The sequence below is a fragment of the Symsagittifera roscoffensis genome, chromosome 1, assembly GCF_963678635.1.
Source record: "Symsagittifera roscoffensis chromosome 1, txSymRosc1.1, whole genome shotgun sequence".
Classification (NCBI taxonomy): Eukaryota; Metazoa; Xenacoelomorpha; order Acoela; family Convolutidae; genus Symsagittifera; species Symsagittifera roscoffensis.
The window spans coordinates 33,078,657-33,150,745 of NC_087062.1; the positions used below are offsets into that span (position 1 = coordinate 33,078,657).

The following is a 72,089-nucleotide window of genomic DNA, read 5'->3' on the forward strand; positions in this document are numbered from 1 at the left end:
AGGAGTTTTTGATGTTTATACTTTATGCATTTCAAAAGCCGGGTGATGTTATTAACGGATGCCAATCCCGAGTGGTGCATTGTCATGAATAACGCATTTGATGGACTAAACTTGCCTAAATGTTTAAAAAGCAACGTTTTACAGATTAAAAAACTAGTATTTTGAGGTGCTTAGAAAGTTCAAGTTTCGGCATGAAGTCCCTTCGGCTTGAAGTCCTGTCGGCCTGTTGTTTTAGACCCAACCTAATATGCAAAATATGCAACCACAATTGTGGTGCTCGAAGACTACGTTACGTCACTTAAACTTTGGAAATAGGCTTTTCAGATACATGGGTAGGTCATTTAACTCAGATTTCAAATTCAAGTTCTTAAAGTAATGAAAAAATGCTCGGTTTTGTTTGTTCATAAAAAAAACGATAATTGTGCATTCTTTATACTTAGCCGAAAACAATACAAAGAAAAAAAAATAAGAAACTATGTTGGATAAAAGCCAAAAAACAATCGTATGACATGAAAAAGTTTTTTCCCGCAGAGTTGTTTTTCACAAAAAGTATCATGCACATTGACTGATTATCTTTTAAAGACCAGAAGATGACTAACAAAAATCATTTATTTAACTGATTGAAGCTTTGACAAAAGATTTGAAAGCAAGACTTACGCCTACAATTGAAAAGACTAGTTCGACCTGAATGAAATTTTGTTCTCAGAAGGAAATTAGTGAACGTTTTTCTGTTTCAAACTTTTATAGAATGAAAATTCAAATTATTTTTTGATTGCTCATTTCCGCACAAAGAAAAAATCTGAAATTTGAAATTTGAATTATTTTACCAGCTACATATACAACGCCAAAAGCAAAATAATATGCTTGGAGGGAGATCCTAAAGAACAGTACTGCTAATCGAGTAGGATATCCTGGAGAGTAAAGAGAAGACAGCCAGCACCAACTCAACAAACAAACTAAATTAAGGGCTGAAATTAAAAAACAGTTTGTAGAGGTCCTGATTGTCTTTTAGGTAAGTTTGAAAAAACTGTTTCTAGAGTCTCAAACAACCAACTTCAGACATTTCGTGTATATTAACAGGTATCAAGTCATCTTGTTGTAAATAGTTAAAAGCCTGCACAATTCTAACTGTAAGCGATCTCTGTTTAGCAGTAGAAAATGTTGCAACTTTAATTACGCCTTTCGCTTTGCTCCTGGTACATGGTCCATTTTTTGGGAGTAAACCGGAGACAGAAAACCATTTTTTTGTCCGATCGCAATTCCATAAATAAGTACTTAAACATCTCAAAAAGTATAAATCAAAAACAGTAAGCAATTTGTTTTCGTCCTTAATTTCCTCAATTGATTCATATCTACTTTTGAAAAAAATTGCTCTCAAGATTCTTTTTTTGTTTTTCATTATCTCGCTAAGGTGAGATTGGGATGGTTTGCCATATATTAAAATTCTATAAGTGATTGTAGGATTTACATATGCTTTGTAGAAGCGAAGCAACTCCTGTTTAGAAAACAACATACCTAGCTTTCCAGACAATGCCACAAAATGTAGCTAAGCTTTTGCACACATCTTCAAGTTAAAAATTGAAAGTAAGTTTCTTATCAACAAAAATACCTAAATTTGTACACACATTTGTAATTTGAACTGTAGTACCAAAAACAAAGTAATCTTTTAAAAAGTTTTTACCAAAATTAATTATTTGAGTTTTACCAGGGTTGACGCAAAGTCCATTCATTTTGAACCATCTATCCACTTGATTTAACGAACTATCAAAGCTAATGAACGTTTTTTTTCAAGATATATATGGCATTTTCAACTTCCTTGTGCGTAATTTCGTAAAAAAAACATTGTTTTTTTTTGATGCGATCTACATAACCCAACGCTTGTTTGTAATCAAATTCAGGATTTCTCAGTTTCTCGCCAATTGAGGCACAATATTCATTAAAAAACTCAGCTGCCAAAAAACTCCTGTTTTTGGAGTTTCTTTTGCAAAACCCATTAAAGGCCTGGAACAGCGTTTTCAAGTTTCTACTATTTCCAACTTTTTTGTCTTAATAAACTCTTTTTTCATTTATTATTACCTTGGTTGCTAAATTTCTAGCTTGAGAATATTTCATTTTATTCAATTCAGTAGGATTTTATAGCCACTTACTGAAAAGCCGATCGCGGTTTTTGAGGATCTTTTTGGTTGAATTGGTAACCCATGACTGTTTTTGGGATTTCGATTTTTCTAAGGGAGCAAAACGATAATTGATGAAACTATGGATTCAACTAATAGACATAATTTCTCATTGGGATCACTAAGCTTATAAAATTTCGACAATTTGTTTTCTAAGAGGAATAAATATTTACAAATATTATCGTCACGGTAAAGATTTTTAAGACTTCTATAGCAGTAATCTTTATTTTCTTGTGGATCAACCTTCCCGTAACCAGATATAATTACGGGAGAATGATCAGAAATAGTCGAAACGAGTGTTTTAACGTTGGCGTCAAACTTAGCAATTAAATGATCAATACCTTTACTCGATGTTGGAATAATGCGAGTTGGATCTCTATTCAAAATATGCGCACCACAGCTTTTAATTAGATTAATATAAGATTTGGAAATTGGCTTGCAATCTAGAGTGTCGATATTAAAATCTCCACAAACAAGAAAATTAGTTTTCAAAGCATTTAAGTACAGAAAGTAATTCTCAAAGTGATTCAAAAAAACCTAATTTTTGCTCTGTGGGGGTTTATAGACAACGGAAATATTAGTCTTGACTGATTTATACACGATAGATATGTTGATGCATTCGAAATTAACCTCTACATTGTTTAACTGAAAATTCACATCATCGCGCACATAAAACGCACATCCCCCACCTCGTTGATAACTCCGGTGTTTAGAAATTAAGGGATGGTAGCGATTGTAGATGATAGAGATTCAGATAATCATTATCACACAGCCAGGTTTCGCATAACGCAATAATCAAAAGTTTTTGTTCTAACTGATTAATATCTATAACGAGTTGGTCATGATAGCATCTGAGGGACCTTATATTTGAAAAATACAAAAAACTGACTTTTAAGTCGCCCATATGACGTTCTTCTACATTTCTCTCATTTTAAAAAAAAAACAAGACTTCAGTCAAGTTGATTGAATTTATTTGTTAGCGTCTTCTGTTACCCTTTTTTCTATAATGAGCGCTTCTGATTCATTTTCAATATTTAATTTCTTCGAGACCTGATTATCAAGATTCAATATTTTCGGCAAAAAATTCCTCTCTGACCATCTCCTCGAAGTACCAGTAGTTGAATTGGTATTTAGTTGAGCACCAGTATGGCGCCCAGTAATGAAGGTTTTATGAACTGCTTGAGGATAGCTGTGAGGTCTTGGCAGGTTTTGACTGATCTGTTTTTTGGCTGCAATTTTAGCTAGTTGTTCCACTCCAGCAAGACTATTTACATTTTGGGAATAAAATGAGCCATTTGGTCGTTGGCAAAAAACTTTCACTCGGCAGTTATGAGTCGTTGTAATAAGATTCATGTTATCGCATTTCCTTTTAATTTCCATATCTGATTTCAGCAAACAAACATTTATGAATAAACTTTTCCCCTTTACGCCTTTATGCCCAGATAACATACGCCTCCTTCAGAAAATCTCATCTTTGTCCAGAAAATAGACAAATTTCAAAACGATTGGAACATTCTTACCTGAATCCTTGCGCGTCTGAAGAGGATGACATGCCTTGATAGCTCCCGGTGATAGCACATAGCCACCAAAGTAATGGTAAACTGGTTGCGCATGTCGGAAATCAGGTTGGGGGAGCATGGGTTGATATCAAAATTCGAAAAAAAATAAGCAATCTTAATAAGCTCGAATATCTTTCCTGAAAATTTACTCGCTATTCGAGATCAAAAACATTGTTTCTTAAGTCAATTATTTCCTGGGTTCTTTCATTTTAAACAATTTCAAGAGAATCAACTCTTGCCAAAAGGCTAGTGATAATAAGAATCATTAATTTAGGGTCAATATTGGAATCTGGGGTGAGATTTTTCAATGAATCAACGTCACTTTTTGGAATATTTTCGGCCATTTTGATGGTGAAAGTCAAATATTTCAAGCAATAAATCCGAATCAAAAAGCGCAACAATAAGAGCAACTAATCTCTAGCATTCATTTCTCGTGTCTGGCACTCACTTCTCATTCACTTAAAGTTTTAATCATTATTTTTAATTTTATTGATTTGTTTTTTTTGTCTTAGTTACCTCAACTTGCATGGTTGCGTATTCTGTACCATTTATTGTAAACAGTGATAAAATTTTTGAGCTTGTTTTTCACTTAAATTTTGACTTAATGCCTTGAGCCCAATTTTAAAATAATGTTGTACCTGCTATCAAGTCTCATAAAGCTCTGGAGGTTTTAAAATTTGCAATTTGGCCATATGAGGATGGGCAATGAGCGATTTACACTATAGCAGAGCAAAAGCTCACGCGCATGTCATGTTTTCACATTCCTCCGTGAAATCTTCGTTTTAAAACCGCGTTTTCTCCAATCGGCTCGTGCGTTGCTTCGTGAATTTTTCAAGATGGTGAGTGAAAACGACTGAAGAACAGCGAAGTCAAAAAACAGTTTGCCCAGAGATGGGACTTACCTGGAGGAAAATTAAAGTAAGAGTTGGACTGACCAGTGAACCGACAGCAAGGACAATTAATACAAATGGAGGGGGGACGGGAGATGCCAAACGATCAGGCAGGCCTACGAAACTAGATCATCGCAACCAAAGACAGTTGAAGAGAATGGTGGCTGTGGTACTGCGGAGCCTGTAACCTTGAGTGACAACACAGTTATTACTGCAGATGCAATAAACGTATTTACTGATGTTATGTAATTATGCTTTTGATTTTATTATGCATGTGTGGTCAAGGCCAAAGGTGGTGTTTAGAAGTTTATTTGTTATAAATTCAGTGCGCCATACGCATGTATGGAATTAAGCCAGCTAAACTGAGCTACGACCAAAAACGAGAAAAGAACTTGAATTCAGCTCTTAGAATATCTGTGTTTTATCTATAACAAAACCAACTGAATTTCGGGTTTATCACATGGCGCAGCCAGCAGGATTCCTATCGCAAGACAGCAGGACTGACACGGGGATCCGGGTATTCTGGACCAGAGCATTTTCAGACCTCCATGGAATTTTCAAAGTGTGATTTGATCAGTTCTTAATGGCCGTAACAGAGAAAGAAAACGTAAATCCGGAGATAATTTTGGAAGACACAAAACCTGTAGTAGATGAACCAGAACCGAGACCGGAAACACCTCGTACACCTGATGATGCGAACGATGTAGCAGCTCGTGAGACACGGGATAGATTGATGAGAGATCGTGTGACAGCACAGAACGAAGAAAAAAGAGAGAGGGGTCAGAAAGTAGGTCATAACATCTGTTATAACCAAATGCAAAAACCTTTTGTGTCGAGGTCATTCCTTGCTTTGGGGACTGAGGGAAAAAACGATTTGTACAGAAAAATACTCACGAAGAGTTTTTGAAGCTGGATTTTGAAGAATTGGTTAGATTGGCTAAAGCTAAATTCAAAAACTCTCAGAGCATTACTTACGAACGATACAAATTATTCAATAGATCACAGGAAACGGGTGAATCTTTAGAGGCGTTCCAAGCGGCGTTAACTGCGCAGGCAGCGAAGTCCGCGCTGGACATTTCAGAAGATGAATTAGTAAGAGACTTGTTTATTTTCAAAATGAGAAGTCCTGCTTCACAAGACACCTTCATGTTTGAAACATTACCTCCAGACGAAGTACTGAAACGAGCGTTGAAGTTTGAGAAGAGTAAGCAAAGAAATCGAATATGACTACTGCATCAACAATATCCCAAACATGTTCACAAATCAAAATTAAACAAGAACCAATATTGGCTGTGGGCAGTGGGAAGCAGAAGCCAAGCGAATAAACGATACAATCGAGACAAGTTCAAAAGAAAACACTTAGAAGGGAGAACAACTTCAAAATATAACAACGACACGGAAAAAAAATCATGCAGTCTATGTGGAAAACCGTTTACAGAAGGATTTCTTAAAAATTGTCCAGCAATGGAAAAACAATGCAAAAACTGCAATAAACCCAAACATTTTGCATGTGTGTGCAGATCGCAGCAAGTGAACGAGATCACAGAAACGACAGAGAGCTCGGAAGAAGACTGTAATTTGATACAGACATTCAACTCTTGTGACAAATTCGAAGTTATGTCAATCGAGACAATTATTAATCGGATGAATAGTATCAACCTCTATATGCAAAGAAGATAAGAAAACAAACGAAACTGTGAACAACGATCCATCGAAGAATCAGAAATTTAAATAATTGACATACGTAGGGATCCAAAATCGGAGCATATGAAGTCCCTAAAAAATTGGATAGAATTGATCATCAGATTATCAACATGACTGTGGATACCGGAAGCCCAATTTCTTTCTGAAACTGGCCAACAGCAAAACAAATTCTTGAATCAACGGACAAAACAAAGCAAAATTTACACTAGTAGAAAGTCTCAACTTGCCGGCGCAATTCGTAGATTATAAAAAACACTCTATTGTAATACTTGGTGCTCTTAAGGCAAAAATACGTTCTGAAAAATACAGAATTATTGAAGCCAAATTTCTGTTTACTTAACAATGCACAAGGTAAGTCCTGTGGCTCTATCTGCAGAAAAAAGTGGATATTAGCACTAATCAAAAGCGGGCTCCGAAGGAAAGAACTCGATTCGACGTGCTACTGTGCGAGCAGTTGGATATTTGGAAAAACACATTTTATTTAAAATGCCAAGATCTTTTTGAGCATCAAGGACGATCGGTACACCACGTGGTTAACACAAAATTCAAGTATTCTCTTTGTCCCATTCAAGAGAAAGGTAGACGAATTTCAATACATGTGCAAGAAAAAGTTGAAAAAGAGAATAATAAATTGCTGTTGGAAGGTCACATTCAAAGATTAGACAAACGCACAAGTGACTGTTTCATAGCTCTCCTTATCTTTCCGGTAAAAACAAAACGATTCCATTAAGTTGAATTTGGAGGCGAAACCAATAAACGGGCAATTATTCAAAAACAAGTACCAAATGGCGAATGTAGAGGAATTGCTCGATGGAGTAAGCCAAATTGTGACTGCAAAAGCGGTATGTACGTTAAATTTCACAGTTCTTGATTTAAAACATGCATACAGTCAACTGAAACTAACAGCGGGAACTGCAAATCAATGCAATTTTAGCATAGTGGGGTCAGGCGACTGGTATGTATCGTTTTCTTAACGGATTCTATGGTTTGGCTGATATGCCAGCCCAATTCCAAAAAGTAATGAATCGCACCCTGAACAATTCAAAGAACACGTTTTGTTTCTTAGATGACATATTGATAGTTTCGAAGGGATCAGAGACTGAACACGAAAAATTTATCAAGGACGTATTGGTGAAATTAGACAAAGAGAACCTATCTCTTAAATCGTCCAAAGGCGAGTTTTTTTAAATCTGAATTCAATCGGCTGGGACACAAGTTATCCGAAAGCAGAGTTACTCCCAAAGTTACAAAAACGGAAGCCATAATGAAATTAGAACATCCGAAATCACTAAAACAGCTTAGGTCTTCTCTAGGGAGTATAAACCATCTTTCGAAGTTTATAGCAAACGCCGCTACTCTTACCAATAAACTACGACTGTTGTTACGAGAGGAAAATGAGAAGAAAAAATTGAAAAATATAAAACTACCACTAAAGAAATTTGAATGGGGGGGAATCATACAGAAGCTTTTGAGGAAATTAAAAAAGCAGGAGCCAACATCGCAAAGTTAAGCTATTATGACCCCTAGAATTACGGGTGAAATGTTACGCAAGTCACAGTGGATTGGGGGCATCGGCATCGCTAGAGCAACAAACGGAGGAGGGGGATTGGATTCCAATCTTGTTCGCTTCACGATATTTGAATAGTCAAAAAAATATATTCCACGAATGAACTGGAACTGTAGGCAGTTGTTAGGTCAGTTGATCGTTTTAAACATTACTCACTATGGAAGGAAATTTTGATATTAACTGATCACAAAGCATTAATATCTGCCTTAGAAGAAAATTGTTCAAAGAAACATATCAATCGAGACTAACACATTGGGTAGATAGGTTTTTACCATACTAAGTTAAAATGCTACATATTCCTGGAAATTTTATGGGTTTTGTTGATCATCAATCGAAAGAACCCATCAGCGAGCCATGGCCGGAATCAGTGTAGGATGAGAAAATTGTGGTTAACTTCAATTGTGGTTACTTCAATTGAATGTTTCCATAAAACACTCGACTGTTTAGACAGTAGACTCAACGATACAGTTTTGCTCAACCGGAAGAAAAAAAAAATTCTAGAAAATTCTCAGCAGCATCAAAACGAAAAAGAAAAAATAAAGTCCAGGCACGGTTGCTATAGCAACGTTAACGGTCAAAAACGAGCAGAGCTCGACCGGAACGAGAACGGGTCCGATTCACGATCTTCAAATGTTCATAACACGTCAGCCCAAAACACTTTTGTCTATGAAAATCGAAGAAGAAATCAGTCCAAATAGATGATAGTAGGACACAGGACGATCACGAAAAGATAACAGAGGAGGAAGTAATCGAAAGAACATTCCACAGGACGCGCCGAAAAAGAAGGAGAAGGTTGGATATATCGGGATCGGACAGTCTTGACGATGACACCACGATTGATAAAGCATTTGCAGTCACTATGGGATCTTGTGAGCGAGGATAGAGAACATACAGGGCATATTCGGGAACTAGAGGTGGCGACCCAAGTGTTTAGCAGCAGCCCTAAAACCAGTAGCAATCGATCGGAGTCACCAGCGAAAACATGAATTGAGTCGGACTTAACGGCAGACGACAAGATGGTAGCCCAGAAGTGAGTGTCGTGCAACAGGCAACAAGAATTAAACGAAATCCTGGAAAAGAGGAGGAATCAGAACTCGGGGAAACGTGGGAATGTTCAGCTTGTCAAAACTATTCGACAAAACGCTGCTGTCGGAGCTCATATCCGAAGATGTATTGATGGATCGCCTAAGAAGGGTCATTGAGAGAAACGATCGGGCAGGAACCAACTGTCCGTCGTCGACTACTGCAATTCGGTGGACAATCGCCTGGCAGTGCCAGGGCAATTTCGACCGGTTATGAAGAGAATCCACCGGGGTTATCCGGGACAAGAGGCCATGCCACGTATCCAACAATTGTGGTGACCTCATATGCATAAGGATATTATCAATCTGACGGAAGAATGCAGGGAGTGTACAAGATACGGTAAGAACGCAAAATTTATAATCCCGAAAAATCCTCGAAACCTCTTCCAAGGTCATCGCAGCTAGAGGACAAGAAGTCGAGTTAGATTATGCGGGTCCCTATCAAAGGAAAAAATCTATCTGCCGGTAGCAATTGACGGATACTCTAAATTTCCTTCCGTCAAGATTACGAAATCGACGGGAAGTAAACCTTCAATAAAATTTTGTGCTCGTACATCGACACTCATGGAACACCTGAATCCAGATCAATCTTCTGGATTCAAGGGGTAGGCGATGAAAAACTTCTGCCTTGAGAATCATATTGAACAATTTTTTTGTCTGATGGGTGACCACCGAGGGTGTGGTTTGGTCGAACAAACAATTCCATCAATGAAACGAAGATTAGGCGCCATGCAGCTCAAAGAAAATGCCAATCGGTCAAACTCTGTCTTAAGACAATAATTCGGGATAAGCGTTGGACTAAGCAAAAAACAATTCAGCAGTCGCCATTTGAGGCACATTTCAGCAGGCTACCAGAAACTGAATTTAAGATTATACGCGATAAATTCTTAGGGAATTCTGATTGTTTACATAAGCAGCATCTGGAGAGGTGAGCGCTTACCGCGAACCACCTCAAGAAATGGATAGACCAATTCCGGGACTCGTTAAAGATTGTGAGAAAAGGGCAGAGAAGCCGAGAAGTTTGTCTTGAGGCGTCACTTGAGGCGAACGCAAAGTGGAATGCCGAAGATCGTCGTCTGGCAGGGTATGACCTGCAGCAGCTAGTAGATGATACGAGCACAATTGACCCGGAACTCAGGAAACAGCTGCTGTATTTCTGCGAACGCGGGTTTGTCGAGGATAAACCCACGGGGTCATTGAGGAATCAACACATTCTACTACGACGGTACGAGGACCCCAGAAGTGGGGCGGCGTTGAAAGATCCTCTAGAAGGTGTTGTGACAGCGGAGACACCAACAACTGTAACGACAGCTTCGGGCTCGTTATTTGGAAGAGCGACATAGCGAAAGCGGCAATTCGACTTAAAAGTCTACCCAAATTGGAAGGAAAAGAGAGTCAAAGGGTCACATCGAAGGAGACCCCTATAGGAGGCGGATTCAATTTAGCAGTTAGGAGAGTGAAACCTAATCAAAGAGATCCAACGTCGGTGGGACCGAAATCGCAGGAGCAGGTCGCGCTGAAGCTCAAGGGCAAGAAACTAATTCAGGAGAAGAAAAAAAGTTGCAGCAATGGCTGAGAAGCAAACGCTGCCTAAATCAATTGATAAAGCAGGGACACAAGAGCCGTCGAGTAGTTCGTTGTCACCGAAAAAATTCAGTTCAAACAAAGCGAATAAACAGAGATACCTCACCGAACAAAAATTTGAACGCGGTTCAATAGCAGAACATGGCCCCAGAAGAGTGGGAGGATTTGCCCGACCAAGTTGTAACAAGGGGAATACAGAAATCATCGGAGGAAATTTTGAAAGCAAAAAATACGATGTCTGAGGAACATGCGACGGGGGAACCAGTTCTCCTCCACCAGGGTTCTCTGACGAACCGATGGTGGACGAGCAGACGGGAGCAACGATTCGACACCGTAAGAGAGTCAGCAAGAATCAAGGACCCAAGCGGTTTGGCGGCCCCATAAAACACTCTGTGAAGGAGATAAGCACAGGCGAAAGTTTTGCTGGCCTCAACAAACTAGCTCTTGAGACGTATAGACAGAAACTAGAAACCTGAAAACGGACTCAATCCAACCGTCGGAGACGAGACTGGGTCTCTTGGAGCGTCATCTATTCCGGAGAAAGTTCGGACATGCAGCACTTGACACAACCAGAACGTGGAATGCTAAGTAAAAAGTACCAGTCAACTTGACACGTAAAACTGATACTACGTTTTGCACCAACCGCTACACAAACTGAGTTAAAAGCTCCCATTTTGATATTATGATTAAAATTTTATACGTATATGATAAAATTTTGTTGATCCTCAGGGGAATGTAGTACTGCGGTTTCAGTAACCTTGAGTGATAACATAGCTGTTACTGCAGATACAGTAAACGTATTTATTGATGTTATATAATTACACTTTTGATTTTATTACTTATAGAAGGTGGTGTTTAGATTTTTTTATTATAAACTCAGTGCGCCATACGCATGTATGAAGTTAAGCCAGCTAAACTGAGCTACGATCAAAAACGAGAAAAGAACTTAACTGAGATCTTAGAATATCCGTGTTTTATCTACATTAAAACCAACTGAGTTTCGGGGTTATCACAGTGGCTAACGACAACCAGACTTCTGGCAGAAATTTGAACAATATTCAACTGTTTTGTTACAAAAAACGTCTTGAAAGATACTATACGGCGAGAAATTCACAAAATTGAGTACAGAGGACATGCAGCAGCAAAATAACAATTTTTGAAAGCTAAAGCAAAACGTAATCGAATGTTGTGGGCTTAACGGAGATGTGAAAACGGTGATTTTCAGTGACGAGTGCAGAGTACTCGTCACTGAATTACTCTGCCCATAAATGTCGAGGGCAGAGTATTTGCGTGGATGAAAAGGATTAGAAACTGTTGTTTTTGATATTGGGAACAGTAGTTCTTAGTCATTTATAGAAAAATTGTGTTCGACGATGACCAGGATAGAAAAATGATACAAGCAAAAGTTCTTGCAAATATTATATTGAGGTCCGCTGTTTTTTGGTCAAAACTAAATTTTAATACATGCGCGTGAACTTCTGCTACACCACTGTACTTAGCGCTTTCATCACATAGACAGCCATTGATTCCGGCTCAGAAACTGTTCCAAATTGAATTGATGCAGTCTATATAATTTGATCCGTAAAATAACAATCGTGAATTATAGTTTTTCAGGTTCCCAAGCTTATCACCCCGTGTTTTGTAACCCCCTTTTTCTTAACCCCCTCTCAAGTAACCCCAGAAGTTAGATAACCCCGCTACAATTTCACCCTTTTTAAAACAAAGTGTTAGAATCAAAGTGAAACTTACCTGAAAGGGACTCGGAACCATATCGTCAGTAAACATCAAAGCTTTTATTGCGAAAAACGTTGCGAACCAAAATGAATTAACATACACACAGCTAATTGCGTTTTAGACTTTAACAGAAATGACCTTGTCGATAGTCTAGACTTTGATATGAACTTGAAAATGAATCTGACCGACATGTTTCAAATTAGTTACCAATTGGTTGAAACTAAAAGGAATATGGAATACGAACTGGTTGCGACCCAAAAATTAATCTAAGCATATCATTTTAAATTGAAAAACTGATCATTTTAAGTAAAACTTATCTATTTTTTCAAACCATCTAAACATTGTCAACTTTTTTTTGAATTGTCAGCCTACAACGCAATGTCTAAAGGGTTTGCCAGCCCCTAGTCCCAACCTAGCGTCCCATCGAAAGGAGTGAATGTTCCGGGAATTAATCGCTAGAGACAGCTTTTTTCAAACGCAAATCAAGTCAGGGAGGCTGCAAGGAGACGTCGTTTCTCAAAAATTGACAAACAAAGTTTCAAATCGAAAGTATGTACAAAAAACAAAAGAGAAAATTTTTAACTGAATTTCGCCATAGCGCGAAGGAAATAGAAATCCGTTTTTTCTTTGTAAACATGCATATTTTTTGCACTTTTTCGTTAAGCACCCGGTGTTTGTTCTTTTTCTCGTGAATTGGTGCCCACTCGAGGCGTTATTGAAATTAAGTTTTTTGACGGAAGCAATTTTTTGCAAATTTGCACTCATTTTCCATATACTAGGATGCGATCCACTGAAGTATGACTGTATGCCATAATGCCAGCCCTCTACAACATTTGTTGTTCTGGCGAAAGCCGATGATGCCGCATCCCGTTGATTCCATAATGAAGGGGGGAATAGGACTTCTCGATTCGGGACGAGACTTTTTATGTAATTAGATCCAAAATAAAGGCAAAGCTTGTCAATTTTTGCTTTTTTTTCTGACTCGTTTATGGTGCGATCGCAAACTATTTGCAGGTCCTCCAATATTTAACTGTATGAGTTTCCATTTTCTTCTTCTTTTTCAAAAGCCAGTGCGAGTAACATTTTGAGTGCTAAAGCGAACTCGTGGTTCGTTTTGTAATCATTTTTCAGTCCGAGCTCCGCAATTTTTCTCATAAAACTTTTTGAAAGTTGGAAGAAACATACCGACAGCTTGGACACGGAAAAATTTTTCTGAAACGCTTGAATAGCGGCCGCTTGCTCAAAATCCAGTAAAATATTTTCAGGTCTACTATCAAGGGCTAGTATTCTTAGGGCTTCTAACAAATGATGGTAAGTTTTTTCTGTTTTATTTGACAGGAACGCAGATATGCAAGCCGGGGCTATTCCTGAAAGACTAACGTGTATGGAGTAAAATTGATAAAACATTTTCAAGGTGACTTTGAAAGTTCCATCAGCCAACCAAAAGTTGGATTTTTCATGCACACGTAGCATTTCAGGGTCGCCGAACAAAACAATCCTCTCGTGATCATTTTGCCCACTGTCAAATTTTATGAATTGTTTGGAAAATTCGAGTATTTCGAAACTTCTGATGCTGGGGAGACTGGTAAGACTTCGTGCCGTTGATTGCGCGCTCGTTGTGCCGTGCGAACTAAGTTTTCTTTGGTTGGTAGGGCTAGCTGAGTGGCAAATATCATGATTATGTTCACCCCTCGTTTCAATAAAATTTTCTCCGTCCGTAATTGCTGTTGCGCGGCATTTATGGTTTTGGTACTTCGAGCAGCTCCAATTTGTAGTTGTCTTGTTTTTGCGTTTAAGGTAATACTCGTGGCCTGATATCAATAGCATTTGTATGTCTTTCGAAGATAAAGTAAAACGGAATGACGCTCCAAAGATTATATGTGATCTGATAGAGTAGTATAACCATGGTTAAAGAAATAAGCAGTATCATTTTTTATGAAACTCACAAACGTCCTTTGTTGCCTTCATTTTTTATGAAACTCACAAACGTCTTTTGTTGCCTTCAATTAGCACCATGTAGGTTATCTCTGTTTTCAACGCGTGAGTGAGGGAATATTTCTCCATTTACTCGAAATGCCATTATTTTTGAGATGCTAGAGGCATCAATTGAATTAGGACTAGCTTTTCAGGACTCAATTAGTAAACTTAATTGGTCTACTCCTGTACTTAAAAAGGACTTAATTTGAAACAAGTTATCGTAATAAAAGGGGTTGAATTGTTGTGGGGTTATCATGTTACGGGGTTATAATATAGGGGGTGTAAACATAGGGGGTTAATTATCGTGGGGTTAAAGTGTGGGACTCTAGTTTTTCATTTAGCATAGCGCGCGGTGGGACAATTTTCAAAAATTATTTGTTCCGACTTTCGATACGAAAATAAAAAAGTATTTGTGCTTGGGGTGGGTTTTTTTCTTCAAACTAATTTCGACTATTTAACTAGTCATTTTGACAGAACTTTTCAAAATCATTCGAAGAATATTGTTGTCTTGAAGTCAAATTTGAAAAGATGTTTCGCTTGTGATCATTTTTCGTAAAGTTATGAGGGGTTGAAGATTGCCATTTTGGCCAATTTGAGACAATTAATGCACGATTTATTTCGCGCTTTTAACGCGTCAGCGGAGCGTTAATCCGTCTTAGATGTCGTTGCAAATTGGTTGAAAAAAGCTTGTTTGCCATAATTGATTTGTTACAAGGAGCAAAATCCAACCTTTTCTACTTTATAAGGCGTGTGGGGGGATAATTTTCAGAAATAAGTTTCAAACTTTAGAAAAAAAAATTCTTTTTGTTTCATTACATTTAAATTCTTAATGTTATTACTGCTCTATAATTCTTAAAAGGCAGTCGGAACATTGAGGGCTTCGCCCTGATACGAACAGTCTTGTTTGTTTTTGTGTTTGGAAAGTTTCGCCAATTTTTTTATATAAAAATATTTTCTTACACAAAAAATACAATAGCAAAGTTTAAGTTTTGCTCACATTTCGTCAATACTTTTCAGTTTGCTGTATCTAGTATGAATTGAATTTTGTTTTTTCGTGCTATATTTATCTGACCATATTACGAAAGGTGAAAAACTATGATTTCTTCCCATTTTGAGAACGCCATGAAAACTTGTAGAAAATAGGCTATGCTATCATTTCCAAGCCACTTGTCAGAATCCACATTACAACAGGCAGATTCTGTTGGGCTTGATGATGACATTGGTATGTTCTTCCTGGAAAATTTGGTTCAAATCCCACTTGGCCCTATTCGCATCCAGGGGCGCGTGCAGACTGTTGCCAGTGTTGTGGTCCACTGCGAATCAAGCCCCCAGACTGTGCTGCATGCCAAATCCTGGCATTGGACTGGATGAAGAGACCCAGGATGCGTCGCAGATGACCCTCCGCATTCCCCCTTGCCAGACCGTACACCAGACTAGGACCCCTATTCCAATGTCAAGATCAGTATTCAGTTTTTTTTTTTTCAAATTTCTTTTATTTGGAAATCGAAGTAAAATTAGTTTTCAAGGTGATTTAGAAAAAATACTTGAAAAAAATGAATCAAATGAAAAAAGTAATCGAAAGTTTACTTGAAATGTGCATGTTTAATAGTTTTTTTTCCAATTCACCAAAAACATTAGTCAACCCATCTATTTCAGCCTAAACTTCAACCTAAGCACGTTTTAATTTTCGTTGTTATTTTTTCAAAACAGCATTAGATGGTGCAAATTAATGAGACTAAATATATCTCACTTTTCTTGAAATTGTTTTTTATACTTTTGTACAAGTACTATATTTCTGAGTAATGATAAGTTAATCACTTTTTTACTATCCAATCCCTACTTAACTTATCTACAAAATTTTCAATAATATATTTTAGCAGCAGTTTTCTACCTTAGGTTTCCCTCTTTTAGCTGCGAAGTAGAACATTTGAGAGGACAGAGTTCATTTCGAGATATCCTTGACTAAAACAGACTGCACGATAAAACAATTTAAGCCAACTTTTTCGGGGATAATAACGAGATAAGAGTTCAATGCACTGAAGAAAATTTACTGCCCTTTCTACTTTTCGGACACTCCACCTCATCGTCATTGTCCATGCCCTCAACCTCGTAACTCAAATGGTCCACTGTGAACGCATCAAATACAGACAAATTTCGACTTCCAACGAGCCATTTCTGACGGAGTTTTTTTAAATATCATTCAATAAGTATTGTTGTCTTGAGCTTGAACTTGAAAAGATATTTCACATAAGATCATTTTTCGTAATGTTATGGGGGTTTAAAAATTGCCATTTTGGCCAATTTGGGACAATTAACGCGCGATATATTTCGCGCTATTAACGCATAAGCGGAGAGTTAATCCGTCTAAGAAATCGTTCCAAGTTGGTTAAAAGAAGCTTATTTGCCATAATTGGTTTGTTGCAAGGAGCGAAATCTATACTTTTGTACTTTATACGGCGTGTGGGGGGATGATTCTCATAAAAAAATTCAAATTTTAGAAAATTTTTTTTTCATTTTGTTTTATTTCAATGAAATTTTTAATGTTATTACTGCTCCATAAACCTTAAAAGGCATTCTTTCCAGTCACAACTCAGCAGAGTGCTTCAAAGATTGAGAAAACAATTCAACGAAATGATTAAATGGTATAAGTAGTTTATCCTCCAAAGTATTCCATGCTGTTAACATTGAATGCGAATTGAATTTCATGAATACACATCAAACAATAGATTAAAATCACCCCCATACATTCCGATTAGAATTTACCAGATGAACGACAAACAAATCTGATGTTATTGTTCCGACTTTCGATACGAAAGTAACGGAATATTTGTGCTCGGGTGGGTTTTTTCTTCAGACAAATTTCGACTTTTTAACCAGCCATTTTTGACAGAATTTTTTTGTCATTCAAAAGCTATTGTTGCCTTGAGCTTAACTTTGAAAAAATATCTCACCTTTGATCATTTTTCGTAAAGTTATGGGGGTTTAAAGATTGCCATTTCGGCCAATTTGGGACAATTAACGCTCGATATATTTCGCGCTATTAACGTGTAAGCGGAGAGCTAATCCGTCTAAGAAATCGTTCCAAGTTGGTTAAAAGAAGCTTATTTGCCATAATTGGTTTGTTGCAAGGAGCGAAATCTATACTTTTGTACTTTATACGGCGTGTGGGGGGATGATTCTCATAAAAAAATTCAAATTTTAGAAATTTTTTTTTTTCATTTTGTTTTATTTCAATGAAATTTTTAATGTTATTACTGCTCCATAAACCTTAAAAGGCATTCTTTCCAGTCACAACTCAGCAGAGTGCTTCAAAGATTGAGAAAACAATTCAACGAAATGATTAAATGGTATAAGTAGTTTATCCTCCAAAGTATTCCATGCTGTTAACATTGAATGTGAATTGAATTTCATGAATACACATCAAACAATAGATTAAAATCACCCCCATACATTCCGATTAGAATTTACCAGATGAACGACAACAAATCTGATGTTATTGTTCCGACTTTCGATACGAAAGTTACGGAATATTTGTGCTCGGGTGGGTCTTTTCTTCAGACAAATTTCGACTTTTTAACCAGCCATTTTTGACAGAATTTTTTTGTCATTCAAAAGCTATTGTTGCCTTGAGCTTAACTTTGAAAAAATATCTCACCTTTGATCATTTTTCGTAAAGTTATGGGGGTTTAAAGATTGCCATTTCGGCCAATTTGGGACAATTAACGCTCGATATATTTCGCGCTATTAACGTGTAAGCGGAGAGCTAATCCGTCGTTGGTTTAAAGAAGCTATTTGCCATAATTGATTTGCTACAATGAGCGAATTGATTCTTTTGTATCTTAAATGGCGTGTGGGGAGATGATTTCGTAAAAAAAAGTCAAATTTCAAGAATTTTTTTTTCATTTTATTTTATTACATTTAACATTTTTTATGTTACTACTGCCCCATAAACCTTAAAAGGCAGTCGGAACATTCAGGGCTTCGCCTTGATACGAGCAGTTTTGTTTGATTTAAAACTAATTTTTTTTGTCTGAATCGCGGTTCTCTTCGTCTACCTCAAAAGCCCTTTTTGAAAAAGTATTATAAAGTTTTATTCCCTTTTTGATGAATTTTCATAAAAAGTGAGTTGAAATTGTATAGTTTTTCTGATTTGATGTCTTTTCACATTTTCTTTTTACAGCAACCGGCTATTCTTGTTTTCTTTGTTTGACAGAAAACATTGGTAAAATCCAGAAAAAAGTTAATGGATAAATACGGAACGTGAATAAATATCCCACACTACAAATTGTTCAAAACGAAATGAGGCTATAAGGTAATTGGTCTTTAAAATTCCATACACGACTCAAATTTTAACAATTACACTTTGGTTTTATAAGCATAAACTTAACAGTTTTGCCAATATTTAACCTAACAAAATCTATTAGAGACCAGTTAAAGGGTAGTCGGATAAATCAGGGTTTTTACCGATACGAGCAGCCTTTTCATTCTTAACAGCGTTTGAAATTGAACTTCATAAGAAAGCAAGACTGCTCGTATCAAGGCGAACCCCCGAATGTTCCGACTGTTTTTTAAGAATTATGTAATAACATTAAAAAGTTAAATTTCAAAAGACAAAATGAAGTTCTTTTTCTTCTAAAATTTGATTTTTTTTTCAATGAAAATCATCTCCCACATGCCATATAAAGTATAAAAGGATGGATTTCGCTCCTTGTAACAAATCAATTATGACAAACAAGCTTCTTTCAACCAATTTGGAACAATTTCTAAGACGGATTAATTCTCCGCTTACGCGTTGATAGCTCGAAATATATCGCGCATTAATGGTCCCAAATTAGCCGAAATGGCAATCTTTAACTCCTCATAACATTACGAAAACTGATCACAGGCAATTTTTTTTTTTCAAATTTGAGCTCAGGACAACAATACCCTTCGAATGATTTTAAAAATTCTGTCAAAAATGGCAGGTTAAAAAGTGGAAATTTGTCTGAAGGAAAAAACCCACCCCGAGCACAAGTATTCCGTTACTTTCGTGTCGAAAGTCGGCCTATCATGATCCGTGCTCGCTGCTTGAGGGTGAGGCAACCTTTTCCGGCCAAAAAAATAACCAAAAAATGCGTGTAGATAGCGCACAATAGCGGTTATCCGTAAAGAGCTGAAGAGCTCGTATGTTTGTCCTTTCCTGTGTGGATAAGCCGCCTTTAGTAAAAAAAATTTTGCGTAAAAAACAAACGCAATTTGAAATGAAAAAAAAACAACGTTTTTTTTGTGTTATTTGCTTCGGTGAAGTGTTTACGTTTCTGCCTCTCCATTCTCAAGGCAGAGACGTTAGTTCATTGTTTAGTACACTAATCAATGTTTATAAGCTTTTACCGTAATAAAAGTTAATAACGTTTAAAACTTTAAAAACGTCTTTTACTAGGAAAGAGTGTTTTTAATGCAAATCGGGCTTTTGGTAAGCAAAACTCTGGCGAAGTTAACTCAACGAGGTGGCGATATGAGGGGGGGCTATTCTCATGCGTGAAGGACCGATTGAGCGAAAAAACTTGTGAGCGAAAGACCGAAAACAAAATTAGCCGAAAGTCAATTTTTAGAAAGAAGCAATTGCCATTCAATTAAAATGAATTAAATGAAGCTTTATTTTGCTTCTTTTATAACAAAACCCTTGAAATATAAATTTTGTTCCAATTCGGCGGTCAGTGACAATTGAAAACTTTGCATGATTCAGCCATTTTTATATTCGGCCAATATCAATGCTCCAGTCCCTGGAAATGTTCACTTTCTTTCCAAATTTTAGAATACTGAAATCTGATTTATTTTCGAGCAATGTTCAATTCAGTTTTCAAATATTTTCGACTAAATTTCGCATGAAAATGTAAGACTTTTGGTATCGGATGCATAAGTTAAAGTCCTTAAACGTTTGCACAAAATCCGTCGGCATTCGTTTTACAAACCAAAAAATACTTTTTTTGTTCATCTGGAGTTTCTTATTAGGGCATTTCCAAACGAATGGCAAGCGATAGTTGCTTTTGTTGAGAGTATTCCACTTCGAAAGATTCGGAGAAATGCTTCCGATATATAATGAAAATCTTCGTTTTGCAACTTTATTTCAAACCCGAATGTTTATAGCAACAAGCTGAAAATACCACAGACCAGGGAGATTTTTACAAATTTTTACTGTCTTTGTTTAATTTTGGTTCTGATCCGACAAGAACTTCTTTATCTTCGGGTGGTGTTGTTTTTGCCATCTTGGGTTTGGCTTGATCCCATGCCTTGTCTAGGTTATAGTACCCCCTTTCTATCATGAGTAGAGCACTGGCGAACACCGTCACAATTGCCCAAGCAGAAACTGCCCACAGACTGGAAAAATGAAATCGATCTCAAATTATTGCAGTTATCTTTGAATTTCTTCAGTTTTTAGTCTGTTTTTGACATTAGTAATAGGTTACAATAAATAAAAAATTATTAAAACTCTTTGACTGCAAAAAAAAATAAAATGTATGTTTCAAACGCAACGATAACAATGATCTTACAATACTGAACAAAGATCTGGAATTCGTACAATTTGAAATTTGAATTACTTTACCAGCTACATATACAATGCCAAAAGCAATATATTATGCCTGGAGGGAGATCCTAAAGAGCAGTACTGCTCATCGAGTAGGATATCCTGGAGAGTAAAAAGAAGACAGCCAGCATCAACTCAACAAACAAATTAAATTAAGGGCTGAAATTAAAAAACAGTTTATAGAAGTCTTGATTGTCGTTTAGTTAAATTTGAAAAAACTGTTTATAGAGTCTCAAACAACTAACTTCTGACATTTCATGTATATTAACAGGTATCATGACATTTTGCTTTAAATAGTTAAAAGCCTGCACAATTCTAACTGTAAGCGATCTCTGTTTAGCGGTAGTAGAAAATTTTGCAACTTTAATTAAGCCTTTCGCTTTGCTCCTGGTACATGGTCCACTTTTTTGGGAGTAAATCTGAGACAGAAAACCATTTTTTCTGTCCAATCGCAATTCCATAAGCAAGTACTTAAACATCTCAAAAAACTATTAATCAAAAACAGTAAGCAATTTGTTTTCGTCCATAATTTCTTTAATTGATTCATATCTACGTTTGAAAAAAATTGCTCTCAAGATTCTTTTTTGTAGTTTCATCATCTCGGTAAGGTGAGATTGGGATGTATTGCCGTATATTAAAATTCCATAAGTGATTGTAGAATTTACATATGCTTTGTAGAAGCGAAGCATCTGCTGTTTAGAAAAAACATACCTAGCTTTCCATACAATGCCACAAAATTTAGTTAACTTTTTGCACACATGTTCAATGTGAAATTTGAAAGTAAGTTTCTTATCAACAAAAATGCCTAAATATTTACACACATTTGTAATTTGAACTGTAGTACCAAAAGCAAAGTAATCTTTTGAAAAGTTTTAACCAAATTTCATTATTTGAGTTTTAACAGGATTGACACAAAGCCCATTCGTTTTGAACCATCTATCCACTTTATTTAACGAACTATCAAAGTTATCGCAACAATTTTTTTCTGCATTGCATTTTGTAGTATCATCAGCAAATAGAACAACCTCAGATCCTTCAGCAATTTTCGGAAGATCATTTATATATATTAAAAACAAAAACGGACCTAAAACTGACCCTTGTGGTACTCCACATGACATAGAGCGACTAGAAGATATTTTATTATCAGTTTGAACAAATTGAAACCGGTTTGCAAAGTAATTTTTCAGAAGACAAAAAATCCGGCCTCTAAAGCCGTGTTTTTCCAATTTTGCCAAAAGAAGATCTTGATTTATGGTATCAAATGCTTTTTTGAGATCAACAAGGCATGATTGACTAACCAATTTTTTGTCCCATCCCTCTCTAATAAATTCGGTGAATTCGATTAATGCATCCACGCATGATTTTTTCTTTTGAAGTCCAAATTGTTTTTTATAAAGAATCTTCTGCTTGTTAGCAAAGTTATACATTCTATTGAATATTATCCTTTCGAAAATTTTGCTGAGTGAACTGAGTAAACTAATAGGTCTATAATTTTCCAAAAATTCTTTTAAACTTCCCTTGAAAAGGGGAATAACTTTTGCAACTTTTAAGCCTTGAGGAAAATAACCACTCTCAACACATTGGTTGAAAAAGCTGCAAATTCTTACAGAAATGACAGGGAGCGATAATTTTATAATTTTGTTATTTATGTCATCATGACAATTTGAACCTTTATTTTTCAACATATATATGGCATTTTCAATTTCCTTGTGGGTAATTTCATAAAAAAATCATTGATTTTTCGATGCGATCTACATAACCCAACGCTTGTTTGTAATCAAACTCAGGATTTCTCAGTTTCTCGCCAATTGAGGCAAAAAATTCATTAAAAACATCAGCAGCAAAAAGACTCGTGTTTTTGGAGTTTTCTTTGCAAAATTCATTGAAGGCCTGGAACAGCGTTTTCGAATTTCTACCATTTCCAACTTTTTTGTCGTGATAAACTCTTTTTTCATTTCTTATTACCTTGGTTGCTAAATTTCTAGCTTGAGAATTTTTCAGTTTATTCAATTCAGTAGGATTTTGTAACCACTTTTTGAAAAATCGATCGCGGTTTTTGAGGATCTTTTTGGTTGAATCGGTAACCCATCACTGTTTTTGGGATTTCGATTTTTCTAAGGGAGCAAAACGATCAACTGATGAAACTATGGATTCAACTAACAGACATAATTTCTCATTGGGATCACTAAGCTTATAAAATTTTGACAATTTGTTTTCTGAGAGGAACAAATATTTATAAATATTATTGTCACGGTAAAGATTTTTAAGATTTCTATAGCAGTAATCTTGCTTTTCTTGCGGATCAAAATTCACGTAACCTGATATAATTACGGGAAAATGATCAGAAATAGTTGAATCCAGTGTTTTTACGTTGGCGTCGAAATTAGCAATTAAATGATCAAATCATTTACTCGATGTTGGAGTAATGCGAGTTGGATCTTTATTCAAAATATGAGCACCACAGCTTTTAATTAGATTAATATAAGATTTGGAAATTGGCTTGCAATCTAAAGTGTCGATATTAAAATCTCCACAAACAAAAAAATTAGTTTTCAAAGCATTTAAGTACAGAAGGTAATTCTCAAAGTGATTAAAAAAACCTCATTTTTGCTCTGTGGGGGTTTATAGACAACGGAAATTATTATGATTATTCTTGACTGATTTATACACGATATATATGTTGATGCATTCAAACCTAACCTCTACACTGTTTAACTGAAAATTCACATCGTTGCGCACATAAAACGCACATCCCCCACCTCGTTGATATTTCCGGTGTTTAGAAATTAAGGGATGGTAGCCATCAAGATGATAGTGGTTCAGATAATCATTATCACACAGCCAGGTTTCGCATAGCGCAATAATCAAAGGTTTTTGTTCTAACTGATTAATATCTATAACGAGTTGGTCATGATGGCATCTGAGGGACCTTATATTTGAAAAATACAAAAAACTGTCTTTTAAGTCGCCCATATGACGTTCTTCTACATTTCTCTCCATTTCAAAAAAAATAAGACTTCAGTCAAGTTGATTGAATTTATATGTTAGCTTCTTCTGTTACTGTTTTTTCTATATTGAGTGCTTCTGATTCATTTTCAATATTTAATTTCTTCGAGGCCTGATTATCAAGATTCAATATTTCTGGCAATAAATTCCTCTCTGACCATCTCCTCGAAATACCAGGAGTTGAATTGGTATTTAGTTGAACACCAATATGGCGCCCAGTAATGGAGGTTTTTTGAACTGCTTGAGGATAGTTGTGAGGTCTTGGCCGGTTTTAACTGATCTGTTTTTTGGCTGCAACTTTAGCTAGTTGTTCCACGCCAGCAAGACTATTTACACTTTGGGAAAAAAATGAGCCATTTGGTCGTTGGCAAAAAACTTTCACTTGGCAGTTATGAGTCGTTGTAATAAGATTCATTTTATCGCATTTCCTTTTAATTTCCATACAATGGATTTAGAAGTGCTCAACGCATCAAATACAAGTTTTTGCTCCCACTTTTAGGACTAACTTATTCTTGGAAAATACGAATTGATCAAACTAATTTTGTAACAAATCCTTCAGATCCTTTGTAACAGATCTTTCAGTCAAAAATTACTGGCACATTTTTTTCTCAAATTTTGCAAATTGTAAACAAGTTGGTACTAAAATATATGATCCAAGTTTCACCTGCTGATAGTTATCAATTATAAGCATCATTTAATATGATAAGAGGCGTTTCAAAACTATCTGCAATGATCCAAATACTTTTCATATATTTGATTTCTTTTTTAAAAGACTGTAATTTGAAACTAATGGGTGTATATTGTTGCCAAAAGCTTTTTGTAGCTGATTACAAAAACAAATAGAATGTTAACACTCGAGGTTGTTCAGATAAATTCGACTCTCAAAACAATAGTTTTCGATTGAATTTTTTCATACCATCTGAAAAAACTTGATACCATCCCATCGAGGAGCTCATTTTATGTTCCGTCTTTCAAAGCCAGAAAAAGGCAGGGCTCGATTAGAAAGAAAAAGTCAAGACAGAGATTGGGTTGGCCACAAACTCGAAACAAACCTCGAGCACAGTCAAAGAATATCTAATTTCGGTCCAGCACGGTAGAACGGTCGAAACGTACCTCGAGCACAGTTGAAACATACCATAGATTGGTCGAGTTCGGTCGAAAATTATCTCGAGAACGATCGATATATGCTTTGAGCACAAATGTCTCGCGGTAAAGTCAAAGTCAGTTCAGCCAGAGATGCCACTCGAAAAATATAAATAAAAATTTTGATTTTGGATAAGTCATTTTAAATGGAAGTTGAAAGATGTCCGATTTCGGTCGACACAATCGAAACATATCTCGGTTGTTTCGAGCAAAATTGAGCGCTTCTTGGTAGTAGAGAAAATCAAACGAGTCTGAATTAACGAGACGTTGAAGCATACGCAAAATTAGTCGAGACGGTCAAAACAAACCAAAATTGGGTAACATTTTTAAAACATAGAGTGAGCATCCCGAAAAAAAAGAGTTCACTTACGTTTTGAAATCATTTACATCAAAAGCAATTATGCTTTGAAATAATTTGAACCTCAAATCAGAGCATTTCCTAATTATTTTGCTCAGTTTTTTCGAATTGTTTCCACAAAAACATCATATCATACATACAAGGTGACCAGCCGATAGCCACAATTTTGCATACCAAAATAACAGCAAATTTTTGGGCTAAACCGCTAGAAGACAGCGAGGTGAGGACGCTAAGGGACTTCTTAAATGCAAAATTACGGGGTACTCCGATTGCGAAACCAGGGGGAGCAGGTAAAAATTTTGAAACAACTTCTGGAATAGTAGAAAATTTTAGGATGTGTTTGGATACGTTTTTCGTGATGCTCTGGGACAAACGTAGAAGAAAATTAAGATAAACAAGTGTAAGGGAAGTTTTTTTTTACCAAAGAACGAAAAGCAGCTGGCTCGAATTCCAGTAAGATTTTTTTACTTTGCATCCAGAAAATATTGAAAACTTCAAAACATTTTCAAAAATAGTAGTTTAAGCTGATATGCGTTAATCGATTTAAAACTGATAACTTGATTTTTGGGTTAAACTTGGTTTAGAGTACTGTTTAAAAAAGTTACCAAGAACTGGGCGAAATTTCGAACCTGATTTTCCCGTCTTTGACTATGATGAAAAATCACAGAAAAAAATTTGTGATTGCAATTTTGGGAACTGAATTTGGTACCACAAAATAATAAACAAGTATTATATGCTCAGGAAATTAAGCTTTTGGGGATTTAAATGCAGGTTTTGAAAGACAAAAAAATGAATTCAAGGGTTTAAATTGAAGTACTGAGTTAAAGTCCGGGGTGGTTTTCTCCTAAAGTAATTTCGGATAAGTTAAACCGTATGTTCCTCACTGATCTTATTTTCGGCCGGATATATTCGTGCAACTTCTTAGTCTAATAACAATCCTAATCTTACTCTTATATCTCCTTGTCTCATTGGATCTAGACTATACTGCTATTATTGCGATGTTTAGATTCTAAAAGAAGAACTTAGGAAACGCAAATGTTTGCTAAGTTAACTTTATTCTTCTCTGGCTGAAACTATAAATAGTTGCAGCCTTACAATTTATTGTAAGTGATAGCCATGGATCGTCATTGGTTATTTCTAAGTACTTTAAAGAGAAAATTCATGAACAATATAACTGGTTATTAATACTTGTTTTAAACTGGTTCCACCCATCCGGGGCTTAGAGAGTTCTAAGTTTTTAAGATCTCTTCTTGTGAAGGGTGGATGGAGAATATTCTTTCGAGTAGATTCCTTAAAGGAGTGAAGAGAAGAGAGACAATTGCTCTTGTTGTGGAAAAAGTTGCTCCGTAGAGAAAGAAGAAGAACAGTTGCTCATGTTCTGGGAATAAATTGCGTGCATCGTAGATGTTTCTGGTGCTCGTGTCAAGGTTGAAGATTTAAATAGTGACGAGACAATTTCTTTAAGTAGAGCAAGACTACGTGCATTCTCAACTATTCATCGAATAGTCAGATAGGGTTTGTGACTAGGATCCTTATATCTGAGCTGAATATCGAGTTCGCCGTTGTTCTTGTTCAATGGGTACCTTTGCAGAGACACTGGCTCCAAATTTTACATCATGTGAGGCTTGGGACTGCGGCAAGCAAAACCAAAAGATTTGCCATTCCTTAGTCGGAATTTCGTCGAGTTTTCATCTCCTTTTTGCTGCTCCTTTCTTTGATCTGATAAATATTTTATAATGCATTTATATATCTACATCTTGTTAGTGAAGTCATTTCTTAGTTATGATTTTTTATTAGTTATTTTCGCAATTTATATATTTACATAAATATTTGCACCTGGCTAGTGATGTCAGTTTTAGTTCTGATCTTTGTTAATTGTTTTCGCAAAAGGTTTTTAGTAATTTGGTTATTTTGAATTTGAAAAGTTGCGAACCCTAGAACTACTCTTATCAAAAATAAAGGGTGGGGGTCTTAGCAAACAGTGGGCACATGTACTTCGAGCGACTTCGTTCTGGTGGGTGAGGCCAGAGGAGTGTGTATTTTTGTTGTCTCTTTGAGAAGAGTCTCTTTTCATGTTTAACCTCTTTTGTTCTTTATATCAAGTGTTTTGTTTTTTGTTAATTAGTTGTGTCTTTTTACAAAAAAAAAATTATTTTTGGTTTGCGTTAATTTTTTTGTTGTTTTTTTTGTTTGATGTGGCCCTAATAAAACGTCGATTGGAGTTTCAAAAGAATTATTCATCCAGGTTTAATCTGGTTTGGGCACCGTGAAATTTTTTTATACATGCGTTGAATTTGTGGTATTAGTAAGCTGCGTTGGTTAGTTTAAGCTTGGTTTTAATTGCTTCCAACCGGGTTAAGGCAAAGTTATAAGACGCGTGAAAAGAAGTTAAAGTTGTTATCAATTAGCTTGTCAAACTAAATGTTCATTTCTAAAACAATTCTACAGTGGCGCGAGTTACGTTGAGTTGTGTGGAAAAAATTCCAGGAAAAGTGGGCGATTTAAACAATGACACCAATGACAGGAAAAAGTACAAAACTGAGCTCACTTAAAAAGGCTAATGTATTTAAGTTATTTTCAATTTTATTCAATTTAAAACTTCATTTTGGTAAATTACAGCATTTATTTCTTGCTACGTATGAATTTTATTACCCTTATAGAAGCTCTAGCGATAGTTAGAGTATTGAATAAGAAATTATTCTATTTTTTTTAAAATTTTTGCTTGGTTTTTATTTTATCTTTTCACTGGTCGCACCAGATGAATTTAAGTCCGGAGAGGCTTTCTCATAGAGTAATTTCGGATATTATGGAATTTATAGCGAAAAGTTAGAGTATTGAATAAGAAATGTTTCTAAAATTTAAAATATTTTTGCTTTGTTTTCATTTTACCTTTTCACTGGTCATTTAACGAGATGCGTTTAAGTCTGGGGTGGCTTTCTCATAAAATAATTTCAAATAAATTACACCATCTGTTCGTCAGGCTATCTTATTTTTGTGCAACTTCTTAGTCCGATACCAAATCAAATCTGAGCAACTGTTTGCTAAATTAAATTTATTCTTCTCTGGCTGAAACTATAAAGTAAGTGTTAGTCCTGAAAGTGTTAGTCATTGATCATGATTGCTTACTTCTAATTTTTTACAGAAATATCTTATCAATAATAGTATAGGTTATAATTACTTGTTTTAAACTGGTTCCAATAGGGCAAGATTTTATGTTTTTAAATCAACGCTTAGCGTAACTGGCAATTTGATTTGACTGAGAAAAAAATTCAAACTGAACTGTAGGCAAGCTAATGACGCATGGCTAGATAAGAAACAGAACCATTTTTCGCTTTTAAAAGTGATTGGTTTGCAAAGACGGAATATTCAAAATTTTTCACGATACGAGCAGTCTTGTTATCCTTGCGAAAGTAATTTATTATAATTCGTATAAATAATTTTATCAACCTTTGATATCCCCCCTTCCCCTGAGTGACCTACCTTATAATGCTTTCCCCAAGCATATTTTATTTCTGAAAAAAAGTTCCGTGTAAAATATGCATTTTATACAAACGCGCAGAAAAATGCTTTTAAAATTTTTTATGCGCTATTGTATTTGTATGCTGTTGAACAAATTACTGTTTTAATTCAGTTTCTTTAGTGGTGCGGTTAATTTTGAATGATTTTAGGCTAAACTGAAATCCATAGCTTATGAAAAGTCCATACTTCTTTCCCTCTTAAATCGATTGGAGGGGAGGAGGATTCTACGATTGATCTAAATAATTCAATTTAAGTCATAGAAAAAAATCACTAGAAAAGGCCATAGAGCTTCAACGTTTTTTGAAAATCAAGGCCCTGAACTCAAAAGAAAATATTATAAGAGCTATAATATGCTTGAGCTTAGAGCAATATTTTTTTCAATAAAAACAAGAAGCTCGTAAATTTAAGTAAAAACTTAAACCATGTTTAAAATGTAATGACTCACGAGTCCCCTTGCATGAAGAAGTCGTCCTTCCATTGATAGAGTGTCTCCAGGTGCTTCACTTGAGACAAATCGGTGCCTGGATGTTTTCTAAGGAGCTGCTGGTCCAGGTCTGTCTTGTTCATTGTCATCAGAGAATTCTATCAAGACAGAGTTTAAACTAGTGTAGATTAACCATTCGATTAACTAAATGTGGACCATTTGGTGCTTTTTTCTACTGCTCCCACTTTTGACCGACTGGATAGTTAAACAAATAATTTCAATTGATTTAAAATTCCAAATTCACTCTAAATCAACCAAGTTAACTTAAGCTGTAGGGATGACAATTTCGTCAAATGCACAAAGCTATGTCCCGGGTCGAGGTCCGCGAATAATTTTTCTACTGTTAATTCCGCGACCGAAAATCCATAGTCCGAACAGGGTTTTAAATCGCGGACCAATTTTTGTGATCTAGGAGTTGATATAATCATTACCCATCACATAGTTAGGCACGCCGTTTGAAAAAAGATCTTTGATATATCAAATAAATTTTGGAATTTTTTGTTCGTCGAGAAAGTCGAGACAGTCGAAACCTACCCATTTTTTGTCGAGAAAGACAAAACATATCTATGAGGGGTCGAACCAACAAGTTTTCAAAAAATGTCGGTCGATAAAGTCGAGAAAGTCCAAATTAATCGAACTTTACTCAAATTGAAAATCCGTTTCAATAAGTATGATTCCGACTTCAGATAATAATTGAAACAACCTAATTTTTCAAAGTATAGCAAAAGAGTGAGATAAGAGGTCACAGCAAGGGTGACAGACGACGCCGTTGGCCGGTACCTGCCGGTATTTAATTAGCTCCGATAAAATGACAGATGGTTGACAGTGTGATGGTTTACAGACAAATGAACTTATCTGAACAGAAATAGCACTCTATATCATTTCCGCTCGAGTAAAAAAAAATTGTGAATACTGAAATGATGGAAGATTGTACAGATATGAAGTTGATTTGTGTCAAAACTTAAACACTCGGATGAATTGAAAGATAACTTATTGACAAATAGGATGATTTGAACAGAACTAAAATTACCGCAAACTATCGGTGCCAACATCAAGCTTTTGGACGAGTTTTGATACGACCAGTTCTCTCCCTGGGCTTTAACGTTGTTCGCTCCGGTCCTTTTTCACGCTCCCCCTTGATAGTTTTTTCTTGAAATATGGTCATTCATGACCCCGCCCATTTTGGTTAGCGCAGTACGCTTGAGCCCACTTCTGCGGGCGCCGTCTCATTTTGGCTGCTGTTTGAATTTTGGCTGGTATATGATACCAATCGTTGCTTACGTACGCGCTTTTTTGTGTCCGCCGATTTGTTCGTGATATCCTTAAGCGTGATCGCCGTGCTCGCTGTGCCCACTTGTTCGCCACGATCTGTTTGGCTAGGCATGTTGTGATCCGTTGGTTCGATTTGCGCCGCCGGTTCGGTTCCCCGTGCTTTGGGGTTGGATGTGGTTGAATTGTAATACTGGGTCTAGTGGTCGTTCTTGTTGTTGCCAAGGAAAATTTTTTCACTTGCGTCTTCCTTCTTCGATTCGCTCACCGGTTCAAATCGTTGGCTCGTTGTTTCAGCGTTTTCGTATTCGGTTATTTAACGACTATTGACTCAGAACCCATGATGTGGGTGGCTGAGACATTCCCACGGGTGGTTTCTTTTTGCTGCTTGCGTTTTTCGATACTGCGACCGCCGACTTCCTAAGAACAACGCCACTTTCTTAGATAAATGTATGCGCTCTATCTGATTTCACTTTGGAATTTCATTTTCTTTACCTGTGGAGGCTTTTTATCCAGTTCGTTGGTATGGTTGGCGTGATGACAAGTCTGCAGTTCCTCGTTTTCCATATGCCAACCCTCGGTTCATCTTGCTGGTCAAGTTTTTGTCACTCCGTAAGTTTCCGTAGATGTTTACGGCTTTTTACATCGTACACAAGATCCGAGCGCACACCCCAGTTCGTATCCGCCGGATATGACAAGTCCTGCAATCCGCCGGATACTTGTTATCTAAACATGCAGATTTCTCTTTTATTTTTCTTGAGCAACCTAGATGTTGCAAGGATGTTTTTTGTGAGGTTTCTGGGAGCCGTATTTGCTTCGCACCTATCGTTTGCCTCGAATGGTGTCAACTTAGTTGTAGAATTATTTGAAAATCGCAACGCCCCAAGGGCTCTTTCAACCATTTTTTCCAATGGTTCGTGGTTTTTCTCTCTAGCATACGTGAAGATCGAGTTTTTTAGACTACCTACTGTCCGTTTTACACATCCGATGACACGATGTTTATTGACCGGCGATATTTTAAATCTCGATCACTTCGGTTTTACAAGAGGCCTTAACATCATTGGACATGAAATTCAAAGCACTCTATGAATACTATGTACGTTCTTAAAAACTCTTATTTTTTATCCGGTCGGTTTTTTCCGCACACCATTACCGATGGCCATCTGAAAACGCTCAACCGCCACAAGAACATATTTTTTCGATTCATTTAGGTAATTAATCGGTCTCCAACAACCGAGTTGAATAAACTTATTAGCCTCTTTTGGTTTGTTTGTTTTTCCTACCTTACTTTTTTGTATTTTAGATTTGAAGTTATTACCAGAAGCTAAACACTTTGCATAATTTTGGCAATAATCGCGATCGATCGACATATGTAGTAGTGCCAAATGTCTTTGGCGGCTTAAAACATGTTTGATGATAATGATGAAATCGATTGTTAATAGCAGTAGTTAAACTAATTGGAATCACTAGTTTACCAATAGTCCAAACGACGTGCTCACAAACGACATTCTTTAACGAATTGCTCGTAGTAACGATTCATGGCATGTGTTTTGCAATGTATGTTTGGGTCTGTCTCCTTTATCATATATTGGATGACAGTAAGCTGGGGGTCGGATATATAATTCGATTCTATGAACTGTGAATTGAAAAACTTTGAAAACGAAATAAATTTATTGACAGTCTTGTATCCCCTTCGAACAAGGGATTTGACAAAATGTTGTGATCAACCGGTGGAACAGTTTCTTCTATGCGAAAGGTAAAAAAACTACTGTAATCGTTTTTATCAACCGTTATTCCTTGATAATTGCTTCTAGATTAGATGTTGTTGTTATCTCTTCAATTTTGTCATCTCTACTATGTAAACTAAAATGTCTTTTTAAAAACCATTCTGATATCGAAGAATTTTTATCATTTTTTTCTGTGTTTGACCCTTATAATTTTGAACAACTTGATTTTGATTGACTGATAGCCCCAAATAAATTTGCTTCCGTTTTACTTGACCGTTGGTTTATGCAACTATTTTCTCTATCATTGGCTGATTTGCAATTGCATGATACAACGCCCTCGTGCGGCAGGTTCGTGACCGAATATTTGCTTTTTTGTTATTTTAATGGATGGTTTTGCTTTGGATGACGTAATTACGGGTTCTGTGATGAAATTCGATTGATCGTATCGCAAGACGTGACGTTTTTTGTTGATCTTGACTACGGTGAACATGCTATCAAAACTTCTTACCGATATTCTATCGCCGTTCGGACTTCGAGATAAATAATCGGCCAAACCATTTTTAGCCCCCGGTTTGTGTTCTACTTGAAATTCAAAAGGGATTAGTCGCTCTAACCATCTTTTGAGTCTACTAAACATAGTTTTTTTTCTTGTTGTTTCCATTTAGTGAGGAGACTCAACCTTTATGGTCTGTTATGAAATAAAACTTTCGGTATTAGTCGTAATTACGGAAAAATTTTGCCCCCGACACAATTGCAAGCATTTCGAGCTTGTTGGTTGAGTATTTTTTTCTGTTTTGCGTAAGTTTCTCGATGCAAATGAGATAGGCCTCCACACCTCGGGACCTAATTGCTCCAAAACTGCCCCCGCGCCGTTATGACTTGCATCACATATTAATCGCGTATCTCTATGTAGGTGAAAGGTTCTGAGCTCTACTATGTTAGCCACTTGCCTATTAAATTTTCACTCCGTGATCGTTTGTTTCTAATTACCAATGCGCGAAGTGGGCGGACGTCTCAGCTAGGGCAGTTAGGTGTTTGTGTAGGCTGTGAATCGAGCCCATAAACGACTTTATTTGAGATAAGGTGCGCGGCGATTCGAGAGCGCTTCGCTTGGCTCGGTTTTCTTGACCACCGTTGACATACCAGTTGGTATAATTTTGTGGCCGAGCCATTCACAACTCTTTTGTGCGAGCTTGCATTGTCAGTCTTAAACACCGGTTTTCTTTAAACAATTTCCGTACATTTTCTCTACTGTCCCGATATGATCAATTTCTGAACCTTTCGTGACTTCTAGTATATAGTCTATAAACGCGTGCGCCTGTGGGAACTCCGAAAGGATGCTATCCATTGATATTTGAATTTCTGCGGGCCCTGTTGTTAAGCCGCAGAATTCCGTTTTAAAACAATGATTTTTTTCCCATTAGTGAAAATTACATTGAACGCTCTTTCCGCACTGCTGAGAGGGAGTAGCCCATATGCTTACGTTAGATCCTTTGCTGAAAAACATAACCAACGGTTTTTTTTCGCTGATTGTTTGTCCGGATGTGTCCAATTATTTTTTGATGTTCGGCACTTGGTTTTTATTCTTATGGACTTGTTTGGTCAGTTCTCTCGATTTGTAGGGCTAGTTTATCCGACCGAGCCTCTTAAACTGTGATTATAATTGGCGAAGTGAATTTTTTCATTTGATTAATCGATGTGTCCTTGCTTCAATAATTTCGAAATTTTGACGTCAACTTTTTCTAGCAGTGTTATTGGCACCCTGTCGTCTCTCCTGTTGGACCAAATTAGGTTTTCAAAAAAATCGCCTAAGCTTTATAATTCCTAATTTTCCCTACCCTACGAAAGAGGTTTGAAAATTTTTTACTTAAGTTTTCCTGCCACGGGCTCAGTATGATCTCATGCTCGATCGACATCACCGCCCCTTCTGGCTTCTGTTGGACTAATTGAGTCTCAAATTGGCCATCAGGTCCCGTCCATTGATTGAGAGCCGGCAGCCTTCTATCACTCGAATCCTTATCATCATTTCCCAGCCATTCGACTCGAGCCTCACGTTCATCGTTCCCATCAGTTTTAGGGGGTTGTTTTCATTGTCACGAAACTCTTTGTCCTCCGGTGTTAGTTCCTCCAACCTTAAATTGCGCGCGCCAAATGTGTTTTTCAGCTCTCCGATGGTGAATATTGAAATGGGTGGTCTGCTGTCTACCCATAGACGTGTAGTCTTCTCGTTTGTTCGTAAGGGCAGTTATACTCCCGCGACCTTTAGTTCATTGCATCAACCGAAATGACATCACCAAAAAAAACCCGAGCTATCCGAACCCCAAAAACGAGGCGAGGCTTCGGATCTACTTACCCAACCAACGGAACTTCCGTGCTGTGACAAGTGATTCTCCAGTATTTCAGAGTAGTCAAAAGTTCCCTCTAAGTGATCCTGAATTATGTTCACTGCTCCAGGCCATCGATTGCTAGCTTGCCTCCCCCTGCCCGTACGTTCATACTGTCTCGTGTTCCGGCAATAATTACATGTGACCCTTTTCGCTGGGCATTTAGCCATTTCGATTGGTGTGAATCCTGGTTGATCCCAGTGGTAGCATCTCATGCTGGTTGGATTAATTTCGCCTCTGAGAAAACCGCGCCCGCTGATCATTAACGCGTGGGCGATTATTCCGATATCCCCTTCGGGTGATTCCGACCGGTTTGGTCTCAATTTCCAGGCCACCGCCCATCGTTGCTAAAAAACCTCCGCCAGTAGTTGTAGCGTATTTTCCACCCGCTCGTAAGACAAAGCAATCTTGTACACCTCTTCGTTGAACGGCATATTTCATTTTGGGCTTCACGGTTATTTATCCTGACTAAGAAAATATCCCTAAAAATTCCTTCTTTCGTCCAATGTGCTGAAATTGCATCTTGCGGCCAACACGCTGAGCACCGAATGGAATTGCTCGAGCGACTCGTTAAAATGTTGCTATCTCGACAGTAGTCGGAAAGTTTCAAATGTTTTGTTTCGTTTCCTGTAAAATTCCGCTTCTATAGCGTCAAGGACCCGTGGATATCTAGTCGCCCCCAGACCGAGATGCGGATGTCTTTTGTGAAATTCATCCCGGCATTTCTCCTCCAGGCAAAGATAAAAATTAAAAACTAGCGTCTGTTCGCTCTCCATTCGGATCCTTCCGTCCCAATCCCCTGGCACTGCCGCAATCTGCGTTGCCGTAAGAGTAGAAGTTTCTAGGATTTATCCCGAGTTTGGCGGCCAGACCCAATTGAAAGCAATTAAACCAGAATTCGCAGAACTTAGGCAATTCGCTGCGTTTCATAGGCCAAAATACGGTTATTCTAAGTGGATTTTTCCCCACTTGGGCCTGTTGGCTGCGCCATATAAAAATCCGTTTCAAAAAGTTTAGGTTCCAGTTTCAGATAATAAATGAACCAAATTAATCTTTCAAAGTGTAGCACAAAAGTGAGAAGTAGAGGTCACACCAAGGGAATTAGATAACACGGATGGAATGACAGATGATTGACAGTGTGACGATTTACAGTCAAATCAATTTATATGAACTTGGTTTAAAAAAATCCTCGGTCGATTGTTTTAACTGCATGGAACTCTTTCGAAACGTTTTTCTCCGGTCGTTTTCTCCCGATTTGTTTTTTTTTCAGTTGCACCAATTCATGATAAATGATTTTGGTCTTGACAATCGCGGTTATTTTTCTTTGGTTGCGCCGGTCGCGACCATTTCTTCGACCACCGCGACTAATTTTTCGAGCCCCGCGACAAATTTTTGAGCGCCGCGACTATTTTCGACCACCGCGACTAGTTTTGCGAACACCTCGACTAATTTTTGACCGCCGCGACTATTTTATTGACCGCTGCGACTAATTTTTTGACCCTACCGCGGTTAGTTCTTCGACCATCGCGACTAAATTTTCGAAAGCCGCGACTAACTTTTTTTCATTCGCGCCGATCGCGGTTAACTTTCCTTCGGTTGCGATGCCCGCGGACACAATGCTTCGGTCCGCAAAGTCTGGAAATACTAAAATTTGGTCGCGACTGTCTGATCATAAAACCACAACCTCGAGCCGGGGTGGGGAAAAACTGCGCAAACCTTGCTATATAAAAGTTTGAAGTATATATATTTTTAAAAATCGAAACTTCATAAACACAGCATAGCTACTGCTTGAAAAGCTCTCACCTCCATTTCGAAGCGTATGGCGTCCACTTGTCCGAAATTCATGAACATGTTTTTGTTCACTAAAAATAGTGTGCGAAAGCTATGAGACACCAGATTCAAGGAGTACATGCCATCCAGCAGTTCCTGAGCCAGCTGCCATTTGGGATGAGGGTCGCTGAACTTAGCAACCTCAAACCTATCGGAAGCAATCTTTTTATTATCTACTGGCTAATGAATATCGGTTATTTTTAGGCAAAAAAGCAATCAGTCAAGAGGAGTTTGCGAAGTCAAGTGAAAATTTTTTTGCTCCTAGTCCTGGAGTGGGAACTATTTTTGCGCGATCGTAAACAATTTGAATAGTTTATAGATATAGTCAAAAATTTCGGTGTATTTTTTCCAATTACTTAATTATCTATACGTTTTGGCTGTTTAGAGACACAACATGTCCTATTCGTGTTCACGATAATTTATTTGTTGTTCTGACCGTTGAAAATGGGGAGGAACTTTGTATTCGGGTGTGTTTTCAATTTTTCTTTTCCACATAATATCATCGGAATATTCTGATTGATATATATCTTAATGCAGTCCTTTTTGATGTGATTCGATCGACATTTTAAAAATTTTGAAAAAACTGTTCAGTGTTGTTGATAAACAACGGTTTGAAGTTTTTGAGTTTTAGTCTAATTTTCGAGCGAGTGCAGCGAGCGAGCGATTAATGCTCGTTATATCAAAATAGGTCAACTAGGTTGAAAGGAAAACTAATTTTACAAGCTTCATTTTGCGCTTTCTTGCAAAAAAGTTTTCGAAAAATTTTAAAATTTGGAAAGTTAAATTTTTTTCACTATTTTGTCATTCAATTTTTGAACACGACACTAATTTGAAGAAAAAAACCGTTTTTGTGGTTTTTTTTGTATGAATGCGGTCGCAACATTCTGTGCTACTTGCACAGCAACGAGCTATCCTTGTTTGTAATTGGCGTCGTTCACGACTCTAAGACCCCTTTTCGTACTCGGAAATTTTTAATCAAAACTGGAAGTAGGCTAATAAAGAAATGATCCATTAAATAGGTAGCTACAGTTTGGCCTTTCTTCTAAACGATACCTGTCGTGCATTTCTTCGTAGTCAGGGTGAATAATACTCCATGCGCCCAGTTGGTTCGAAGGCACAGTCGCATGAGCGAACACTGTCTGCTTGCTACTCCAGTCCGAGGGACCGCTTAGCAGAACCAGGGTCACCTCGCCGTGGCTGTCGCGCACTGTCCGCAACATGGCGTGCAATCGCGACTCAAGCGCCGGTTCAATTAGATCGTAGAAACGAAGAGTGAAGCTCTTGACGTTGCACGCTTTATTGCTCTTGTACTGTGCATTTATATCAGATGTGGTCCAGTTTAAAACTCGACACGAGATCAGATTAATTCCCCTGGTCATGAAAATGATGCCTGAAACAGTTGATAAAAAACTAGTTTCTGGCACTTTTTGTTTAGAAAATCAGTTTCTGGATCACAGATTTATTACACTTGCAGATAAGGTTTCAGACTCAAAGTAATCCGATATTCCATTTTCAGGCCCTCTTAGATTCAAATCCCTCCCAGTTCAATAATTCAAGAACATCGAATTTTGGCTGACCGAATGTCAAAAAATTCTAGAGCAGGCACCAAGGTGCCAATGTGCAATAAGCTTGAGAAATTCAGACTGAAAAAATGCATTTTTCTAGTCTAAATCTTCTCAATTATCTGCCTGCGGTGCCTAAATTGAAGAATAATTGGCATTTTGATGTCTTATGAGAACAGGAAAATCAGGTTGGTTGACCCAATACAAAAGCTTTCAAAAATCCAATTTTTCGCAAAAATCCAAGATGCGCCTTGATCGAGGGAATTTCAGGGCAAATCAGTTATTCTGTGTTGAGAGCACGGACGCTCTAAACATAAAGATAACTCCATGATGGTCTTTAATACTTTATAATAATGAATAAATAATGTGGTTCCTGCGAATCGCAGAGGGGCTATCAGTAGACTTTAACAGTCCTCTCGAGGATAGTCCATTTCAGTAGCGGATTTAGGGGGGGGGGGAGGACGCCCCCCCCCCCCCCCCCAGGGATTCGACCCCCAGCCGACCCAAAGATTCCCCCCTTGGTACTATTTTGAAATATCAACTTTCGGCTGAATGAACTTAAAATTTTTCTAAAGGCGCCTTTGGCGCCAAAATTATTTTTGAGGGGGAGCGCTCGCCAAAAAAATAATCGTTTTTTTTGGTCAAAATTTTCCAAAAAGTTTCTAAAAATACCTTTTTGGCCCATTTTTTCAAACATTTGCCTCCGGCGCAGAAAACTTGGTCAAATTTGGGTCTTTATAATGGTTTCGGAGAGCTCACAAGATCAATTTGGTCGACCTAAAAAAAAGGTCGACTAAGTTTTCAAAAAAATTTTTGAAAATCCGACTCCCCCCCTCGAGAAGTTCCTAGAACCAGGCTGTGTTATTTTGTTGAACGAATTTTTTTTTGCGACTCAAGGCCGCTTTTTTGCGTCTAGAACTTTCACGTGGTACCACTATTGCAGCTAAAATTGGTCAGGCTGTGGTAGACCTGAAGTGAGAGGTCAAGTGAGAGCTTGTCCTCACACACTATCATTCCCATGGCATGGGATCGAATACATGATCTGACTATTTCAAAGTGAACGCCTTACCGCTATTCTAAGTGGCTCTTAGTTTAGGTAAGAAATGTTAAGTTTACGTAAGAAATGTCTGGATCTTGTTACCTACTCTCGTTCTCCCCCCTATGGTACCTATGGTAAGTACGAAATAATTGCCAAGTCAAAAAAATAATTCAGCGAAGAAAAAAATGTTAACTCTGTACCTTGTAAGGAAAAGCGGTTTTTCAAAAGAGCGGGTGGAGGTATAGTCAACAAGACAAGCTGATATTTTTTCATACGTTTTGTACCACTTTGTACAAATTTATGGATTCAATGATTCCGGTAACGAACATTAATTGTTTTCAGCTAGAGATCAAAGAAATCATCTTTTTGTAGGTTTTTAAGTCGAGCAAATTGGTTTTTGAGCTCTCGTAAATCACTATAAAGACTCCATTTTGGCCAAATTTTTGGTGCCGGAAGCAAATGTTAGAAAAAATGTTTCAAAAAGGCGTTTTTAGGAACTTTTTGGAAAATTTTGACCAAAAAAACGAGTATTTTTTTGGCGAGCGCTCCTCCTCAAAATTAATATGATTTGGCGCATAATTTTAGGGTGAGTCAGCTAAAAATGGATATCTCAAAATAGTCTCAAAATTGAGTCGGCACGGGATCGAATCCTTAAGAAAGGGGTTCCCCCACCTAAATCCTTTGATTTAGATGGTTAATAACTTTTGAGCGATATGTCATTTGTCTACATTTTTTTAAAAACTTTTTGCGAGATGTGACCTGTCTGATTTCTTTAGGTAGTGAATTCCGTTTTCTATTGTTGACTCTGACATTCTGTGCCTTTTTTGCTGTTCAATCGACTCTGCGGTACAAATGAAGAGTTATCTTGTTTCTATGCAGGTTAAAGGTTCCGTAGACAAAAACATTTCTTGATCTTTATGTGTAATTCAGCAACCGAAAGATTTCAGATGAAGCATTTTTGTTATCAATAATTTTGCTGGAAGAAACTAGCAGACAAAGAGGTGCTACGAGGAGGTGCTTCGTTAACATTTTTGCGAATATAATTTTAATGGGAGCTTTTGCCGAAGTAATAGAGGGTCAAAAACTAAAAAAAAAATCGATTGATAGTGCTATCAAATGAACATTTTTTTATAATGATTCAGCTTGTTTTTGTTTTTCTACTTTTGTTTTTCAACTCAGAGAGATGGCTTAAACTTTAAAACACAAATCACAATGTAATTTATTTATTTCTTTTGTAATTGTTTGCGTCTTTCTAATTTTTGACCTGAAAACGAACGGTTTGGATCTCGATGATGAAAATAAGAATCAGTTAAAATAATTCGGTGTCGCAGTCAACAAAAAATAAACTTGTATGTAATAATCTGCATGCCCCAAAACAATGATTGCAAACAAAAAAAACGAAAATAGATTTTTTCAAAAAAACCTTCTCGACATGAATCAAAACCTTTCGACCAATTGTGTGCAATGTACTAAATAACTACCTACTCTCGTTTTAGAAATATTTTCTGCTGTTTTTTTGTTTCTTGTTTGGGAAGTGGAAACAACTCAATTGGTTAAGAACGGCAGAAGATTGAGGCGTTGCTCAATTGACTTGTGTTGATTGCTGACCTGGCAATTGCAGTCTTACTGCTTTTCTTGTCATTGACTTAAAATTTTAGGAATCATCTTTAGTCATTTAATTTTTTTTTTTTCAAATTGAGCTTTAAGAAGAAATATATTCTACCAATATGGAACCAGATCCAAACTATAATTTATTATTGGTTATAATTTAGATATTTTAACCCTATAAAATATTAAAGACTAACCAATCACACTCCATCAAAGTAACAACCCACTTATTTGTAAGTGCTGAAATTTCTTGTAATTTCAGCACCAGAGCATTTTGAATTTAATTTACAACCTAGTTGCTTTCTCCAAGAGACCGACTCGTAACAAACCAGTATACTCTAGATCTATTGAGACTAAGAGATATAAGAGTAAGATTAAGATCGGTATTAGACTAAGAAGATGCACGAATCTATCCGACCGAAAATAAGATAGCGTGACGAGCAGACGGTGTACCTTATCTGAAATTATTCTTTGAGTTAGACCATCCGTCCCAACTCAATATCATAGTTTTTTTGAACACTGTTATGTTTTCCTCCGTTTGATTTACTCAGTCGGTTTGGTACCAACACATGATGGTGTAAACTTACAAAAATGAATGATGAAAGGAAAATTCCAAAAAGCAACCTAACTAGTGGCAGTAGTTGAGTTACTTTTTGGAAATTTCCGTTCGTCATCCACTTTTCGTATACTTGCACCACCGTGTGTTTGTATTGTACCGGCAAGATTAACAAAATGGAAGTAAAAAACAGTAGTGATGTGCAAAGATCTGATTTGTTTTCTATCAAGACTAACTGCTCCGTTCCGAGATATAATTTTAGACCTTCCAACCCAACTCAAATATGTCGGTTTGTGCGCAGCGCTGTAATTTTTTAAACGTTATTTTTGAAATTGAATTTGTCACAACGAAGCGTCATATTTGTTTAGAAACTACTGAGGATCGGACGATTGATAAAGATGTAACCAATTCCTTGAAGCAATTACGCCTAACTAGTTTCAAATGCGGAACAGAATAACAAAACCGAGTTTTTTAGCCTGTGGCAAAGGATTAAAAAATAACAATTTTGATCCCCCGTGATTTTACATTTCTTCTTTTTTTTGGAAAAAAAATACAGCAGAAAAAACTATGGCTGAGCCGAAAGTTGTCTACGGTTAGCAAGCGACTTATCGTTTGCAAAAAAACGGCTTTGAATTCAAAGTAAGCGTGGTTGTCGAATCATTATGAGTTTGTTAACTACAACGAATAGACGGCATCTTAAAAGTTTTTTGATTATAAAAAAATTCAGACTCTAACCAGAAAAATCTTGCCAATCAGTTGATGAAACGCAATGGCCATAAAATGGAAAAATCCCGGGAGATAGTCGAAATAACTTGAGGGATCAATACTTGAAATAAAATCCTCAAATTATCCAACTAAGCGCAACAATGGACCCAGATAAAGCTGAGAATTTTTTGAAGCTGCTCAGAAATTCAAGAGATGATAATTGCACTTTGAACTTCTAGATACGCAGAGTTTGATGAGGCTAGAGCAAATTTGAAGAATATTACACGAATTGATATGAGAAAACAAGTTGTTGAAAGGCACTAAAGATCCGGAAGCATTTCATATAAAACTGTTGTAATTGTAAAGTCACAAAAAGCATTTAAACAAAAAAAAGGTTTGAGGCTCATAAACAAAGTATATTTTAGCGCTCAACTCTTGTACTCAACTTTTTCAGTTAAAACTATTACAAATAAATTTCTCTATAGAAGGTTGGCTTCGCGTCGCCTGTTCAAAAACGTATTAATCATTAAGTTTTACCCTTGGGTGGATCTAGGTTTAGTCGGGAGATAGTCGACATAACTTGAGGAATCGATACTTGAAAAAAGTACTCAAACTACTCAATTAAGCGCAACAAAGGAATCAGATGAAGCTGAAAAAATTTAAGAGCTGCTAATTGAGTGAACTGCTAAACGAGATGTTAATTGCACATTGAACTAGAAGATACGCAAAATTTGGTGAGGCTAGAGCAAATTTAAAGATTATGAAACAAAATCAGAAAAAAAATGAGAAAAAAAGTTGTTGAAAGGCACTGAAGATCGGAAAGCAATTCACAAAAAGCTGCAACTAACTTGAAAAATTTAAGAGCAATCTTTGAGCTCAAGCTTTGAATTTTTAGGAGTTTATGAATTTTTATCAATCAGTTAAGGCCTACGGGTGCTCACTTATCAGATAGCATGCTTTTGATGCAGAAAAATATCACCTGAACATTTTTTTAACATTGGTTTGATCATTTTCAAGTTACTTTCCGCCTACATGCTAAAACGATTTGAACGATTTTTTAGCCGCAATTTTCAAAGAAAGTATTCACCTAAAATAGGAATGTTTCACCTAAAAGTTTCGCATTTCTTAAAAGACGATTGATTGCGTCCCGAGAAAACAAAATATTTAATTCTATTCTTTGTCGCAGTTTTTGTTTCGGTTAATGTTAATATTAACATATTTTATAAAAAAAATTTCTAACAAAGCCATTTTTAAAAATACTAAGGCAACGTGCAAAAAACTTTGTGTTCAAATGCAATCAGTTCAAAACAGCATGCATGAACAAAAACTGAGAATTTTTTTACCTGGTTATGGACAAGTAAACGTGAATCTACTTAATCTCTCTTAATTTTATAGTTAGGTTTTCCTAAGCAATTCCCTGAAAAGTTTTCCGCTCCTGAGTTTTCCCCTTTTTAGCTTTATGCATCTGTTGTATTGGAAAGTCACAAAAAGCATTTAACTATAAAAAATAAAGTTTGAAGCTGACGAACTAATTATATTTTTGCACCCTTTTGCTCAATTTTTTTTCGTTAAAAATATTATAACTAAGTTTCTCAAAAAAGTGGGCTTCGCGTCGCCTGTTCAACGTATTAATCATTAAGTTTTACCCATGAGTTTTTTGCGTGCTTGATAGAAAACGGATATTCAAAAGTAATATCGATCTGAGCTGAACTCTCCCTAAAACTTAAAATGACTCGACCAACTTAAGCAAATCGAACAAATTACTTTACCGAACTCTTTTATTACACATAAAATCCTTAAATGATCACCCTGAAACAATTGCTGGTTCGACAGATAATGCAAAATAAAGTTTTCACGCGTGCAATACTATTCTGAATGATAACCAGGTCTCGTGTGGGGTCCAATTTGTTTCATGAGTTTGTACGTGGTCGCCGGGATGTCCTTGGAGTGCATCAGAGTCCCGATGGACATGAAGGCCGAGAACATGCAGAGGGTCCCCACAGCCACCAGAATCACAAGGTACACCACAAACTTCATCACCTTGAAAAGCTTTCTTTTCAATTTGGATATGATTGCACCACTTATTAGATTTACTCTGCTATCTTAGATTCCCTCTATCCAATGATTAAGCACGGGGCCACTCTAGTTTTTGAAGCAGAGGGGGCGGACTTTGTCAAAAAATTGTCTATCGGCTACATAACGAAAGAAGTCTGTTTTTATGACACACAAGCACTACCTGAAAAGTTTCGAAAAATTCTAACATCACATCTGCATCGGCATATGAGCAAAGCTCGAGAAAAATTTAACTTGAAATAAAATTGTTCATAATTCCATCTGCCTCCTCATATATAATCTGTTACTGGTCGGAGCCATTGCTTTTTTTTACAGAGAAGCCGTACGCTCTTTGCTTGCTTTCGGAATTGCGAAACAACTTTGGTTAAAATGGAAATACCTTTACTGGGTTGCGCTTTCCTGCAGTTCCCAACGGTTCAGTGCTGTTTTCATCTGAGTTTTCAGCTGCGATTTGTACTTGTGTCTCATCAACGGCCTCAAATATTTTCAGTGCTTCAATATATTCACGAGAATATAGTTAGTTTGAAATATAGTAAGAATTGAATACTTACACTTTTTAAATCAAACTAAGGTAAAAAACAAATGTTTTACGACGCCAAAGGCGCATAATCAAGAAAATGTAGACAAGAACTGTTTTAATTTTCCAAATTAGTGTCCAACTTATTAGTTTTCCAAGTTATGTTGAGATGATTACCAATGTTTTTTTTGTTTTTTTTCATCAAACTTTGTCATTTATATCAATTCTGAGACATTCGCATCAATTAGTTTCAATAAAGTACCTGATTGAAAATGCTGCTTGTTGCACTAGTCGGTCGACTAGTAAAATCACTCTCTTCAAAGCCATCAAGCGATTCATAATCGTCAAAATTTTCATTACGATATCCGAGTTCGTCAATGTTTTGTGACATTTCTTTCGTTTTTTAGTCCGAATCTCAACTAAGTCAGAGCCAGTCTGTAGGATGTACAGTTTGTTTTTTGAATTTCAAATAACTATTTTTTTGGGATTTTAAAGCAGGAAAATGAGCTTTTGTTTCAGGACAAACAAGTTTTCAAGCTGACCTATAAAATATTCATGATTTTTAGCAGTTTAATTCTTCTTGCTTTCAAACGATATTTGAAAGTAAAACAAAAGCGATCAAAAACTGCGAGCAAAAGCTTTTTGTCTCAAAAATCAACATTTGGCTCCAAAAGTGAGGACTATCTTATTCAGACAATAAAAAAAAAAGCAAAACGAATAGGGGCTTGAAGCAATAGTTGCATTGAAATGCATATTTCATGGGGATATGCAAGTGCGATAATTCGATTGTCAGCAGATTATGAGACAAAAAAGCAATAGGACGAGTAAAAATGCAATAGTTCAGTTTGGGCGTTTTCCAAAAAAAATTTTTTACCTGCTTGCCCTGGTCAAGTTCCGCGACTTAATGAAAGACTTTTTAAGTCCCGCCGCATACCGTTTTCAGACTGGATTTCTCAGTCGCGCCGCATGCATAAGTCGCGCCGTCAACCTTTTACTGAGTCGCGCCGTCAATCTTTTCTCAAGTCGCGCCGCTTAAGTCTTTTCTTAAGTCGCGCCGTCAGTATTTTCTTAAGTCGCGCCACTTAAGTCTTTCCTTAAGTCGCGCCGTCAGTCTTTTCGTAAGTTTTTAAGCGGCGCGGCTTAAGAAAAGACTGACGGCGCGACTTAAGAAAAGACTTAAGCGGCGCGACTTAAGAAAATAGTTAAGCGGCGCGACCTAAGAAAAGACTGACGGCGCGACTTAAGAAAAAACTTAGTCGCCGGGGGGGGGGGACTTAAGAACGACTGACAACGCGGTTTAAGAAAAGACTTAATGGGCGCGACTTAAGAAAAGACTTAAGCGGCGCGACTTAAGAAAAGACTGGCGGTGCGACTTAAGAAAAAAGTTAAGCGGCGCGACTTAAGATAAGACCAACGGCGGGACTTAAAAAAATACTTTTGGTATTTTGATCAGTCGCGCATGTCGCGGCGGTTTATTCTGTCGCGCCGGTCTGAAATTGAAAATTTTCAGTCGCGCTGGTCGCACCATTACCTTAGATCGCGCCGATTCCGACGGTGTTTTGAGTCGCGCCGGTCGCGGTGTTTTTTCAGTAGCGTCGGTCTTCAATTGCCAAGTTTCGGTCACGCCGGTCTGGATTTGCCAATATAAAGTCGCGCCGGTCTGGAATTGCCAATTTTGAGTCGCGCCAGTCTTTTCTTAAGTCGCGGACCTCGACCCGGTTGATGTTTTTCCAAGTCGGGTTCAGTGCTTTTTGGCGTTGAGAACTCAGTACACATTTGTATGGCTGCGCTTTAGTTGAATCGGAGTTTTCGAGTTCTTTTTAAGGCAAAATGGTAAGACGTATAAGCTTTACTCTCCTATGAAATCATTTGAATATAACAAATGAAATATCCTGGAGTCTTTTTGGTTAATTAGGGTGCTTTTCAAAATCTGTTATTGCTCTGATATAATTTGTTTTTTGAAAATATTTAGAGATGTAAATTTGTTCCCTTCTTCTTTTCTACAAAAATTGCCGAGGCAATTAACTCAGAAACAAAAGCTTTTTTTGTTTTGCTAAATCCTTGCAAGAATGTCAATCTGAAAGTGATGAAAGTTCAACTCAAATTTTTTGATCAACGTTGAAATTTCTTCGAAATTTAAAAAGTTTTAGTTATAAAAACAATCAAATAAATTTTAATAACAAAAACGTTTAGTAAAAATACCAAAACGACAGAAGACCTTAATCAATTGAACAAAATTGAACTAAGGTAAAATTTCCAAAAACGCGTAAAAAGGTACAACTTAAATGTCAAGTTTCAAAACAAACCGGTTTTCTACATAAAACAGCCACTTTTTGTTTTAAAGTCATATATAAAATTGCGCTTTTTTGACATTATACATCATTTTTTACTGGGTTGAGTAAAATGCACCACTGTAATTGAAATTCAAAGCAGTCTGTTTTGCACAACATATGTTCCAACCGGAACCAGATCTAAACTAGTATTTCTCATTAGTTATTATTCAACACCAGAACAATTTGAATTAAACTTAGAATACAGTTATTCTCATTCTGGAACTAACTCGCGTAAACCGGTGTACACTAGATCTATTGAGTCTAGGAGATATAAGAGTAAGATTAAGAAGTTGCACGAATCTATCCGGCCGAAAATAAAATAGCGTGACGAGCAGACGGTGTACCTTATCTGAAATTACTCTATGAGTACAGTAACCAATACATAACTCACAACAAATCAGAAATCAGAATTTGACTCAATCTTTGAATCCAAATTTTACTGAACAACTTTCACCGTATTGATTATTATGAAGTTCCTAGCAACTGTCCTCTTCGTCATGTTTGACAAAAAGTGTCCAATTTTCAAAAAATGCTTTCTTCTAGAGATTTTTTCCTTCAGACAACTAATGCTGAGAAAAAACTTAGATTGGGGTGCATATTTTTTACTTCTGAAGCTAAGTTCCAAAAAAACACGTAGATTGAGCGATTATAATTTTAAATATGCAAATTCAGTTGCATTTCCAATGGTGTTTTTCAATTTCCAAACAAAAATTGCAGTACCGATAAAAAATACGCGATATCGGTTCCCACTTTTCTTAACTCTAAGTCACTTAATATCATGTTGTTTCACTGCCAAGGTTTTGTTACCTTGGCAACATAATTTTTATTTAAAAGCCATTTATAAAACTCAACGCCGTTTTAATCCAAAACTAATAAGAAAACTGCATCAAAAAAGATTACTTTAAAAATCCAACAAAAAAACGAGAGACACATTTTTGCCATTTAAAGCCAGACATTTTTGCTGTACCTAGTCCGTTTAAGATTTAAACGGTTTAATTACCCTTCCCAGCAATTTGGATTCTTCAGATGATGGGAATCACCCTCCAATTTCAAATACCTTCAATTATTTAGACGTTCTTCGATTAAAAGTGGCGTGATTTTTCAGACATTTTGAACCCCTAGAGAAAAAAAATACGAACAAAACACACAACAGTAAAATTAACCGTAGACTTGCTTAAAAAACTAGATAATGCTCTAAAACGTAGAGGTGTGTTTTGGCTCGTAAACAGAAAACATGTTTTGAAGTACTTTAACGAAAACCTAGTACTTTTTCTTCCTTGTGTATTTAGGCCACTCGAAGGGAAAAAAATTATGGACGTGTTTTTTGTCAGGCTGACCACTACTGCCAATTTATAAATGTGAGCTCCGCTCAAAAAATATGGTTGCATCGAATCTATCAAATCATTTAATGTCCTTGCCAGCTCATTCACAATATCATTCACGCTGGTTCCAAAGGTAAGATGGGAACAAAAACTCAATGGTTTGGCATCATGCCATTTTTAGATGGAACCGAAATAAAGACGCAGCTGGTTTTTTTTTCACAAAAAATTTTGGTTTCTCTACATTTTTTTTCTGTCGCATATCATAAGATTCACTAATATTTTCTTTTTTTTCTCAAGTAACAATGTAAGAAATGAAAAATTCAACCCGATAAACGCGCTCCGGTTTTATTATTTGGAAAGGCTAATGGGCAGTTTGCTCAAAATTTAGAAAAGATATCAAACGGTGTGTTTCATTTTATGCCAGCAACATTCGATCGTAGTTTTTTTGAACTTTGTAAGGACACGAAGCGTATATGCAAGCTTGTGCAATACCATATATATCGGCATAATTGAATATAGCTGATCGATCAATTTGAGAGTAGTTTGAAAGGTTTCATCGGCTAACCAGAAAGATGACTTTCCCAAAATGTTCAGTATTCCACGGTCATCGCACAATATGATTCGGTCGTGATAATTTGATCCATTTTCATCCTGGAGAAAATTTCAAAAATTTCACGATTCAAATTTTGGATTTAAGGGAATGGATAGTTTTTTTTAAAAAAAATCTAGCTGCTTTTAAATCAATTGCAAACTTTGGAATCAGTTTGTCTTTAATTGTGAGTTCAAACAATGTCAATTGTTTTTTGAGACTAAACCGCACTGGCAATTGAGACAATTGATGCAACTCTCCCGCTGAGCTCTTTTAAATTCTTGATGTCGTTTCGGGCATCCGACTTACCGCTGAATTGAATCTTGACGCATATCGATTGCTTTATTTGATACGGCAGATACTTGACATTTATTACGATATAAGTATTAGCTTGTTCTTAGAAGAAACTATGAACTGTGAACGAAAAACGACTCAATGAACGTTTGCTTACCTGTTTTGCCTTTTACTTGGCTACAGCATAAATTGAGTCAAAAATTTTACGTAGCTCAGAAAACATAAGTCACAATTTAAGAATTAGCACATACAATAAGTCTTAATGTTGGTTTAGGGAAACAAATAATTGAAAACCAAATTTGACCGTGTCGATGAGAATTTCTATCTAAAGTTAGAAAACCTTTAGCGGTAGCTTTTTATTGCAAATCTCTAGGAAGCACATCTTTAGTTTGTATCTATAATTTATAAAAAAAAAACAAGTTTTTCAACGTGATGCGTGATCAATTTGCAGGGATAACTTATGGCGTGAAATCATAAAGTGTTGTTTTTGGTGACAAGATATAAAATATAAGTTTAATAGATAGGGATTTAAATTGTTATGTAGTCAAATGATTAGCTTATAAGATTTACGGTAAACAAGTGACTCTTAAAATGTTCAAAGATACCGTGATACTACTGTAATTACACTTATTTGCATCAAAAAAGGTCGTTCACCCTTAGACGCGTTTTTTGCAGAGCATTAAATAAGGCAATTGTGTGTTATAAGAACTGCCGAACCCTGAAAACGAAGAACAGAACGCATTATTAGAGAAAAACCTAAATTCTTTTTGCTGTGCGATTCAATTGAATAGGGGTCTAATATTATATCTCAGAACGGAGCAGTTAATCTTGATAGAAAACAAATCAGATCTTTGCACATCACTACTGTTTTTTAATTCCATTTTGTTAATCTTGCCGGTAAAGTACAAACACACGGTGGTGCAAGTATACGAAAAGTGGATGACGAACGGAAATTTCCAAAAAGTAACTCAACTAGTGCCACTAGTTAAGTTGCTTTTTGGAATTTTCCTTTCATCATTCATTTTTGTAGGTTTACATCATCATGTGTTCGTACCAAACCGACAGAGTAAATCAAATGGAGGAAAACATAACAGTGTTCAAAAAAACTATGATATTGAGTTGGGACGGATGGTCTAACTCAAAGAGTAATTTCAGAAAAGGTACCCCGTCTGCTCGTCACGCTATCTTATTTTCGGCCGGATAGATTCGTGCAACTTCTTAGTCTGATACCGATCTTAATCTTACTCTTATATCTCTTAGTCTCAATCTAGAGTATACTAGTTTGTTACGAGTCGGTCTCTTGGAGAAAGCAACTAAGTTGTAAGTTAAATTCAGAATGCTCTGGTGCTAAAATTACAAGTAATTTCAGCACTTACAATTAAGTGGGTTGTTAGTTTGATGGAGTGTGATTGGTTAGTCGTTAATATTTTATAGGGATAAAATATCTAATTTATAACCAATAATAATATATAGTTTGGATTAGGTTCAACCCATCCGGGGTTTACAGAGTTTTTGTTCTTTTGACTTCTTTCTGCAAGGGAGTATGGATGATGATCGTTTGTATTTTTGCGAGGACCATTTCGTTTCCGTCCTTGGAGGTATGGGCTCCAGGAAGCTGGAATTATCGAGGCTGTTTTGTCATTCAACGATGACTGAGACCGTCAACCAAATCAATCTGATTTCCAAATGATTTGTTATGATTGTCCGTTCTTGATCGGTATAGAGAACTGTGTTTCGATCTGGATTGGGAATGGCGTGAAGCTCGAGTTTTGAGGGAATGTCCTGTAAATCGGATCTGTACGTATACTTGAACATCGAGGTGGTCATTGGTCTGTTTCAATGAAGTCCTTTGCTTCGGAGTCAAGTCGTACTTTAAATCCTTTGATTTGTGGTCGTGAGAGGCATATTGGTTGTGTTCAGCCATTCTATGGGTTGAGTGTGATGAGGTCGTCTTAGCTGCTTGATGCTCTTTTTTGTGATTGTGTATGGTCTATATTACTACATTATATAATTTACATAAATAAATCTTTTGTTAGTTTTTCTTTTTAGTTATGATTTTTTATTAGTTTTTATCGCAAAAGCTCTTATTTTTAGTTCAATTATTTTAAAAGAGTTACTCACACTTGAGTACCTCTTATCAAAAATAGGAGTGTGTCACAAAGCGAGTGTTCTAGCGCGGTGGGTTAGGCCGGCTATTGAGCATGTTCAGGACGTCGTCCTCTTCTGGTGGGTTAGGCCAGCAGTAAGGGTATGATTTCATGCTGGATTTTTATCAGGTCCTGTTTCGTGTTAACTTTTTGTGTCGTGTTTGTTACTGGTTTTTTCCTTTTGTTGTTTTGGTTTTGTCCTTTTCTCAAAAATCAAATTGTTTGGTTTATAATTGTTTTTCGACTTTTTGGTGTTTTATGCTTTCTTTTTTGGACTTATCAATAGTCTTCAAAAGAATAAATTATCGGTTCTTTAAGCTGGTTTAATCCGGTTTGGGTACCGTGGGTTTTTTTGTCTTAGTCATGCTGTTAGTTTGTGGTTTATGTAGTTTAGTAAGCTGCATTGGTTAGTTTGGAATTAAAAAATTGAAATCTGTGGTGAGGTTGTCGTGATGGTGTGTGTAAATGAAAATGATTTTGGATAAAGCGTTAGTAAGTAAGTATAAGTATGTGTTTGCTTAGTTCTCAACATGATCTCGTGTGAGCAGTGCAAATCGCGTTGTTTTGGTGTCAGGAAGTGAAAGGTTAGTGAAAAGTTTTAAATTTATTGTAAAATGTTTCATAAGATTGGATGTCGATTAGTGCTTCGGAGATGATGTGATCGTGTTTCTTATCCAATGAGCTTAGTGTAAAGATGTAGGGTGTTCGAATGAAAAATTTTTCGGTTAGTTGCGGGTTAGCGAACTTATCTTCGTCAAGGAATTGATCTTGGTTAGGTCTGATGATATTGTGGTCATAGTATTCGATGGAAAAGTCATTTGCTCGGGTTGCGGTGTTCAGCCATTCTATGGGTTGAGTGTGATGAGGTCGTCTTAGCTGCTTGATGCTCTTTTTTGTGATTGTGTATGGTCTATATTACTACATTATATAATTTACATAAATAAATCTTTAGTTAGTTTTTCTTTTTAGTTATGATTTTTTATAAGTTTTTATCGCAAAAGCTCTTATTTTTAGTTCAATTATTTTAAAAGAGTTACTCACACTTGAGTACCTCTTATCAAAAATAGGAGTGTGTCACAAAGCGAGTGTTCTAGCGCGGTGGGTTAGGCCGGCTATTGAGCATGTTCAGGACGTCGTCCTCTTCTGGTGGGTTAGGCCAGCAGTAAGGGTATGATTTCATGCTGGATTTTTATCGGGTCCTGTTTCGTGTTAAGCTTTTGTGTCGTGTTTGTTACTGGTTTTTTCCTTTTGTTGTTTTGGTTTTGTCCTTTTCTCAAAAATCAAATTGTTTGGTTTATAATTGTTTTTCGACTTTTTGTTGTTTTATGCTTTCTTTTTTGGACTTATCAATAGTCTTCAAAAGAATAAATTATCGGTTCTTTAAGCTGGTTTAATCCGGTTTGGGTACCGTGGGTTTTTTTTTCTTAGTCATGCTGTTAGTTTGTGGTTTATGTAGTTTAGTAAGCTGCATTGGTTAGTTTGGATTATTATATAATTCCTTTCCAACCGGGTTAAAAGAAAGTTTGAAACTTGTTATTACTAGTTCGAGTTGTTATTAGTGAAAGTTAAAACTTGAATTCTTTATTTTAAACAATTCGTCTTGGGCGAGCTGTGCGAATGAGGATAGAATTTGTGTGCGAGTGATTGATCTTGAAAAGATTAGTACTGCTGACATATGTATAGTTTTATTGCTGAAAATTTTAAATTTACTGCTTTGTGGGGATTGAAATTATATAACTATTTTCATTGTATCTAGGTTAACTACAATGGGGAAAAGAATTTATTGATGATTGTACTACTGTGGAGAAGAAACTTTACTGCATCATTTATTGCGGTTTGTTATTAAGAGTTTATGATTTATAAAAGCATTTGCAACTTTTTATTTCTGTTTTCTGTTTGTAGATGATGGTGATCTAAAGACTAAAGAAAAAACATTGAATAAGAAATGGTTAGTTTGTTTTAAATTTGTTAATGTTAATTTATTTAATTCATACTTAACTAGTCATCGCGGAAGAAGCCATGAGGAAAGATATCGTGTTTTGAATCTGATGTGGTTAGTAATTTTGCTAATATGCGAATGATGTTTTTAGTTTTAATCAGTGGCCAAAGCAATTCAAGTGCTTTGATAGTGTTTAAGTCTTCAGTGCCAACTCGTGTGAAAACGTTTGAAAACTTGTGATTGGTGTGCTGGATGAGGTTAAAAGGCTTGTGATTCTATTTAGTATTGTGGATGAATTCTAATACTGGGATTTCTACAGGTTGAATATATTCATGCGGGACAATGAGGGTGTCGGGGTCCTCTACATTAAAGATCTGATTTTGAATGAATCTATAATAAGTGTAAGTATGCGTTTGTTTAGTTCTCAACATGTTTAGTTCTCAAAATTCGTCCTTATTTCTTTCAATACCGATAGTGGTGTTATAAAGTAGTAGCGTAAGGGGGTTAGTGAAATTATAATAAGCCGTCCAATGAAGGGTGGGTATTAATACATGTTCATCTACAAAGTGACGTGGTTCAGGGTTGGGTTCGGATTGATTTAGTGTATATTGGAGAAATAAAGGTAGGGTTATTTGAAGAAAATTCATAATATTCTGCCTTGGAAGAACTGCCTTGGAAGTTAGTATTTTTAATGCAGTACGTGAAACTTAAGAAAAACGGTGAGCTGTATTTGGAATTAAAAAATTGAAATCTGTGGTGAGGTTGTCGTGATGGTGTGTGTAAATGAAAATGATTTTGGATAAAGCGTTAGTAAGGAAGTATAAGTATGTGTTTGCTTAGTTCTCAACATGATCTCGTGTGAGCAGTGCAAATCGCGTTGTTTTGGTGTCAGGAAGTGAAAGGTTAGTGAAAAATTTTAAATTTATTGTAAAATGTTTCATAAGATTGGATGTCGATTAGTGCTTCGGAGATGATGTGATCGTGTTTCTTATCCAATGAGCTTAGTGTAAAGATGATGGGTGTTCGAATGAAAAATTTTTCGGTTAGTTGCGGGTTAGCGAACTTATCTTCGTCAAGGAATTGATCTTGGTTAGGTCTGATGATATTGTGGTCATAGTATTCGATGGAAAAGTCATTTGCTCGGGTTGCGGTGAAAATTTTTAATAGCTTTTTATATCCTACATAAATTGTCTAGATGTTAGTGCTGTAGTTAGTCAAAAAGGTCAATTTTACTTTTTTCTACTTCGTGAGGTGTGTTAATTAGTGGTATACAAAGTGGATTTGGGAAATAATAAAATGATGTCCAGTGAAGTGTGGGGATTAGTACATGCTCATCGACATAGTGGGGTTGTTCAGTGTGAGGGTTGGAATGATTAATGGTATATTGAGGAAAGAGGGGTAAGGAGTTTTGGAGAAATTCGAGATTATAGTGTGATCAGGATGATTTAGATAATCGCGGGCTGTTCCGGGTTTGGAGGGAAACGGTTGGTTAGGAAATTTTCTTTTGAATGTTCTATATGCCCGGTTAGTAGTGGATGACGAATGGGTTGATGTTGAGGATTGAGCTAAAGAAGGGGTATAATCTGAAGAGGGTGTAGGAGTAGGTGGGTTTAATGAAATTATGTTTGACGATAATTGACGAATGGTTAGGGTGTGAGGGTGTTGTATTTGTTGTTGTAGTGTTATTAGGTTATTTAGTTCATGTGAGATTTGAGTGGTTTCTGGGGAATTGTTGCTGGAACGTTCATAGGTGAAGGGGGAGTATGTCGGGGTTGCTTGGGAAATATGAAAGATAGTAGAGGGGGAATCATTTTGAGATTGGGAGTGAATGGGTCGAAAGGGGGGTTGAGAAAATGTTGATGGGCTGGGTTCGGAGTTTGCGAATTCGTCTAGGGTTTCGATGTCTGAATTATCAAATTGGGAAATTGTATTAAAGACGGTGATATCTGAATAAGCGTCAGAATCCATGCCGGATGATGTGTTAATATGGGGTAATTCAGGTGGCGGAAAAACAAAAAATGGAATGATGGGGATTGGGTTTAGGAGATTTGCTGGATGGGAAATTGAACGGTAAAGGGATCCAATTTGTCGGCTCATCGTGGGCTAAAAAAATGATTGTTTTGAGATTGAAAACTTGTTGTATGTGGTTATTTGATTATTTGTTCATATGTATCGTCGTTTTGAGATTGTTGTGTTACTATGTGTTGAATTGGACTTTGTATATGATTTGGTATCGAATTTGCAATATTTACGAGTTCTAAATTTCTGAAATTTTGTGGTACTAGTGATAATGGGTGATTACGATTTAAATTTGGTAGTTGTGGTGCTGTGGGTAATGTATTTGTGTGTTGTTGTGTTTGCTTGCTTGTCTATTGACTTGTATGTGGATTGCGCATGTGTTATAAATGCCTTTAAAAAATTAAATCCAATAAAATTTAACATTGCGTATAATTTAGTCAATCTTTTTAAGATGTAATATGGCCAGCCTAGAAAGGCTAAAACTTCGTTTTTGAGGTTGACAAAATTAAAAATATGATTGGTGATATATCTTGTGGTCGATATTTTTCACCCTTTAGGTAAATATAATCTTTTATATCTTTCAAATATCCGCTGTAATCTTGTGCGTAAATGTCTGAAAATCCTGCTGTTTCTGCAAGTTTTTGTAAATTTTGATCTATTGACTGTCATTGTATAGTGTCCATTTTTGTAAGTAGTTTCTGAAATTGTTATGTACGTATGTGGTGTTTTATGTCTGATTTAGAATAAATACTTATCGATTGTAAATCGATATTAGGGTTTCGGCCTATAGCTCTAATGCTTCCGGGTGAAAACTTTTTTAGTGGTGGCATTAATGTTGGGTATGGTGTAAGTAGATAGTATTTGACTTCATCGGGATTTAAATGTAAAACGTTGTGGCTATTTTCTGATCCACATGGTACTGCTGCATCCCAAAAATATGTTCGTCTTGATAGTGTATCAACAAAATATACTTTATTTTTGTAGAATATGGGGATTCTTTTGTAACATCGTTTATCTTCAAAAACGTATAAAGGTGATACTTTTTTGTTACAAGTGTAAAACCATAAGATGTGTCCTTCATAATCAATGAAATTTGATTTATTTCCAGATAATAAGTATCCTGCATATGACATTTTTAGAACTGCTAGTGCTAGTGATTGTAGAATCTGCGTTCTTTCGAGTTCACATAATTGGTGTAGTGTTTCTAATTCTGAAAGTGTCTTTTCTTGAAAAATTCTGCTTATTGTGTAATCTTATTTCATATCTAGATGTACGTCATAGTGAATTGCGCTAAAATGTGTGCTGTTCATAAGTGATAATTCTTGTAATCGTATACTTTCTGTGTCTTGTGGTTTTAATTTTCCACCAATTCGTCCTGTATTCTTTTAAAAATTTACTGAAACGTAAGAGTTTTCATCAGTGAATTAGCGAGTTGTGGCCATCGGGTGTACGATTAAGTTTCCTGTATGCATGTCAAAACTATTTTCGTATTCGACAAAAATTTCTGAATATTGCGTTTTATAAATCGGATTGTTGTATTTGCATGCAAGTTCTGTTTCTGGATATATTTGAAATCGCTTTAATTTATTTTCTATATTATGGATGTTTCTAAATTTATGATTTGTACTTTTGACCTGGTCAGGGTTTACATCTTCATATGGAATTGATTCAATAAAATATTTTTGGTGAAATTTAATCATTCTAGCGTGTATCTTTGCTACTTAAAAACTGTACAGGTTTCTTCAGGAAACCATACAATGGTTGCTTGTGTGCGAGTTGCAGGATTGCAATATCCTTATGGTCGTTTTTGCAAAGGAGTCTAATTCCTTGATAAAGAATTGTATCGTCTTTTAAGTCGCGTGTAGGTTGTACTTTTCCAAGTTGTATTTTCCAATCGAAAAACATTATTTCTTAGTATCCTTTATCTTTTGTGTCTGCTTTGCAATTTGAGGGATTATTTATTCCAATTTGTGGTAACCAATTTTTATCATGAAGATCATATGTTAATCTTCCGGGTGCTCCATGGAAGGGGAGTTTTGTATCTAGTCGTATGTGACCTTGGTGTTTTTCAAGTTCGGCTTGATGTGCTAAGTCTGAGAAAACTTGAAATTTTCCAAGTTTTCTGTTTGTGCCTATGTTTGGTGTAAGATTTAGTTCTGATTTAATTCTTGAGGTCTGAGATGTAGTAATCTTTCGATGTTACTTTGATAGAAAGATTCATGGTCTAGTCTATTTTTATTTCCGTTTGAAACTTGTGAACAATGTACTTTCTTTTCGGAAAAGGTTGCTGTAAAATTGTGTCCTGTTAGTGTTGTTGCTCGGGCTTTTGAGTACAATGTAGCTATTTCATTTGTGGTTTCTAAAGCTTGTGGTTTGGATTCACATTGTGTTACTGGATTTATAGCATATTTGTGTAATGTTTTTTTTGTTCGTTTTCTTCACAATCGTAGTGTGTTACTAATAAATCCTGGGTTCTGTGCAAAAAGAAGGATTTTGATTTGGTTCGGAAAAAATGAGAAAAAGAAGGTGTTGAAATATGAATATCTTTAAAATATACATCTGTATGATAATCCTGAGTATGGGTTATAAAAAGTTATATGTCCAATTGTCTTTTTTGTATATCTATCGTATTTATATATTATTTCTTTTGTTATAAATGGGGGAGGTAAAGTTTGAGCTGTTATATTAGGAGGGTCTAATAGATATGGGTGTTGAACAATGTTTTTAAGTCTTGCTGTAGTTCAAATTTTAGTGTGAGACAGCTTTGTTGTAGTATTTGGATGTAATGTTTCTGTATATCTTTGTGAATATCGTGTCGATATTGTAATCTATTTAGTGCCCAGTTGTGTAGTCTGCTTTTTCTTGATGTTGACCAAATAATGGTGGGGGGGATACGAATGTGTTCCAATCTAATCGTAGTGGTATATTATGAGATGATTGTTCTTGATATCGTGAATCAAGATTTGTAGGGAAATTTAGAGGAAAAGTTGATGGTGATATCTTACTTAAAGAAGGTGTTGAAGGAAGGGAAAGTGTTTCGGGTAATGTTGATAGTGTTGTATCGAATGAAACATCAACTCGGTTGTTTACCAAATTTGGTTCACTGTGAGGGTATTTGTGCGTTAGCCAATATGGAAGACGTTCTGTGGTTGTTGGGGGGTTAAAAGGGTTTTCTCTAATTTGTTCTGATGAGGGGGTTGAACCTAAGTTATCTGATGGAATATTTGAAGTGCTCAATTCTTCAATGAAAGAAACAAAATAATGGTAGCTAATGCGAATGTGATGATTGCCTTTTTTATACATTTACATAGTTGTGTTAATTCACGGAGTGCGTATTCTTTTGGGTAATAAGGTAATAGGTTATTTTGATGTTGAACAGTTTCTTTTTTTATTTATAAGTCAGTTAGTTTGTATGTTACATCAAGTGGGTTTGTCAATGATTTTACTTGGTCCTTTTCGGAGTGGCTGTAATTTTTAAGAAAACTTTTTTTGTGTCGTAAAGTTGGGAATTAAAACACATGTTTAGATTTTTAAATCTGCTGCTGGCTTAAATCGTGAATTGGTTTGATTGTTTATGTTTTGTCTTTGTAACAATTTTTTTTGTGATTTTTTGATAATTTTCGTTATGTTTTTTATCTATAATTAAAATCCATTCGGTGTGTGTACCGGAAGCTAATTTTAGTATTTGTGGATCATGAAACTGGTCTTCATCATGGGTATGTAGTGATAAATTATAACAAATTGAATCTTTGTTCGGTTGACAATAACCCTGTGCATTTTTATGGGCGTTTGCTGTAAACATTTTTGGTTTACGTGGTTTTTGGTTGAATACCATTTCATATGGTGACATTTCTAGTGTTGTTTTAATTTGTGAATTATATGATAAGGGAATTAACTTTACATCTGTTGACCATTCAGTGTATCGCATATGATTTCCATTAATGATACATCTGAGATATTCTTGTAATGAACGGTTCATACCTTCGACAAATCCATTTAATTGTAACATTTTTTTTTGTTATTTTTTAATAAATTTCATTGTGTCTTTTATCTCTATTTAAAATCGATTCGGTGCGGGTACCGGAGGCTAATTTTAAAATCTGTGGATGATGAAAGTGGTCTTCATCGTGAGTATGTAGTGGTATATTATCACAAATTGAATCTTTGTTTGGTGTTGATAATATCCTTGTGCATTTTTATGCTCGTTTGCTGTAAACATTATTGTTTACCTGGTTTTTGGTTGAATACCATTTCGTATGGTGACATTCCTAATATAGTCGTGTTTGTGAATTGTATAAAAGTGGGAACAATTTTACATGTGCTGACCATTCAGTGTATCGCATATCATTTCAATTAATGATACATCTGAGATATTCTTGTAATGAACGGTTCATACCTTCGACTAATCCATTTGCCCAAGGTGCATGAGGTTTAGGTGGTTTGTGTTTAATATTATATAAGTGGCATAACGTGATAACTTCATTTTTAATAAATTCAGTGCCATTTTCTGTGACTAGAATTTCAGGTAATCCGAATTTAGCTATCCAGTGTTCGTAGAGTGTTGTATAGTGTGTAAATGCATCAACAATTACCATTAGTTTACTTCTCAGGATGGTGAAATTGGTCCTTTTGTGTTAAATGATATTCTGTTATTAAAATAGAGACTTTGTCTTTTAAAATCTTGTTTTTCTATGATTTGTTTTTGATTTGGGTAGTCTTTATTTATTTGGCATATTATACAAAAATTGCATAATACTTTGATCCAAATTTGAGCATTGGGGAAATAAAAATTTAGGATAAAGTTAGAGTATGTTTTTTCTGATCCTGAATGTCCTTTAGTGTGTAGGGTATCTGAAGTTTTGAATGCTACTAACATCATACTTAAGGGCAGACAAGGTACTTTAAAATCAGTTGTTTGATATTCTAAAATGTCTGTTTTTTCATTTATGGTCGTATTGTTGAATTTTCTGAAATATCTAAGGAGTGTTTTGTTTCCTAAGATTGTGGTATCAGCTTTATTTGGCTTACTTTTGTATTTGTGCCATGATTTTAGCTGCCTAATGACGGGGTCAAGGTTTTGGTATTTTTGTAATAATCCCAGTATGATTTTTTCTGGTGTTGGTAGAAAAATGTTTTCTATTTCTATTTTTGATAGGGGTATGGTGTCAAGTGGGTCATGTAGATTAAAAACTTGATTTATCGTGTATTTTGAATCTTTTGGTAACTGTCCTGATAAATTTATTGTATCAGTTAGGTTTTCCTTTTCTTTTAAAGGGAATGGGTCCTTCTTATGTGGTTGTTTAATTCATTTTTGTTGAGTATTGTTTTTGATCCAAGGTGAATATGGAATCGGCTTGAATGTAGATGTACCTAGTAAATCAACTTCATAATGGTTGTTTTGACAATCTAAATGGAGTGGAAAATTTTGTAGATTGTTTATTTGTGACTGATCTATGTCAGTTTTTACTGCGTATTTAAATTCTAATTTTCATTATGAATTTTCATTATGTATTAGTTGAATTTTCATTATGTATTAGTTGAAATCTATAAACTCTATGGTTTGAATTAGATTTTTATGTAAAAAGAAATATGATTGGTTTATGGTCTGTAAATAAAACTGTTGGATGTTTTGATCCCAGTATCAAAAATTCATATTCTCTTAGAGTGTGTATGATAGCTGTGCATTCTCTCATAAGAGTAGAGAGTCGTATATCAGCTTGTGTAAATAGGCCAGAATTTGCTGATATAAGATTCATTTTATTCGTTCCATTGTGGGATTGTAATAATGCTGCACCGATGCCAAAATTTGAAGCATCGCACATTGCGTAAAATGGTTGATTAGGATCTGGAATTGTGTTTGAAATTTGTTCAGTGAAAAATTTTTTGATTTCTTCAAATTGTGACTGATGTTCTGTTGTCCATTTAAAATTGTTTTGCTGTCTAAGAATATTATAGAGTGGTCTTAAGTATAATTGCTTTTTATATACGTATTTACTTAAGAAATTTAACATTCCGAGAAATTCTTGGATTTTCGTTTTATTTGTAGGTGATTGGAGTTTTTGAATTGCATCAATTCCTGATTTCAGTGGGGCTATAGTGTTTTTCTTTATGATATGTTCAAGAAATTTTAGGCGTGTTAAGAAAAAATGGGATTTATCTGGGGCTGCTTTCATGTTTTTGTTTTGTAAAGTTTGATGATATTTCTCTGGAATTATGAACATTTCATCTTTTTTTTGTGATTGCATTTTCATTGGGTATGAGTGGTCTAAAAATTTTGCTCATGAATGCTGAGAAGGCTGCTGGTCCTATGGATATTCCATAGAATTTTCTATTAAATTCGTATTGTTGATTTCCAATAATAAATTGTGTTAATCTTCGTGATTGTTCATTGAGTGGCATTTGGTTATATGCACTATCCATGGTTGCGGTTATGAAGTATTTACCGTTTATTTTTGTTAAAATTACTTGAATTGGTTCTATTGTCCAATTACATTTAGACTCATCAATGAGTGAATTGAGATGTCTGGCGTCTAGAACTTTTTTTAGTGATTCTCCTTTAGCGAGAATAATAACGGGGTTAATAAAGGTGTTTCCTTTTGGTTGCTCTTCTTTATTTACTGGAGATATGATTTCGTATTGTTCTAGAATGTCAAGTTATCTATTAACTTTGTCATGTAAGTGAATTGGTACTTTGCTTGCTCTTTGTTTTTTGAAAACTGCGTCAGGTTTCAAGGGTAAATGTAGCGGTGAATTTATTTTTCCAACGTCAAATTTAGACGTTGCATAAATTATTGGATATCTTAACAGTAAATCGTCTAATTTTTCAAATTCATTCTGTGTTATTTGAGAGTTTTGAAAATTGAACATTGTTAAGAATTTTTGTTGCTGTTCTGTATAGTGTGATATTTTGAATGTTAGTTTAAAATATGGCGTTTTGGTGAAATAGTCTGCCTTCTTTTTTTCATTGCTTATTAAATTATTAATTGATAATTCTTCATCGAGAATTGTCGTTTGACATATATCTAGTAATTGTAATATATTATTTACTCTGTATGCTACTTCTTTTGTGGGGGAAGTTGTTGCATTGGTTTCACAATATCCTAGAAGTCCTAAAAGTAAGGTTATTTTATATGGAGAAATATTATATACATGTAGAGAAATGATATCGGAGTTTGAGCTTTTCATGTATTTAATGGATGAAATTGTTACTCGAAAAATTTTGTGAATTGGTCTAAATTCAAAGTCAGACATATATAGATGTTGTCTGCTTTGACTTTTGTCGTATTGGTGAACTTGTTTAATCGGAAATTCGTAAATGTATCCTGAGAGTGGTTTATGATGTTTTCTTTCTTTAATATAGATGGGGTAAAACTTTGAAAAGAATGGTGGTTGTTTGATCTTTCTTTGGAAGAATGTTCGGTGTTTTGCATTCTTGTATATTTATTTTTTATATTAATTTTGCTGTCTGATTTTTTGATAGTTGTTATGTATTTTGTGAAGAATGGGATTCCAATAATATTGTGTTTTATATCTGTGATATGAAATAACTGTTTAAATGGTTTATTTAGGAGTTTGTTTTGTTCCATTGTTTTAATGGGAATGAGTTTTTCCGTAATTTGTTAAGGTTGAGCCTTGTGCTGTTGCTAGTCTACTGGTTGTTTTTACAGGTGTTAGTTTTAGGCGTAGAGTTTTGATTTCATTCCAAGTTGGAATACTTATGATATTCGATTCTGCTCCAGAGTCTATTAAAAAATCTATTTCAAGGTCTGGTGGTTGAAATTCTTTACTCTTTGGGCTCTTCAAAAGAAAGGGGATTGTCCAAATTTTTTCTTTTGGTGGTTCTTTTGGTATATTTTGGTAAATATGATTTGTACTAGAACATGGTACTTGTTCTTTTTCAGGTTCGTGTACATCGTTTACTATTTGCTCGATTGGTATGTTACTATTTTTGGGTCTAGTGTTATAATATAAAAGTACTTCCAATTGATTTTCGTAGATATGTGAATGGAAAGGTTGTTCATATGTAACGGTTTCATATTCATTTTCAACCTTTATCAAGTTGACTAAAATTTTGTTTCCTGTATCACTTTCACTGTCTGTAGATTCGCCATCAATGTGGTTTAATTGTAATTCAGTAGTTTCCGTGTTATCAATACCAGGGGGGTTTGAATTTGTTTCTTCAGTTGTTTGTACTTGATTTATTTGTCTCTGATGTTTTGGTGCATTGCTTCTATATTTGTTTTGAGAATCTAGATAACGTGTGTTAATTCTATTTTTGATTGAGAGTAGTTTCTTTGTTTATTGTTTTAGTTTGAATTCCTATTTTTCCTATTTTGTGAATTTTCTCGTGATCTATTTTGATAACTGTTATAATTAGATCTTTGGTGATTTAATCTGTTGTTTGAAGAATCTCGTGATCGATTATTATATCGTTGATTTCGATTATTTGAATAGCTTCTGTTTCTATTGTTGGAATAATTTCTGTGTCTATTGTACGATGAGTTTCTTGATTTATCATTTGAATATTGTCTATTCCTAGAATGTGAATGGGAATTGGTATCAAACGAATAGTTCGATCTATTTGAGTTTGATCGTGAATAACTATTTCGATATTGAGAATTTCGACTGTGTGATCGAATATATCTGTTTTGTGAGGGATTTCAGGAATTTCTTTGGTCTGGTGATCTACCTCTGTAGTTAGAGTTATAAGGTGATTGATTTCTTGAATAATTTGAGCTATTTGGAAGTGGTTTTCCAGAGCTATTGTTACTGTGAAAATTTTTATTTGGTAGGTTTTGAGCTTTTTTTCATATATTGGTAAAATGATTTGTTTGGTTCTTTGTATTTTTGTGGTTTATTCTGGTTGTCTTGTTGTTTTTGTCTGCATTCAGCAATGCTATGTCCGTATCTTCGACAATAGTTACACCAGTTTTTGAATGATGGTTTACCTTTAAAATTTGGATTTTCTCGTATAAATTCAAAATTTCAGTGATTTTTTTCGGATAAGTCTGTATCTGAGTTGTGTATATTATTTATTTGTGTTGTAGTTGTTTGAATATGATTAACATATTGTAATTTGAGATTTTCTGCTTCTTCTTGTTTCATCGTGATTTTCGCTTGTTCTAGTTTATCTACAAGTTTTCCAAAATCTAAATCTGGTTCTCGAATTGGGGAGGGATGTGATGCTCTCTTTTTGATTGCTATTTTTTGTAATTGAGTCATCATTAAAAATTCTGTAATTTTTGTATTTGTATAATTATGAGTGTTTAGTGAGTATGCTTTTCGGACTAATGTTTCGATTCATACTGTTTCATTGTTTCGTTTGGTAGCCTACGAATTTCGTTACATAAAACACTTTGATGTTGTTTGTTTCTTTCAGAATCAAACATTTTTGAAAATTCTTGTGTGAATCTTTTCCAGTCTGATTTTATATCTATACGTAAAACTGAAAACCATTTTTGAGCTGCGCCTTCAAGTTTGGTTTGTATTAACGCTGTGCGTCTATGTATCCAATTTTGGTGAACTGGTGTATTTATGGGTTCAGGTCCGATATTCAAATTTAGATTTGCTGTGACTGCATTTAAATAATCTTCTTCAGAATATTCAGGGTCTGTGCCTTTGAATACCATCAATGGAATGTTTGATGTTATTGATAATCCACCCATTAGGTTTGGATTCATAGTCATTTGGAGTGATTCTGCGACATTTGGCATTTGTGAAAAATTTGTAAGTTGACTTTTTGTGATTTCATGTTGTTGTAAATATTATGGTAGTGGGATTTCATTTTGCATTTGTGTTGGTTGATAAGAATGTGTACTGGCAGTGTTTTGTATCTGTATTGTTTGATAGGTTTGTGTACTAATTTGGTTCTGCGTTTGTAATGGTTGGTGAGTTTGTGTACTAGCTAAGTTTTGTGGGTAAAAATTTGTATTTCAAGATGCTAGATTTGAGCGAGATTGTTGTACACGGTATTCCTGTGTATATGGTGCAAAAATATTTCGTTAATAGTAGTCATCATCATCTGATGATAAATAGCTAGGTGTATAATAAGGTGTTTTATGTTTATTTTGGTTTTGTTGTTTATTGTTTTTATTCTGTTAAAAAAATGGATAATTTTCACTTTGGTCTTGTGAAATTCGTGGATAGTCATGAAATCTTACTGAAATTGTTGTTGATTGTTGAAAATTTTGTCTTTGTTAAATAAATGATTTTGTGTATTTGGACGAGAAGGTTCAGATGTTTGTGGTCTATTTACATAGTTATATTTGTGTTCTGCGAAGTTGTTTCTATGAAATTTTTTTGTTTCTGTGTTGGTTTCGTCATTATTCTGAACGTTTGATAATCCCTGTGTAAATATTTTGGGGGCAACGGTGGGTTTAACAATTGATTGTAAAGTTACCTGTGGTAAGGCTGGATTTTTAGGTCTTGCAGTTGTACGATTTGGATGTATTGGTGAAATACTTTGTTGTGCTGTTGTTTTTACTGTTGTAACTACTTCTTCCTTTGCGAAAAGTGATGGTGTTTGAAAATCTTGTTGTGTGAGGTTCCTAGTTCCATTAAGGTTTTCTTGTTGTATGAGAATTGAATTAGACTATTATTTCCTGTTCTATCCGGTAGGAATGAATTATAATTTAGGTGTTGCGTCGGTTGTGAGTGGATATACCTTAAAATAATCTTTGTCTATGGAAATTGTGCTAATTGCTTGACTTGAAATATCTGTTGGTATGTTAAAGAATAGTGGATGAGACCATTCAGGGACCCAAACAAAATCTGATTGTTCTGTTATCACAGTGTCATCAGTTGAATTTTAGAATCTGAAATTTTTTCTTGCTTATGAGATTAAATCAATTTTATGTAGGAAAATAATCAATGATAAACCATGCCAAGATTTTTTGTAAATCGTGTTTATCGTTTTGTGAAACTTCGTTACTGGTTAAGATTTCATAGATTGTGTTTAAATTTTCGGAAAATATTGTAATTTCATGTCTTACAGTTGTGTGTTTTGATGTTTGAACTGGTGAAGATCCTTGGTATTCAGGTTTTTCTAGTATAGATAAGTAGCTATAAATTATTTGAAATACTTCGTTAGTGAATATTGAATTTGCTCTTTGTGAGTTCTGGTGTTGTATATTTTTTATGTATTCTGTGAATACTCTTGAAAATTCTATATCTACGTCATCTGTTTAAAGTAGCTATTTACCATGAAACTTACATGTTGTCTGTATTTCTATGGTACAGATTCCGTACTGTTGTGTCAGGTTACATAATCTTTTGAGGTAGTAATCGATAATTTGTCTTTTGATTTTTACTTCTGGAAATTCTGCTGTGCATGGACTAACTCCTCTTTCAAAAAAGTTTGGTATTAAATTTTGACAAAGTTGTATTTGTCCTCAATTATCAGTGGGTGAATTGATTAAAAATGGGGAGATGGAGTTTTCATCTTCGCTTTCTTCATTTTGACTCACTTTTGTGCTTTATTACTGTCAATTTGTTATTTTCAATGTGTTTTATTGATTGATTCTAATTGTATAGACGTACTGGTTTGTTTTTGTATGTGTTTTTTATTCTGCGTTTTCCTTGTATTGATGATTGTGATGTGGTTTCTGAGTCAGAAAAATATAATGTAACATTAACTTGTTAGTTTTTATTAACTTGGTAGTTTTTTTTTACGAAGTCTTTTAATCTATAAAGTGACTTCTAATTGACTTGTTTCTGATTCGGAGAATGCGTTTCTTTGTTTTGAAAATCTTTTTCGCGTAATCTGTCTTTGTTTGTTTAAAATTTTGCGTTTGATTGTTTGTCGTTTTGTTCTAATATATCATTTTGATTGTATGTGTGGAGTGATTACGAGGTCATATTTTTCGTTGTTTATTTCACAGTTGTGTAGTATGATTGTTTGTTTTTTTCCTAAATTGTCTAGTGACATAAGGTTTAGGATGACGGATGCAGATTTGGATTGGTGATTTTCATGCTTAAACTGTTAGTTCTTACAATTTTTTCGGATTAGCCTAACTTGGGTTGTGTATTTCAGGGTTGGAGAGAAAAGTATATATCGATTCCTGAGAATGATTTTTACTTTCTCGTGACTAGTCTAAGTTAAGGTGTTAACTTACTTAATCTCACTTAGGGGTAATGATTGTGTTCAAGGGTTGGAGAATAGTAAATCGATCCACAAGGTTCAGGAATGATTAGAACACAAGTAGTTCGTTAGATACTATTTTAAACTTACTAAGTTTAAATACTATCCTGGGTCAGGTAAGAGGGGGGTCAAGTGAAGGAGGAACAATCGAAGTTCTTCAATGTTTATCCTAATTGGAATGGTTAGTGTGATTGAAAAATTTCTGTTAGCCTTGGGTCTTGAAAAAGGGTTGGATAGTGAATCGACGTTTGAGGTCGTTAGACATTTTGCTAAATGTGTGGGGGAGAAGAAAATTTGAACATCAAATTAATGAATTTAAATTTAATTCAAGTAAAGTGAATTAAAGATCCAAGGAAAATCTTGATGATCTGTCGAGTTTGAAAGAGTTTAATTTAGGTAAAAATAAGAAACAGGATAAAAGGATAGGATAGGCTTTTATGTTTTAAGTTAAAATTTAGTTTGTAAAAGTTTTGATTTATTAGTTTTTGATGATGTTAGTGGGTTTATGATTTGCTGTTATGCTTTAGGTGATGAAGCAGAGATGAAAAGATGATTTACAAATTACTAACTATTCGTGTGTTTACTAACTAATTTTTATTTTTTATTTTCAATAAATATTTTTTCTAGATATCTTTTTTTAAAATTTACTGCAGATTGAAGGAAACGACTAGGGATGTTTTTATCAGTCGTTATTGTACAATAGTAAGTTTAGCGCCTGTAATTATCGGTGAAAATTTTTCTTCAAGATACCATGTGTGCAAATGAAAATCTAAATTCATTGCTAATAAAACTCTAAATTTAAAAGTTTGTGTTGGCTTTTGCCGTACGACCATGAAACTTATGGGTAAGTTCCGTTGTAGTCGTATATCGTCACTTGTCCGAGGTAATTTTCCAATACCGGGTAGTTCTCGTTTTTTTTCGGAATACTGGCTCTGATCTATTGAGTCGTAGAGAAGTTTCAATTAAATTATTGTCTTGTAACATTTTTGAGAATGTTTTTGTCTAATCTATTTTTGGTTAGTTCTAAGCTATGTTGTTCCTTAAGGTCTTAATCGAGACTTATGGTCGCACCAGTTCAGTTGGGACGGATGGTCTAACTCATAGAGTAATTTCAGATAAGGTACACCGTCTGCTCGTCACGCTATTTTATTTTCGGCCGGATAGATTCGTGCAACTTCTTAGTCTAATACCAATCTTAATCGTACTCTTATATCTCTTAGTCTCAATAGATCTAGAGTATACTGGTTTGTTACGATTCGGTCTCTTGGAGAAAGCAACTAAGTTGTAAGTAAAATTCCAAATGCTCTGGTGCTGAAATTACAAGTAATTTCAGCACTTACAAATAAGTGGGTTGTTAGTTTTATGGAGTGTGATTGGTTAGTCTTTAAATTTTATAGGGATAAAAGATCTAATTTATAACCAATATTAATATATAGTTTGGATCAGGTTCCAATATTTTTTAATGCTCTCATCTGAACACGGACCGCCCTGTCCGGGCGCCTTGCAGAGCTTTCAGTTATCATAACAATGGGAATCGAAAGTTTGAACATGAATAAAGTTTCAAGGAGCTGTGGGCTTAGATTTTTATTGAGAATGGTAATACAATTGGGTACTAAGGGAGTCTCACAACTCAAGGGGGATTTCCACTCCCTCTCTTCAATGCATTCCTGGTTTTGCAAGACTCTCAACCCTAAAAAAGAGTTTTGAACCCTCAAAAGGAGTTTCGAAAAGAGTTTCAAAAAAGCGTTTCGTATATGTTTTAACAATTAACTGATATTACTTGAGCCAAATACTACTGAAAACTAGCGGCTGATCTATTATTTTTTCGAAGGGGCATTTTTCCGAAAACCTTCAAAAACTATGTCGTCATTTTAGGCCTACCAGTTTTTCGAAAATTCTCAAAAAATTGTTTTTACCAATTTTGCCAATTCTTCCATGGCAAAAAGTTATTATAGAAACGCCGTATTTGGGGTGCACGCTGCCTTTTTAAAAGAATTTTGTATAATGGTGCCAGAAGTTTTTGAAATTGGTGCTGAATAAAACTGTTAGTTTAGTGCATCTATTGTCTTAAATAGTTTGAATTGTCGACAAAATACTGATATATTTCAAAGTTTTCTACTTTTTGTAACTTATTCAGTATGACATAATACTAAATTTCTGGAAACAATTTGAGGCATCACATTTATGAAACTGAATTGATTCACGATTAAAACAACAAAAAAAAACAATTTCTAAACAACCCTTAATTGTTATAAAAACAAGCTTTTATGACAATTGTAAGGTTGCTGAGAAAATTGCTTGTCCTTGTTGTTGTTGCATTATTTCAGTTTGAGAAACTGTTTCCAAAAAACTACTGTATTGTCAGATTGAAATAGTTTTAAGGAGAAAAAGTAAGAATATCTCTATATTTTGACTATATTTTAGAAAGTTACTGACAAAATTTGCATTAAGTCAGAAGTGTTATTCAGATCCGCGATCATTGGAGCGTGAATGAGCGAGCATTCGAACTTTTCACAAAACCGGTTTAGACAGACAAACGAAACCTGTCGATCAAGATCAACCAATGACGTTTTATGAACTAAACTAGTAATTTGTGCTTTAAAAAAGTTTTTAATTGCGGGCGGTTCGAAATCGGTTACAATGGCCATTTTATCTCTCCTTCACCGCATTTTTAGTTCATTTTTGCAGTGACCTTCTAGTTCTACGTTGTTTGTAGATTGATCATTTTTGTAGTTCATTTTTATTCTCTGCCAAGAAAGTCCTCCGCCACCGATATCCGCCACTATGCAGCACAGAGGATTTTTTTTTTAAATCCCTTAATGCACTTACAAGATGGGAGTTTGTTTGTTCCAACTATCTATGAACAGCAGAAAACGTTTTTCTGCTCCAACGAAATTGGTTCCCTTGTCTGATATCACAAAAATGAGTATAATACGACGGACGTTAACTTTTTCAATCCCCATGAAGGGAGAGCCAATAACCGTAGACGTAAAAGTTTTTGGAGTGTAAGGCACGGGGGCTCATGCAGGTGATTGAAAAAGTCCGTTTTTTCAATACTTCGGCAAACAGTAAAATGAACCAAATTGAATCACAAAAGATATACTAATTGGCTTTCGGCGGTAACCTAGTCATTCGACTGGGATGTCTGATGTTTTTGGTTTTTTCTTGTATGCTTTGCATATTCTGCAAACAAAACCACATCTTTAAAATAACCGGAGTGTCGCTTGCAAACCACAAGCCCCACTCTCTTAAGACTACAGATCCCACTTGTTCTATGGATTCCTACTATGGATTCCTAATGATGGATTCCTATTGATTTTTAATGCTTAAACTGTTAGTTCTTACAATTTTTTCGGATCAGCCTAACTTGGGTTGTGTATTTCAGGGCTGGAGAGAAAAGTATATATCAATTCCTGAGAATGATTTTTACTTTCTCGTGACTAGTCTAAGTTAAGGTGTTACCTTACTTAATCCTACTCAGGGGTAATGATTGTGTTCAAGGGTTGGAGAATAGTAAATCGATCCACAAGGTTCAGTTATGACTAGAACACAAGTAGTTCATTAGATACTATTTTAAATTTACTACGTTTAAATATTATCCTGGGTCAGGTAATCCATAGTAATCCAAATTTTTCGCTTAATCTTTTTCGCGCAACCTGTTTTTGTTTGCTTAAAATTTTTCGTTTGATTGTTTGTCGTTTTGTTCTAATATATTCTATTGATTGTATGTGTGGAGTGATTACGAGGTCATATTTTCTGTTGTTTACTTCACAGTTGTGTAGTATGATTGTTTGTTTATTTCCTAAATTGTCTAGTGACATAAAGTTTAGGATGACGGATGCAGTATTTTGATTAGTGATTTTTAATGCTTAAACTGTTAGTTCTTACAATTTTTTCGGATTAACCTAAATTGGGTTGTGTATTTCAGGGTTGGAGAGAAAAGTATATATCGATTCCTGAGAATGATTTTTACTTTCTCGTGACTAGTCTAAGTTAAGGTGTTACCTTACTTAGTCTTGCTTAGGGGTAATGATTGTGTTCAAGGGTTGGAGAATAGTAAATCGATCCACAAGGTTCAGGTATGATTAAAACACAAGTAGTTTATTAGATACTATTTTAAATTTACTAAGTTTAAATATTATCCTGGGTCAGGTAATCCATAGTAATCCATATTTTTCGCGTAATCTTTTTCGCGCAATCTGTTTTTGTTTGCTTAAAATTTTTCGTTTGATTGTTTGTCGTTTTGTTCTAATATATTCTATTGATTGTATGTGTGGAGTGATTACGAGGTCATATTTTTCGTTGCTTACTTCACAGTTGTGTAGTATGATTGTTTGTTTATTTCATAAATTGTCTAGTGACATAAGGTTTAGGATGACGGATGCAGTATTTGGATTAGTGATTTTTAATGCTTAAACTGTTAGTTCTTACAATTTTTTCGGATTAGCCTAACTTGGGTTGTGTATTTCAGTGTTGGAGAGAAAAGTATATATCGATTCCTGAGAATGATTTTTACAAAACCAAATCTTTAAAATAACCGGAGTGTTGCTTGCAAACCACAAACCCCACTTTCTTAAGACCACAGATCCCACTTGTACTATGGATTCCTATTATGGTTTCCTATTGATGGATTCCTATTGATTTTTTGTGCTTAAACTGTTAGTTCTTACAATTTTTTCGGATTAGCCTAA

The 72,089-nt window shown here is 35.5% G+C and overlaps 1 protein-coding gene across 1 annotated transcript; it reads right to left on the minus strand.

Annotated features, from left to right (window-relative positions):
• Window positions 1-20,432: 20,432 nt before the first annotated feature.
• Window positions 20,433-45,143, minus strand: LOC134856856 (uncharacterized). The gene is made up of 7 exons (XM_063873151.1): window positions 44,879-45,143; window positions 44,479-44,574; window positions 43,910-44,066; window positions 37,610-37,946; window positions 36,530-36,704; window positions 29,308-29,444; window positions 20,433-20,628 (listed from the first exon to the last, which is right to left on the minus strand). Exons 1-7 carry the CDS (start codon window positions 45,005-45,007, stop codon window positions 20,433-20,435), a joined length of 1,227 nt encoding a protein of 408 aa, XP_063729221.1. The 5' UTR covers window positions 45,008-45,143.
• Between the last annotated feature and the right edge of the window lie 26,946 nt (window positions 45,144-72,089).

Excerpts from the sequence above, each read along its gene's own strand:
- LOC134856856 (XM_063873151.1), bottom strand. The coding sequence starts at position 45,007 with ATGTCACAAAACATTGACGAACTCGGATATCGTAATGAAAATTTTGAC. Across the intron at positions 44,575-44,878 it reads CAAGCAGCATTTTCAATCAG|GCCGTTGATGAGACACAAGT; the intron begins GTACTTTATTGA and ends AAAATATTTGAG. Across the intron at positions 36,705-37,609 it reads TACGAAGAAATGCACGACAG|GTTTGAGGTTGCTAAGTTCA; the intron begins GTATCGTTTAGA and ends TGCTTCCGATAG.